The sequence below is a fragment of the Rana temporaria genome, chromosome 9 (assembly GCF_905171775.1).
Source record: "Rana temporaria chromosome 9, aRanTem1.1, whole genome shotgun sequence".
NCBI lineage: Eukaryota > Metazoa > Chordata > Amphibia > Anura > Ranidae > Rana > Rana temporaria.
The window spans coordinates 172002190-172073985 of NC_053497.1; the positions used below are offsets into that span (position 1 = coordinate 172002190).

At 47.9% G+C, this 71796-nt stretch overlaps 1 protein-coding gene and 6 non-coding genes across 7 annotated transcripts; 1 reads left to right on the top strand and 6 right to left on the bottom strand.

Annotated features, from left to right (window-relative positions):
* Window positions 1-16388: 16388 nt before the first annotated feature.
* LOC120914352 (mid1-interacting protein 1-B-like) lies at window positions 16389-36931 on the top strand. The gene is made up of 2 exons (XM_040325020.1): window positions 16389-16518; window positions 35946-36931. Exon 2 carries the CDS (start codon window positions 35978-35980, stop codon window positions 36440-36442), a length of 465 nt encoding a protein of 154 aa, XP_040180954.1. The 5' UTR covers window positions 16389-16518; window positions 35946-35977; the 3' UTR covers window positions 36443-36931.
* A 6168-nt stretch (window positions 36932-43099) lies between these two features.
* Window positions 43100-43173, bottom strand: TRNAN-GUU. Its single transcript has one exon. It is a non-coding gene; the product is annotated as a tRNA-Asn (tRNA).
* Window positions 43174-52974: 9801 nt separating this feature from the next.
* TRNAN-GUU lies at window positions 52975-53048 on the bottom strand. The gene has a single exon. It is a non-coding gene; the product is annotated as a tRNA-Asn (tRNA).
* Window positions 53049-55615: 2567 nt separating this feature from the next.
* TRNAN-GUU lies at window positions 55616-55689 on the bottom strand. Its single transcript has one exon. It is a non-coding gene; the product is annotated as a tRNA-Asn (tRNA).
* A 156-nt stretch (window positions 55690-55845) lies between these two features.
* TRNAV-UAC lies at window positions 55846-55918 on the bottom strand. The gene has a single exon. It is a non-coding gene; the product is annotated as a tRNA-Val (tRNA).
* A 13490-nt stretch (window positions 55919-69408) lies between these two features.
* Window positions 69409-69481, bottom strand: TRNAV-UAC. Its single transcript has one exon. It is a non-coding gene; the product is annotated as a tRNA-Val (tRNA).
* Window positions 69482-71506: 2025 nt separating this feature from the next.
* TRNAV-UAC lies at window positions 71507-71579 on the bottom strand. Its single transcript has one exon. It is a non-coding gene; the product is annotated as a tRNA-Val (tRNA).
* Window positions 71580-71796: the final 217 nt, after the last annotated feature.

The following is a 71796-nucleotide window of genomic DNA, read 5'->3' on the forward strand; positions in this document are numbered from 1 at the left end:
GTTTGCGGAACAGAGGCTGCATTTGGGGCACAGAGGCAGCGTTTGGTGAATAGAGGCAGCGTTTGGGGCACAGAGGCAGCGTTTGGGGCACAGAGGCTGCATTTGGGGCACAGAGGCAGCATTTGGTGAATAGAGGCAGCGTTTGGGGCACAGAGGCAGCGTTTGGGGCACAGAGGCAGCGTTTGGGGCACAGAGGCAGCGTTTTTTTATGGCGTCTATCAAATCCTGGAAGCTCCTCATTGGAAACGATTGCTGCAGATCGGGGGAGGGGGCTCATTCCACTTGAAGGGTTCCTCCATCTTTACCCACATTACAACCTCTGAAGACGAGGGCTGCTCGCCGCGCCTTTCCTCTTCTCTCCAGAATCTACTTCCACCTTTTCTATTGCACAAACTCCCCGCTGCAGAAACTTGGATGCCAGCCACCGGAGCTCCCTAGGCCTCGGCACCCAAGAATGTAAATATTTCATTACAGCAGCAGGAGAAGGGAATCCAGCGGCTGGAAGTGAAATAGTCGGGGTTCTCTGCAGGAAAAAAAACAGTAACACTGCAAAGAATAAAACACAGAGAACACTTCAAAGCAACGTACAGATCCCTTTTATTTCCTACATTAGTCTCACCCTTGTGTGCCGAGTAGGTACCAGTGGAAAAGCCTTGGTTTTGGTTCCTTTCCAACTTCCACTCTACAACTTTCCCGCTCTCTTCAACTTTCCCGCTCTCTACACCTTCCTCATTCTCTGCAGTTTCTTCACTCTCTGCAACTTCCCTTTTCGCTACAATTTCCCCATTCTAGACAACTTCCCCGCTCTCTTCAACCTTCCCGCTCTCTTCAACTTCCCCGCTCTCTTCAACTTCCCCGCTCTCTACAACTTCCCTGCTCTCTGCAACGTCCCCACTATCTTCAACTTCCCCACTATCTTCAACTTCTCCACTCTCTTCAACTTCCCCGCTCTCTACAACTTCCCCGCTCTCTACAACTTCCCCGCTCTCTTCAACTTCCCCGCTCTCTTCAACTTCCCCGCTCTCTTCAACTTCCCCGCTCTCTTCAACTTCCCCGCTCTCTTCAACTTCCCCACTCTCTTCAACTTCCCCACTTTCTTCAACTTCCCCGCTCTCTACAACTTCCCCGCTCTCTTCAACTTCCCCGCTCTCTTCAACTTCCCCGCTCTCTTCAACTTCCCCGCTCTCTTCAACTTCCCCACTAACTTCAACTTCCCCGCTTTCTACAACTTCCCCGCTCTCTACAACTTCCCCGCTCTCTTCAACTTCCCCACTAACTTCAACTTCCCCGCTTTCTACAACTTCCCCGCTCTCTACAACTTCCCCGCTCTCTACAACTTCCCCGCTCTCTACAACTTCCCCGCTCTCTTCAACTTCCCTGTTCTCTGCAACTTCCCTGCTTTTTTCAACTTCCCCGCTCTCTTCAACTTCCCCACTTTCTTCAACTTCCCCGCTCTCTTCAACTTCCCCACTTTCTTCAACTTCCCCACTTTCTTCAACTTCCCCGCTCTCTTCAACTTCCCAGCTCTCTTCAACTTCCCCGCTCTCTACAACTTCCCCGCTCTCTTCAACTTCCCCGCTCTCTACAACTTCCCCACTCTCTTCAACTTCCCCACTCTCTTCAACTTCCCCACTCTCTTCAACTTCCCCGCTCTCTTCAACTTCCCCACTAACTTCAACTTCCCCGCTTTCTACAACTTCCCCGCTCTCTACAACTTCCCCGCTCTCTACAACTTCCCCGCTCTCTTCAACTTCCCCACTAACTTCAACTTCCCCGCTTTCTACAACTTCCCCGCTCTCTACAACTTCCCCGCTCTCTACAACTTCCCCGCTCTCTACAACTTCCCCGCTCTCTTCAACTTCCCTGTTCTCTGCAACTTCCCTGCTTTTTTCAACTTCCCCGCTCTCTTCAACTTCCCCACTTTCTTCAACTTCCCCGCTCTCTTCAACTTCCCCACTTTCTTCAACTTCCCCACTTTCTTCAACTTCCCCGCTCTCTTCAACTTCCCCGCTCTCTTCAACTTCCCCACTATCTACAACTTCCCCGCTCTCTTCAACTTCCCCACTTTCTTCAACTTCCCCGCTCTCTACAACTTCCCCGCTCTCTACACCTTCCTCATTCTCTGCAGTTTCTTCACTCTCTGCAACTTCCCTTTTCGCTACAATTTCCCCATTCTAGACAACTTCCCCGCTCTCTTCAACCTTCCCGCTCTCTTCAACTTCCCCGCTCTCTTCAACTTCCCCGCTCTCTACAACTTCCCTGCTCTCTGCAACGTCCCCACTATCTTCAACTTCCCCACTATCTTCAACTTCTCCACTCTCTTCAACTTCCCCGCTCTCTACAACTTCCCCGCTCTCTACAACTTCCCCGCTCTCTTCAACTTCCCCACTTTCTTCAACTTCCCCGCTCTCTTCAACTTCCCCGCTCTCTTCAACTTCCCCGCTCTCTTCAACTTCCCCACTCTCTTCAACTTCCCCACTTTCTTCAACTTCCCCGCTCTCTACAACTTCCCCGCTCTCTTCAACTTCCCCGCTCTCTTCAACTTCCCCGCTCTCTTCAACTTCCCCGCTCTCTACAACTTCCCCGCTCTCTTCAACTTCCCCGCTCTCTTCAACTTCCCCGCTCTCTTCAACTTCCCCGCTCTCTTCAACTTCCCCACTCTCTTCAACTTCCCCACTCTCTTCAACTTCCCCGCTCTCTTCAACTTCCCCACTAACTTCAACTTCCCCGCTTTCTACAACTTCCCCGCTCTCTACAACTTCCCCGCTCTCTTCAACTTCCCCACTAACTTCAACTTCCCCGCTTTCTACAACTTCCCCGCTCTCTACAACTTCCCCGCTCTCTACAACTTCCCCGCTCTCTACAACTTCCCCGCTCTCTTCAACTTCCCTGTTCTCTGCAACTTCCCTGCTTTTTTCAACTTCCCCGCTCTCTTCAACTTCCCCACTTTCTTCAACTTCCCCGCTCTCTTCAACTTCCCCACTTTCTTCAACTTCCCCACTTTCTTCAACTTCCCCGCTCTCTTCAACTTCCCAGCTCTCTTCAACTTCCCCGCTCTCTACAACTTCCCCGCTCTCTTCAACTTCCCCGCTCTCTACAACTTCCCCACTCTCTTCAACTTCCCCACTCTCTTCAACTTCCCCACTCTCTTCAACTTCCCCGCTCTCTTCAACTTCCCCACTAACTTCAACTTCCCCGCTTTCTACAACTTCCCCGCTCTCTACAACTTCCCCGCTCTCTACAACTTCCCCGCTCTCTTCAACTTCCCCACTAACTTCAACTTCCCCGCTTTCTACAACTTCCCCGCTCTCTACAACTTCCCCGCTCTCTACAACTTCCCCGCTCTCTACAACTTCCCCGCTCTCTTCAACTTCCCTGTTCTCTGCAACTTCCCTGCTTTTTTCAACTTCCCCGCTCTCTTCAACTTCCCCACTTTCTTCAACTTCCCCGCTCTCTTCAACTTCCCCACTTTCTTCAACTTCCCCACTTTCTTCAACTTCCCCGCTCTCTTCAACTTCCCCGCTCTCTTCAACTTCCCCGCTCTCTTCAACTTCCCCGCTCTCTTCAACTTCCCCACTTTCTTCAACTTCCCCACTTTCTTCAACTTCCCCGCTCTCTTCAACTTCCCAGCTCTCTTCAACTTCCCCGCTCTCTACAACTTCCCCGCTCTCTTCAACTTCCCCGCTCTCTTCAACTTCCCCGCTCTCTACAACTTCCCCGCTCTCTTCAACTTCCCCGCTCTCTTCAACTTCCCCGCTCTCTTCAACTTCCCCGCTCTCTTCAACTTCCCCACTTTCTTCAACTTCCCCACTTTCTTCAACTTCCCCGCTCTCTTCAACTTCCCCGCTCTCTTCAACTTCCCCGCTCTCTACAACTTCCCCACTCTCTTCAACTTCCCCACTCTCTTCAACTTCCCCACTCTCTTCAACTTCCCCGCTCTCTTCAACTTCCCCACTAACTTCAACTTCCCCGCTTTCTACAACTTCCCCGCTCTCTACAACTTCCCCGCTCTCTACAACTTCCCCGCTCTCTTCAACTTCCCCACTAACTTCAACTTCCCCGCTTTCTACAACTTCCCCGCTCTCTACAACTTCCCCGCTCTCTACAACTTCCCCGCTCTCTACAACTTCCCCGCTCTCTTCAACTTCCCTGTTCTCTGCAACTTCCCTGCTTTTTTCAACTTCCCCGCTCTCTTCAACTTCCCCACTTTCTTCAACTTCCCCGCTCTCTTCAACTTCCCCACTTTCTTCAACTTCCCCACTTTCTTCAACTTCCCCGCTCTCTTCAACTTCCCCGCTCTCTTCAACTTCCCCGCTCTCTTCAACTTCCCCGCTCTCTTCAACTTCCCCACTTTCTTCAACTTCCCCACTTTCTTCAACTTCCCCGCTCTCTTTAACTTCCCAGCTCTCTTCAACTTCCCCGCTCTCTACAACTTCCCCGCTCTCTACAACTTCCCCGCTCTCTACAACTTCCCCGCTCTCTTCAACTTCCCCACTAACTTCAACTTCCCCGCTTTCTACAACTTCCCCGCTCTCTACAACTTCCCCGCTCTCTACAACTTCCCCGCTCTCTACAACTTCCCCGCTCTCTACAACTTCCCCGCTCTCTTCAACTTCCCTGTTCTCTACAATTTCCGCACTTTCTACAAATTTCCTGCTCTCTACAACTTCCCCGCTCTCTACAACTTCCCCGCTCTCTACAACTTCCCCGCTCTCTTCAACTTCCCTGTTCTCTGCAACTTCCCTGCTTTTTTCAACTTCCCCGCTCTCTTCAACTTCCCCACTTTCTTCAACTTCCCCGCTCTCTTCAACTTCCCCACTTTCTTCAACTTCCCCACTTTCTTCAACTTCCCCGCTCTCTTCAACTTCCCCGCTCTCTTCAACTTCCCCGCTCTCTTCAACTTCCCCGCTCTCTTCAACTTCCCCGCTCTCTTCAACTTCCCCACTTTCTTCAACTTCCCCACTTTCTTCAACTTCCCCGCTCTCTTCAACTTCCCAGCTCTCTTCAACTTCCCCGCTCTCTACAACTTCCCCGCTCTCTACAACTTCCCCGCTCTCTACAACTTCCCCGCTCTCTTCAACTTCCCCACTAACTTCAACTTCCCCGCTTTCTACAACTTCCCCGCTCTCTACAACTTCCCCGCTCTCTACAACTTCCCCGCTCTCTACAACTTCCCCGCTCTCTTCAACTTCCCTGTTCTCTACAATTTCCGCACTTTCTACAAATTTCCTGCTCTCTACAACTTCCCCGCTCTCTACAACTTCCCCGCTCTCTACAACTTCCCCGCTCTCTTCAACTTCCCTGTTCTCTACAATTTCCGCACTTTCTACAAATTTCCTGCTCTCTACAACTTCCCCGCTCTCTACAACTTCCCCGCTCTCTACAACTTCCCCGCTCTCTACAACTTCCCCGCTCTCTGCAGTTTCCCCGCTCCCTACAATTTCCCCCAAACTAGACAACTTCCCAACTCTCTTCAGGTAAGGACAGCGGGTGGTGGTGGGGGGGGGGGGGGGACTGGTGGTGATAGTGCCGCTCCACCTGCGGCCCGGGGGGGGGGGTTTGTTTGCTACCCCCCTCCAAAAAATAACATTAGCCACCACTGGTGCTACTACTAAGGGACTGAGGGTTCCTGCCTGTAATGGGCTGCTGCTAAGCTAACAAAGGACTGTTAGGGGGTAATCCACAAAAGGGATACGCCGTCGTATGCCTGTTTCTATCTTTGGAACTGATCCACAGAATCAGTTTACCATAGATAGACAGAAGATCCGACATGTGTAATTGAATTACACTGTCTGATCTTAAGGATGCAATTCTAGGCCGGCCGCTAGGTGGCGAGGCCATTGCAGCCGGCCTAGAATATGCAAATGAACACTTACGGCGATCCACGAACGTTCCGACGGGCCCGTCGCGCTAAATCTACGTCGTTTACGTCGAGTTACGCCGTGTAAAAATAGGGCTGAGTCCTATTTGACTAAGCCCTATTAAGTATGGCCGTCGTTCCCGCGTCGAAATTTTAAACTCTACGTCGTTTGCGTAAGACGTCCGTGAATGGCGCTGGACGCCATTTACGTTAACGTCTAAGCAAATGACGTCGGAGCGACGTCTGTTAGCGCAATGCACGTCGGGTAAGTTACCCGACGGAGCATGCGCAGTGCGTCAGGCGCGGGAGCGCGCCTAATTTAAATGGGACTCGCCCCATTAGATTCGGCACGCCTTGCGCCGGACACATTTAAGTTACACCGCCGCAAATTTCAAGGTAAGTGCTTTGTGGATCGGGCACTTAGGTAGAAATTTTGCGGCGGTGTAACTTAAATGGGAAGATTTAAGTTACGCAGGATATTTGTGGATCCGGCCCTTAGTTCCTAAAGGAGTGAATCCAGCAGAGCTGCGCAAGGATCAAGTATTGTGCCGGAGGATCAAGTGGAAGCTGTAAATAGGGAGGGAGTTGTCCCGGGTTTTGTTGTTATCCCATAATCCCCATCCAAGTCATTATCCCCTAATAAAGCAACAAAAAAACAAGCTCAAGGACTGTTTTCTGTGTCTGGATGCAATAAGGAGCTGTGCAGCAGTGGGGAACCCTTTCAGGGGTAGTGCTGCACCGATTTGTGGGAGGAGCCTGCAGTGGGCGTGTTTGGGAACTCTCCTGCATCACAAACAGCAAGCAAAAGGAGTTCCCAGATCCCCGGGCCAACAACAGACTGTGGAGGGGAATGGATGACTGCCGCAATGCCTGGCTATGGTTCAAGCCTTGTGAATCGAGTTCCGGGTTACCTCCGGGATAGGTCCAGGATACGTCCGGGTTACATCCGGGATACGTCAGGGATACGTCCGGGATACGTCCGGGATATGTCCGGGATACATCCGGGATACGTCCGGGATACGTCTGGGATACGTCCGGGATATGTCCGGGATACGTCTGGGATAGGTCCGGGATAGGTCCCTACGCTAAGGTTTTCATTTTTAGCAGCGCGCACACAACAGTCTCCCTCTAACACTTAATAGGAGTGTTTTATCTGGATTTGTGTTAGGAACCCAGCTGAGCGTGTCTGAACGGTTTTTTCTCCGCGCAGTAAAACTGCAGGGGTCTGATATTACAGATTACTGAGTCAGCAAGGAGGGGGGGGGGGGGGGGCTGTGCTGCGATGGGGGAGGGGCAGATGGGGAGCCGAGAAAATATTATTGTTTTGCGTTCTTTTGGAGTCAGGCCCTTAAAAATTGCTGACCAAGCATTCAGGAGGAACAGAAAACGATTCCCCTGTGTTCTCCAGATGACAGAGGCAGATATTCTATAGAATATTAAATCCGAAACTCCGGCCTTCCCCTCAGTCTTGCACAGTTTTACCGGCTCCTGTGCTGAATTGCGCACTGCACACTGCAAGCTTCTCACAGTGTGCATTTTAAACTGCAGCAGCAAGTAAGGTAGAGCTCCGCCTCATCTTCTGGTCGGTCGGTCACCAGCCCCGCACTTACCTTAGGTCGTGGGCGGAGCTTCCTCCCGGCAGCGTCTCCCCCACCTGGTGCTTCACCCACTTCCTCGCGGCCAATAGGATCACTTCTCCTCTCGGCCAATCCAGTGACGGGTCTCAGGACCCGCTTCCTGATTGGCCAGGAGGCAAATCGGGAAGACAATTGCGAATATTCATCTGCTGTTGTCACACAAGTGGGTGGGCTTGGGGCACAGTGCTCTGCGCCCCTGAGTCCACCCTTTTTATAGCCTATTAGAGCCTCTGGCGCAGATTCAGCGTGTCACTTCCCATTGTTACCTGCCACCAGATTCAGCGTGTCACTTGCCACCGTCAACTGTCACCAGATTCAGCGTGTCACTTGCCACCGTCAACTGTCACCAGATTCAGCGTGTCACTTGCCACCGTCAACTGTCACCAGATTCAGCGTGTCACTTGCCATTGTCACCTGTCACCAGATTCAGCGTGTCACTTGCCACCTGTCTCCTGCCACCAGATTCAGCGTGTCACGTGCCACTGTCCCCTGCCACCAGATTCAGTGTGTCACTTGCCACCTGCCACCAGATTCAGCGTGTCACTTGCCATTGTCACCTGTCACCAGATTCAGCGTGTCACTTGCCACCTGTCTCCTGCCACCAGATTCAGCGTGTCACTTGCCACCTGTCTCCTGCCACCAGATTCAGTGTGTCACTTGCCACCTGCCACCAGATTCAGCGTGTCACTTGCCATTGTCACCTGTCACCAGATTCAGCGTGTCACTTGCCATTTTCACCTGTCACCAGATTCAGCGTGTCACTTGCCACTGTCTCCTGCCACCAGATTCAGCGTGTCACGTGCCACTGTCCCCTGCCACCAGATTCAGTGTGTCACGTGCCACTGTCCCCTGCCACCAGATTCAGAATGTCACTTGCCATTGTCACCTGTCACCAAATTCAGAGTGTCACTTGCCACCCGTCCCCTGCCACCAGATTCAGTGTGTCACGTGCCACTGTCCCCTGCCACCAGATTCAATGTGTCACGTGCCACTGTCCCCTGCCACCAGATTCAGCCTGTTACTTGCCACCTATATCCTGGCTCTCTCTCCCTCCCCCTCAGCAGGGCATGCTGGGGGCTGCAGTTCCCCTCTTAGGATTGCTGGGGCCAGTCCTCGGGACTACATGTCCCATGATCCTCTGTTGTGCTCCTTTTTTTTTGGCCAATGGGAAGGAGAGGGCTCCGCTCCCAAAAACAGCATCATGAGGAGGAGAGGGGGAGAAAAGCCTGCAGCAGCTCTCTCTGGAGAGACACCGCCGCTCTCCCCACTGCTGACAGGAGGAGGGAGATAGGCAAGAAATAGAGCCCTCTTCTGACAGCAGCAGGGCAGCACAGTTTCTTCTCTTCGGACCCGCTCGTCGTTGGCACTTGAGCTTCGGCGCCCCCCTCTGCCTTAGCTCGCTCAGTCACTCAGGGCGGCTCAGGGGAGGTGGTGACAGCCCAGCTTGCAGGCGGAACCAAAGTTGCCGCCGCACGCTGGACTGCCTGTGCCCGCTTAGACCAACTCCCTTGTCCTACTACTAGTGCTATTTGTCTGGCTCTGATGGGGCCCCAGGGAAACGTGGGGCCCACGGACTGGGCTCAAGGGTGCCCCGCTCAGTAAAAAGCCCTGGTCCCAGCCGTGAATCATTGGCCGGAACCTGCTGGCAGACTCCAGCTGTGTACAATTACAGCGGGTGTCGGCGGGGGGGGGGGGGGTTCGGATGTGTGCATGCGCGTGCTCTACACCTGGAAACAGGCAGTGACGTACCAGTACGCCGATGTGCCTGTACGGGCCGCCTGTCTGCAGCACATTGCGGGCGAGCGGCCTGCAAGGGGTTAATGATACTAAGCTTAATAAGGACTTAAAATAATAATCTCATCACTAGGCCCATAAGTAAATAAGGAAATAAGTACGTGGTGAATCCTCCAAAGGATGTGAGTAAAATGTGTTCCACTCTGGGTTAATCCTGGAATACCATCCGACATCCAAAAAAATGTGGAGGGTATTTGTAGTGGTAAATAATATTACGTAACCAATAATGCGTGAACAACTGTGCCAAATCACTGCACAATGTTGCAACAATATAATCAAAAGTGAATAATGAAAACAGATCCGATATAATTAAAACACCAAAAACACTAGTCTAATAAAGTGCGGCGTGCAATAATTAAAGTGCAAAAAATATTAATTCAAGTGATCCACAATAAAAATAAATGACATGCAAAAAACAGCATGAAAATAAATAAAAATGTCCAGTTAGATAATAAGATAATAACGATGTCTCTAATAGTCCACCAATTAAAATTAGAGTAGAAGCAAAGTGATAATAATAAAGTGTTCCAGTGCATATGATGATAAAGAATATAAATTCATGAATGAATGTTCAGTGAAAAAAGTTGTGCTCTAAATCACAGATCCTTGTATCCACAGCGTTCAGTGATCAAATGCTGGATATGCATGCATGTTTAAACTTCCACCATCAGGCTTCCCAGAAGTGTCAGACAGACTAGGTGTTCCAGCCCCTTACCTCAGAACAGCTTGTAATCAAGCCTCAATGGATATCTCCCTGGCAGTCTGCTGTTAATCCAGCACCTCAGTCTCACGATTCAGTCACAAATGCTTGCAGTCTCTCAGAGAAAATACAAAGCAAGGGGAGCCTCCATAGTGTAGTAATATTAGAACATTTATTGAAGAAACAAGTAAACACTCACAGTATAAGTGATGAAAAGTCGGCGTGTACAATCTATGTGTCCACCCGCTCTGCGGCCGCGAGCGAGTGACGTCACCAGCAGCTCCTCCACGTCCTCACGCGTATCGCAACTGTTACACGTTGCTTACTCATAGGATGGAGAGCGGCTGGCAAGGAGGTGACTTATATAGCGCCAGACGGCATCCTCATAATTACAAGCTTGAAAATTTATTATACTTAAATTCTGGTGTGCAGTACAGAGACTTCTGAAATGTTTATAGAGCTAAACAGGATTAAAAATGAATAAAATGCATACTAATAAAGACGCGCTCAGAGTGCTCCCTCTGGTGGTCAATATAAAGTAATGCAACATAAAATCAACAAAGACAGAAGGTGCACACACCTCCTGGTTGAGCCGTATATTAACAATTCACATATGTAGCATCTACTAGAAACAAAAACAGGACAGAAGAAGGATAATGAGGTTAGCCAATCTGTCCAAATAACATTCTATCTAATCAAATCCAGGTAAGGTCAGAGCAATAACCACATAACCTAGTTACTGAAACTAATGCTAGTGGACCAACAAACCAGCACAGTAAAAGGATAACTCTACTGGTATAGACAAAAAAATTAGGACCAGATATTACCAACATAAAGAATGGGGGTCAGAGTTTGTATTACTAAAATGTATACCAACTACTTCTTTAAAATCATTAAAATGGTAAAAAGGTCTATAAAAGAAGGAGATAAAATTCTAATAATTGGATATAAAACAATTCAAGTCGAATTCCACATTGTGCCCATGAGGGGTTAAAGTGCATAGTTCGTGTATCCAGCGTGATTCTGCCTGGCTGATTTTCTGCACTTTATTGTCCCCTCTCCAATGTGGTTTATATTTCTCAATGCCCCATACCATTAATGTGGAGGGGTCTTTATTATGGTAACGTTCATAATGGCGGGACAAACTATGTTTGGGGTACCCATTTTTTATATTTTGAGTATGTTCGCGTAATCTTTTCCATAGATTTCTTTTTGTTCTGCCAACATACTGTATTTTACATGGACATTCAAGGAGGTACACTACCCCTTCCGTATCACAGGAAATAAAATCTTTAATTTTATATTCTTTGCCTGTGACACTGGATTTGAAGCCTTCCTTTTTCTTTTTACTCTCTTTCGTGTGTTTGCATGTAAAACATCTCTTACAAGGGTAGTATCCTTTTTCGTTAAAAAATTAGAAACTCTTTTTTTCCGGAGGATCCAATACATTCTTGGCTATCATGTCTCTTAGAGTGGGGGCCCTTCTGTATGTAAATATTGGTTTATCTGGTAAAATTGATGACAAATGACGGTCCGCTTTCACAATATGCCAATATTTTTTACAAATAGCTTCCAGCTGTTTGTGCTGGACACTATAGTCCATTATCAGTGGTACTTTTCCAGCAAAGGCATTGTTCTTTACAGAGTCCTGGATAAGTGTAACTCTGTCTAGGGCGGCGACATCTTTAATTTTTTTCTCAATATAGTCCTCTTTATAGCCTTTTTCAATAAATCTTTTGCCAATAAAGTCAGCTTGTTCCAAAAATACCTCAGTCTTTGTGCAGTTTCTCCTTAATCTTAAAAACTGCCCCTTGGGGATGTTCTCCAACCAGGGAGTGTGGTGACAGCTATCCAAGGGTAAGTAGCTATTTCTGTCTACAGTTTTGAAATGCGTTTTGGTTACTAACTTACTCCCTTCTCTGGCAATTTCCAAGTCCAGAAAGCTAATTTTCTCGTCACTAATCTCCCAGGTTAATTTAATATTCTTTTCATTGGAGTTCAAATAAAAACCGAAGTCTAAAAGGCTCTCCCTATCTCCTGACCAAATAATTAAAATATCATCAATAAAACGCCGGTATAAAAGTAGTTGTTGTGGTTTTCTGTTATATAAAACTTCTGCTTCCCACTCAGCCATATACAGGTTTGCCACACTGGGAGCATACTTGGCTCCCATCGCTATCCCGCAAATTTGCTTAAAATAATCATCACAGTACCAAAAATAATTGTGGTCAAGACTGTATTCCAAGCACTTCAGTAAAAAACTCTTTTGTGTATTTTTTAGATCACTAAGATCATTTAGCGCCCAATTAGTGGCTTGGATTGCTTCTTCATGGTTGATGATGGTATACAGAGATGAAACATCGGCTGTAGCCATAAAAGTAGAACTTCCGTCAACAGAGATGGTGTCAAGGAGTTGGATCAGGTGTTTTGTATCTCTCAGGTACGATTCCGTTTTCTTCACTAGGGGTTGCAGAAACCAGTCTATATATTCACCTATTCTCGCACCCACGGAGTTTATGCCATTAACAATCGGCCTACCCGGTGGGTCCTCTCTAGACTTGTGAATTTTAGGAAGTGTATATAGAACTGGGATTTTACATCCCACTGGTTGTAAATATTTCGCTTCCTTTTTGTTTAGAAGTCCTTTTTTCGTACCCCTTTTGACCAGGCTTGCTAGATCTTCCTTATAGCGTACAATGGGATTTCCTGGAAGTTTTAGGTAAGTGGTGGTGTCATTTAGTTGGCGCTTAAGTCCTTATTAAGTTTTGTAGTGTTTTTTTAGCGCCATTACACCAAACTATATTCATATCTGTCTTGAGTGTGTGAACACTTTTCGTCGTGGCTGCTATTTATTAATTTTAGTTTAGTTTTTTAGAATTATCCTTGATTAGGTGGATTTGCGCATTGGTTCCCCCTCTTATCACAATGATACTAAGCGCTTTATGAAAGTAAATGTCAGGCGGTTGGGATTTCCCTTCCCTTGAGATAAATAGAGACCATGAGGCCAAAGAAAGAGTGAGAAATGTTTGAAATTCTTGAAATTCCAGCCTTCAGGCAGCGTCCTCACCTGGGCATCCCCTAAACAAAAAAATGTCGCATCATTCGGAAACCCGCTGCACATGCTGGTCGCGCTCGCAGCGGCATTAATTGCTAATAGTATCCCGCGCAAGGGTAGCAGAGGCGTTTTTTCCTTTGCGCCAAAATGCGCTACAAACACGCCAAAACCCTCACTGATAAAACGTTCAGCGCTCCATGGCTGAAAAAATCTGAGGATACTTTGGGGGGGACGATTGTCACACATTTAAGTGAATGGGCAGCCCTGGGCGTGATGTTCGTTAACAATGGAAAAACCCGGAAAAAAATAATTCCGCGAATGCACATTCCCGCTATGCTCAAGGTGTGGTGTATTTTGGTTTTGTGCCGCTCTAGGACACAACTAAAATCGGGTGCCCCTCATCTAAATGTGTCCCACCCCTTCCTTCCTAAGTGGCTATTCAGGGTTTATGGTGGCTATGTGGGATCTCTGGTGGCTATGTGGGGTCTCTGGTGGCTGTGAGGGGTCTCTGGTGGCTGTGAGGGGGGCTCTGGTGGCTATGTGGGGTCTCTGGCGGTATGTGGGGTCTCTGGTGGCTCTGCAGGGCTTATGGTAGCTGTGTGGGGTCTCTGGTGGCAATGCAGGGACTCTGGTGGCTGTATGGGGTCACTGGTGGCTATGTGGGGTCTCTGGCGGTTATGTGGGGTCCCTGGTGGCTATAAGGGGACTCTGGTGGCTCTTTGTGGTCCCTGGTGGCTATGTGGGGTCTCTGGTGGCTGTGAGGGGTCTCTGGTGGCTGTGAGGGGGGCTCTGGTGGCTATGTGGGGTCTCTGGCGGTATGTGGGGTCTCTGGTGGCTCTGCGGGGCTTATGGTAGCTGTGTGGGGTCTCTGGTGGCAATGCAGGGTCTCTGGTGGCTATGCAGGGGTCTCTGGTGGCTATGCAGGGGTCTCTGGTGGCTATGTGGGGTCCCTGGTGGCTATGTGTGTTCTCTGGTGGTTATGTGGGGTCCTTGGTGGCTTTGGGGGGCTTCTATGGCTATGTGGGTCTCTGGTGGCTATGTGGGGTTTCTGGTGGCTGTAAGGGGTCTCTGTGGTTTGGCTATGTGGGGTCTATGGGGGCTATGTGGGGTCTCTGCTGGCTGTGTGGAGTCTCTGGTGGCTGTGAGGGGTCTCTGGAGAGAGAGGGGGTGAGAGAGTGGGGGGTTGAGAGAAAGAAAGGTGGGGTAAGAGAAAGAGGGGGTAAGAGAGAGAGAGGTGGGGGTAGAGATAGAAGGGGTTAGAGAGAGAGGGGGTGAGAGAGAAGGGGGTATGAGAGAGAGTGGGAGAGAGAGAGAGAGAGAAGGTAGAAAGAGAGAGGGGGCTGAGAGAGTGGGGGTGAGAGAGAGAGAAGGGGTGTCAGAGAGAGAGGTGGGGTTAGAGATAGAAGGGTTCAGAGAGAAAGGGGGTGAAAGAGAAGGGTGTGTGAGAGAGAGAGAGGTGGGGTTAGAGATAGAGGGGGCTACAGAGAGAGAGAGGGTGTGAGAGAGAAGGGGGTGTGAGAGAGGGGGGAGAGAGAGAAGGGTGCAAGAGAGAGAGAGAGATAGAGATAGAGTGGGGATGAGAAAGAGGGGGTGAAAGGGGGGTTAGAGAGAGAGAGAGGGGGAAACAGGTGTGGTGGGAGAGAGGAGGAGGTGAGAGAGAAGGGAGGGGTTGAGGGAGAGAGGGGGTTAAGCGAGAGGGGGGTGAGAGAGAGGGAGGGGAAAACAGGTGTGGTGGGAGAGAGAGGGGGTGAGAGAGAGTAGGGTGAGAGAGAGAAGGGGGTGAGAGAGAGTAGGGTGAGAGAGAGAAGGGGGTGAGAGAGAGTAGGGTGAGAGAAAGGGGGTAAGAGAAAGAGAGGGGGTGAGCGAGAGGGAAACAGATGTGGTGAGAGAGAGAGGGGGAGGTGAAAGAGAAGGGAGGGGCATAGAGAGAAGGGGATGAGTGAGAAGGGTGCTACACTACACCACTAGGGATGGGGGCGCCTTCCTTCTGTTAGAAGGCTGTCAGGAGTAGTGCTAGCTTCAGTGATTTTGCCAAGCGAGTGACTGCTGGGTGTAGCATCCCCTAAGCTTGCACATCTTAAATGGGGGGGGGGGGGGCGCAGTTTGGCATCTTTGCCCTGGGCGCTGGATGACCTGCCAGCCCCTCCCACCAGCCACGATCTGCCTATATTGCATAGAGAAGTAAAGAGACCCAGTGATGGCATCACAAGTCAGACCAAAGCAGTGAAGGAACCTTTTTAAAGTCGCTGCGACTTTCCCACTTCTACGACCTGAAAGTCGCATGACTCTGACTCAAACTTGAAGTGTACTCCTGAGGTCACAAAGTCGCACCATAGAAGTGCAGGGATTACTTTGAAGTGGCACAGAAATGAACGGTACTCATTGGGAATCATGGGGTACGACACGTCATGTGACTTTGCAGTCGCAGGACAAGTAGCACAAGTGTGATGGGGGGCTAAGTCGCACATCTATGAACGGTTATTATTGGAAAACATGGGGTACGACTTGTCATGTGACTGTGAGGTCCAAAGTCGCATGACAAGTCGCAGAAGGGGGGCTCTTTCCTGTGCGACTTGACTCATGTATTTCAATGGTCCCCGTTCTTATTGGTGCGACTCCAGAAAAAGGTTCTTGCAGGACTTTGTTCCGACTTCAGAGCGACTTGTTCTCGCATGGTTTTCACCGGTCGCATGACATTGCATCAAAAATCGCATTGCAAAGTCGCATTGTAAATCGCGCGACTTTGGGGCTGCAATAGGGGAAACCGAGCCTTAGGGCTTGAACGCAGGAAAACGCACGCGGAACGCGCTTTTTTCCTTTCTATTGAAAAAGAAGGAATCCTGTTTCCTCCCCCACCGCTTGTCAAACGCCCTCTGAAAAGCGATCCACCGCAGAGCCCAAAAGAGAGACGTCCTTTTATTCTTAGAGGAAATCGCCGATCGGCAGAGCGGAAATCCCCACCACTGGGGAGGGAAGAGTTAAAGAAAGACTTGAGTGGGCGGGGCTCCATCACCAGCCAGATCCAAAAAACACTCGCTCTTAACCCTCGCCATCCCGGAATGCCTCGCCGCAGCGAAGGTCGGCTCGCTGTCCCCGGGGGGAGGGGGGGGGCACTACAAGTCCCAGTGTGGCCACACAATATATGGAGGGACAAAATCTGTAAAAGGAAACCCAGGATTTCAAAATTCTTTACAGCAAGAATAAAAAAAAATTTCCTCTGGCAGTGAAGGGGTAAAGGGAAGCTGGAGGGGGCGGGACTGCTTGCTGCTGGCCAATAGGAGGAGAGCAGTGATCATGCTGCAGCTGGATGGGGTTCTCCATAAATAGAGCTGTCATCAGGGAGGAGGCGGCGGCGGCGGCCGGTGGGCGGGGCTGAGTACAGGTGCCAAGTTTTTAAAGAAAGAGCTTTGTAGTTTTTTGTTCTGTGAGATCTTCTGGAGACCCGCAGAGGAGGAAGGATGAGAGTCTGATGGTAAATCCATACAACTGTCATTTATAGGGGGAGGGGAAGGGATCACATCCCATGCACAGGGATCACACCCAGGGACAGGGATCACATCCCATGCACAGGGATCAGGGACAGGGATCACATCCCATGCACAGGGATCAGGGACAGGGATCACATCCCATGCACAGGGATCAGGGACAGGGATCACATCCCATGCACAGGGATCAGGGACAGGGATCACATCCCATGCACAGGGATCAGGGACAGGGATCACATCCCATGCACAGGGATCAGGGACAGGGATCACACCCCATGCACAGGGATCAGGGACAGGGATCACACCCCAGGGACAGGGATCACATCCCATGCACTCATTAGAAACATCTCATCCTAGAAGAATCTTTGTATCATCATCATGAGATCTCAGTGTAGAGGGGAAGTTGTGTTGGGTGTGTCGGTGGTGTGACTTTTACTTTGTTGCAGTTTAAATGTAATTGTGTTTAATTTACAAAGTGACAACTAGATAATGTTTGCAAACAAAGCTTTTAAAAGTGTCCTTTCTACAACATTTGGCTTTTTTTATTTATTTTTTTTCCCCTTATTGAGCAATTGATCTTCCAGGTCCACATCATGGTGTAGCAATGAATTTCTGTGTTGGCCATGGTGAAGCAAGGGCTAGTCCCAATAACAATTTTGTGTGTGTGTCTTATTTTTTCCCCCCCATCAGTGGTAAAGGGTGTAGCTTTGTTTTTTTTTTTTAATAATAATAATAATAATAATAATAATAATAATAAAGCTACACCTTTACCACTGATGGGGGGGGGGGGGGGGGGACCACACACACACACACACACACAATTGTTATGACTAGCTCTTGCTACACAATTCCCAGTGTGATAAGGAAAAAAAAAAAATATATATATATATATATATATATATATATATATATATATATATATATACAATATTATTTATTATATTATTAAAAATATTTTTTAATAATAGTGTGTGTGTGTGTGTGTGTGTATATGTATGTATATATGTGTGTGTATATATATATATATATATATATATATATATATATATATATATATGGATATATATATATATATATATATATAATTTTTTTTTTTTTTTCCTTATCACACTGGGAATTGTGTAGCAAGAGCTAGTCATAACAATTTTGTGTGTGGGTTTTTTTTTTCCTTCTTCTAAGCATTCTCTTCCAGGTTCACATTGGTGGTAATGGTGTAGCTTTGTTAACTTTTGTGTGTGTGTGTGTGTGGCAAGGGCCGGCCACATTGACGAGGTTGTCGATTTTCTAGAAACAATTTGGATTTGTTTTAATGTGGGGTGTGTCTTTTGTTTTTTTTTTTTTTTTTTTTTTTTTTTGCAGTAAGCCCAATCTTCCGGGTCAACATCAGTGGCAAAGCTATAACACGGGCCTGACTGTGATGGCAATGATGTAACAAGAGCCAGTCACATTTACAATGTTGTCTATTTCTAGAAACCCTTGGCTTTTTTTTTTTTTCTTTTTGTTTACGTGTGTGTGTGTGTGTGTTAATATAATATATATTTTTGTTTTATACAGTATTAAAATACTTGGCTGTGTGTGTGATAATATAATATATATATATATATATATATATATATATTTTTTTTTTAGTAAAATACAAAATACTTGGCTTTGATATATTTATATTTATATTTATATTTATATTTATATTTATTTTATTTTTTTGTGCAGTAGGACCGAACATCCAGGTCCACCTCAGTGGCAATTGTCTGTCGCACTACTAGCAGTTGTGTAGTAATGAATGGCCCCCCCTCTCTCCTGCACCACTCTACCATCATAGATGGAGTCATGCATTGCATGAATCTGTCTATGGTCGTTGCTAAGGCCCCCTTTTTCGAGGGTGTTTTTTGGAAGCACCTGATTGGAGCCCAAAAAAATGTAAACAGCGGGCGCCATGCTGGGCGTTTTCGCTGTGTGTTAGCAAAGCAAAGGGATTTGCTTCGCTAACCCTGAACCGCCTCTCAGCCAATCAGGTTGCTGGGTCCGATAATGGTCATCTGGCTGAAGGATCGGGTGCTGTGATTGGACTCCTAAGAGGACGGAAGACATGAAATACGTGCAGGAGGCTGCCGCTGACCTGCTACGAGACAGATAAGTGCCTGGCTGCATTTGATGGGCACAGTGGCTGCATTTGATGGGCACAGTGGCTGCATTTGATGGGCACAGTGGCTGCATTTGATGGGCACAGTGGCTGCATTTGATGGGCACAGTGGCTGCATTTGATGGGCACAGTGGCTGCATTTGATGGGCACAGTGGCTGCATTTGATGGGCACAGTGGCTGCATTTGATGGGCACAGTGGCTGCATTTGATGGTTTTTGTTTTTTCAGTGTGTTTGCGCCCCCCAAAAATTTTGCGCACCAGCCGCCACTGTATTTGGAACCGCCGCAACACGTGCATTTTTTAACCCCTTCGGCTGCTGGCAGGGGTATAAAAACGCCCCGCTAGCAGCTGAAAAGCACCACTTAAAGTGTCACTAAAATGAGTGGCTCTTTAGCGCTAACGCTCAGACGGCCCCAAGTGTAAAAGGGGTTTATGTGATGGTGGCTTTTCCGTGCGCTGCCACGGATGCAGTTCCCACCATCGAGGTCGGATATCGCTTCCTATTTGATTTCATCCGGATGTGGTCCGCACCACCTTGGTGACATCACCGCCTAAGCTTGATCTTCCAGATCGGTGGTAATGGTGTAGCAAGGGGCCGGCTGCACAGGCAATGGTGACGCTTTCTAGAACTACTTGGCTTTGTTTATTTTTTTTATTTGAACAGTAAGTCTGATCTTCCAGGCCCCTACCACACTAACAATTGTGTCGCAAGACTCGGCGACACCAGTAACTGTGTAGCAAGGGTTGGGAACGATTACAGAATTGTTCTTCAAAGTGTTTTTGTTGCCAAGAAAAAAAATTGAATGATTTGTGTTGCAACATTTCCCAGCGGGTTGTAATTTTCTGAGCCATTGACTTTTTGCAGCATTTGTTGCTAGTAAGGCCTCATTCACGTGAGGAGGGGGGGGGGGGTGTAAAACAGGTAGTTGAGCAATGGTTTTATAGCCAACAAGAGCGTGCAGCCATCTCAGGGTTATACCCAAGCTGTGGCAGAAATGCCACCCCATTTGTGGTCCATTAGCATTACCACTGCCAAATGTGACCCATTGTAGTGAATGGGGCAGTGCTGCAACCATGAGCCGGATGCTTGGTGCACAATGGCAGTGCAGTGTTGCATACACAATTCCTATTTGGCTGTCAAAAAAAAATAAGGCATTGGATCTGTGATGTCCTCTTTGCCTGTTTGTTTTCCAGAGGGCAGTGGATCTGTGGCAATCCTCCACAAACTGCTTTTTAGAGAGAGGCAAGTGCTGTCACCTGTGAATGAGCCTTAACGGAATCGCTGACTTTATTAGCTGCACGTTGGGCAACAGTGGCAGCTCCCCGCCCCCCTAATCCAGTGGCGGCTGGTGCTCAAAATTTTTGGGGGGGGCCCAAACGGGGAAAAAAAAAATTGCAGCCACTGTGCCATGCCATCAGACGCAGCCACTGTGCCATGCCATCAGACGCAGCCACTGTGCCATGCCATCAGACGCAGCCACTGTGCCATGCCATCAGACGCAGCCACTGTGCCATGCCATCAGACGCAGCCACTGTGCCCCGCAAAATGCCCGCACCTGCCACTTTTCTGGGGTCAGCCGTGCTTCTACCGTCCCTCGATGTCTTCTCCCGCCCTCGATGACGCTTCAGCCAATCAGGTTACCGGTAACCAGAACCGGTGAACCTGATTGGCTGAGACACCTGTCAGTCTTATCCGAGGAACGCACCGCCGGTACATCCAGAGGATAAGCATTCAGGAAGCCGACTACAGCCTGAGGGCTGTACCTGGAAAGCCTATCAGAGCCGCTGGCCACACATCCAACCAGCTGCCGTTATTCAGGTGGCCGGCGCTCAGCGGGTCGATCAGCTCTTCAGGGATAATTGATGCAGCTAAAAGCCGCTCAACTGTTAACCCGGAGGAGCGAGTGGGGATGTCCCCACCTTCCACCACTCTTCCCGGAGGACCCGAGCCATGATCCGGCACTTCCGCCTGCTAGAGAGAGACTGGAAGGAAGCCAGAAACGTCTTTGATCCAGTCTCCTTGGTGTAAACGCATAAGCAACGTCCCTTCCGGTTTACTCGGCTGCCAATGGCGCTGTTTGTGGTGATCTGAATACTTTGAAGTGCAAAAGAAGGGATTTGGGGTCACCACCTTTTACTGCCACAAGGGATGTTTACAGTCCTTGTGACAAAAAAATAATCACTTTTATTGATAAGCAGTGGCGGCTGGTGCTCAATTTTTGGGGGGGGGGCGCAAACGGAAAAAAAAATTGCAGCCTCACTGTGCCCATCAAATGCAGCCACTGTGCCATCAATTGTCACCACTGTGCCATGCCATCAAACGCAGCCACTGTGCCATCAATTTGTACCACTGTTCCATGCCATCAATTTGCACCACTGTTCCATGCCATCAAACGCAGCCACTGTGCCATCAAACGCAGCCACTGTGCCAATTGTCCCCACTGTGCCCATTGTCCCCATTGTCGTCACTGTGCCCTTTAATTGTCGCTGCTGTGCCAATTGTCCCCATTGATGTCACTGTGCCCTTCGTCGCCGCTGTACCCCTTTCTTCCCCCGTCCGGCACTTGCCTTTACTGGAGTCAGCCATCCACGTCCTCGACCCTCGCCTCGATGTCTTCTCCCGCCCTCGATGACACTTCAGCCATTCAGGCTACCGGTAGCCAGAAGCGGCCAACCTGATTGGCTGAGACGCCTGTCAGTCTTATCCAGGGAACGCAAAAACCGTGCGTTCCGAGGATAAGCTTCCGGAAACCCGAGGGCTGTACTCGGGAAGCCTATCAGAGCCATTGGCTCTGATAGGCACTTCTGTACAGCCAACCAGCTGCCGTTATTCAGCTGGCTGGCGCTCAACATCCGGCCAGCTGAATAGTGGGCGGCAGCGGGATAATAACATAGATTCGTGCAATGCATGAATCTGTTATTAGACTCTGTGGCGGTGAGAGCCAGAGGGGGCAGCGCTCCAGCGCCCTCTATGGACGAACCGCCACTGTTGCTAAGTGAAAATGTAAAAAAAAGTAACACGCTAAAAAGATATGTTTGGCGGTAATGCATAATTTTTCTAGCAAAAAATGCGCATTTTAACTTGTAAGCAACACATGTCAGAAATAGGCTAAGTCATGAAAGGGTTAAAGTCTAACGCGTGCTGGGAAAGGGGACGGATACTGTGGTTTTTATTGGCTAAGCGGACATGTGGAGCAACTGTAGCCTCAGGTTTTTTAGACTCTGCATGGTTGGCAGCCTTGGTGATGAGGGTGTGGCCAGGACAAGGGGTGGGCAGAAGGGACGGCTTCCCTGAGCACTGAGTTGGGGGTGCTATAAGGAGACTGGGGGCGTGACAGGGGGTTAGTATTCTCGGATTGGGAAATTTGGAGGGGTAGTAATTTAGGGCGATTTGGAAAATTGTACTAGGAGGGGAAATGTTAGAGGTAGAGCTGGGGGGGATTTTGGAGGTTAGGGGGGCATAGATTTGTGCTGAGGGGGATTTCAGCAGGGTGGGAGGATTTGTACTAGGAGGGATAATTTATGCTGGGGGGGGGGGGAGAAGCATGCAGATTAGTGCTTAGTGTTTTTTGTGGGGGCATTTTTGCTGACACATAACACCCATACAACTTGGGGGGGGGGGGGGGGGGGTGAGCAATTTGGCATGTTTGCCCTGGGCCCTAGTTGACCTGGTCCCAGTGTTGTCGAAGTGCCCCCCCATCGAATAGTGCCCGTGATGGTTGGCGCATGCGCCGTACGTCATAGCTGAAGTAACCATGGCACGCACATCATAGGAGGTATCTCTCGATGGGAGATGCCATTTTACTGGCACAATTGAAGCCTATACAAACAGTGGGGGGAGGCCGTAGTTTTCAGATTGTGCCTCGATGTTGCAGGGCGGCTTTACAGTATGCTGATGTTCCGGTTTTGTCTGTGTTGCAGAGCAGGTTTGCTGTGTTGAACGCCCGGTTTTGCCTGTATGAAAGGGCACGTTGCAACACAGACAAAACCAGCCCTTCAACGCAGCCACATGCCGCCCTCCAGCAGCAGCGATGCACAATCTAAGAACTACGGTTTGTACAGGTTTGAATCGTGCCTGTGAAATGGTATCTCCCATCAAGAGATGCCTCCTATGATGTGCACATGCGCCATGGTTACGTTTGCCCTCATGGGCAAATCGGCTGTTATCCCGGGCTCTTGGACTCTCCTGTAGTTCAAGGGAGGGGGTGAGCACGACACTCCACACCAGGGAGAAAGCCTTGCATTACTGTGTGGAGTTACAGACAGATGAACAGGAAGTGAGGATTTCTCAGAAGAAATAAAGACATTTAAAAGCAAAATGGAAGGATGAGGTAAGTAAAGGAGGACTGCACTAAGGTAAAGGAAGCCATTTAGGGGAAAAAATTGTAAGTTTACAACCCCTTTAAGGTGAAAAAACACCTTGCACTGTCCAGCCCCCCCCCCCCCCCCCGTTTTACTTACCTGAGCCCCGCATTTCTGTGGGTTCGATCCTGCGTTGCTCTCTCCACAGGTTCTTGGCTCTTCATTGGATAGATTGATGGCAGCGCAGCCATTGGCTCCCGCTGCTGTCAATTAAGTCCAATGACTTGGGTGCTGGGGGGGGGGGGGGGGGGTGGGCAAGTTATACTTGGTATCTATGTACGTTGAGCCTATCACACAAGAGTGCGCCTGCATGGTAACCCCCCTCGGGAGAGAGCTTCCCAGAGGTGGGTTATCTAATGCAGGGAAGAGCCGCCGTGGGACCCCAGAAGATGAGGATCGGGACCACTCTGTGCAAAACAAACTGCACAGTGGAGGTAAGTACCGTATTTATCGGCGTATACACGTGTATAGTCGGGCAGGCTCGGCTTCTCCTGGACGTACAGGACGTGACCGCGAGAGGAGCCGAGCCTGCCCGACTATACACGAGTGTACTATGCTCGGTATATGCCGGCGCAGTAGTTCAAACTCAGAGCGGGGAGGAAACCGCAGAACGACGCCGGACCCGACGAGGAGGACACCACCGAAGACGGACCCGACGAAGCCGCGCAAGACACCAAAACTGTAAGTACTGAAATTTTTTTTTTTACAGGAATTGCGGCACCACTTTAGGGGTGCGCGCTATACCCCAATAAATACGGTAGGTTTTTAAAAACAAAAAAGGAACCTTTGCAATCGCTTTCAATTTTGTTTTCGGGGGTGTTCGTTTTCAAATGCTTCTGAATAGCACTCCCACGTGTGTAAAAACGCAGGAAAATCACGTGGTCAGAACGACAATGCGCCTTTTCTGTGGGCCACATTTTTATAAGTGGGTGCATGCAACTTTTTCAGCAGGAAATGCAGGCTGGACAGCCCAGTCATTCGGCTGCCGTGACCGAGGGAAGCGACTCGGATCCCACACAGAAGTGAACGAGGGTTAGAAGTCTGAGAAGCTCATCATTGGAGGACGGTGTGGGGGAGGGATGTGGGGCTCTCCACTTCCTGACAGGATTGTGAATGTAAAATGTACTCTGTGAGGTGCGGCCTGCAGGCCTCTGAGTCATGATGGTGGGAAAGTCACCGACTCGTATCGTCTCCCTGGAAATGACGGAAACACGAGAGCAAGAGATGAGTAATTTCCCACCGCAACTTACTACTAGATGGATTGAAATTCATCCGGTTTTATCTGTGGGATGGTCCTTTCTCAACAGAAGTCGGCCTAATGAGTTTTTTTTTTATCTTGTGTTTTATTTTTTTGTTAAATGTTATATTCAGCACTACAGCCCACTATTCAAATTTAACATTTCTGATCAGCATATCCTGACCGCCAGGGCCGCCATCAGGGGGGGGGGGGGTACAGGCAGTACACCTGTAAGGGGCCCGGATGGCAACCCCCTTTAAAAAAAAAAAAAAAAAAAAATGATTATGAGAAAAAACATTTTTTTTTAGGGGTCCGGAGGTCCCCAGGGGCCCGGATTTCAACCCCCTTTTGCCCAGAAGCTTCCTGATGACGCAACAACTCTTGCGAAACGCGTAGAGGCTTCTGGGTAAAACTGTTTAGGCGGAACTACGTCACTGGCTACCTCCTGACGCTAAACTGCTTAGGAACTGAGGCGTGGAGCGCAGGCCAGCGGATACCGCAGAACGTTGGTGGAGCTCAGTTAATGCTGGATAGACTCGTGCCGGTCGGATATGAACCAAACAATGTGAGTGCTTTTTAACGTTTTTTTTACAATAAAGTAACAGTATCTGAGCATACGACGCTATATAGAGTCCTTCTGTTTTAACCACTTAACGACCGCCGCATGTACATATACGTCCACAGAATGGCACGGACAGGCAGATGGGCGTACCCGTACGTCCCTGCCTAGACGTGGGTCGGCAATCGTCTGGGAGCGATCCAGGATGAGGGGGCGGCTATTCGTTTCTAGCCGCCCCCTCGCGATCCATCCCCAGAGCTAAAGAACGGAGAGAGCCGTGTGTAAACACAGCTTCCCCGTGCTTCACTGTGGCGGCTGCATCGAATGTGTCATCCCTTTTTATAGGGAGACACAATCGATGACCTCGGACCTACAGCCACACCCCCTACAGTTGTAAATACACACTAGGTGAAACATAACTCCTTCAGCGCCCCCTGTGGTTAACTCCCCCGCATGGCTTCACTGCCTGTTTCCCTTACTGAGGATGGCGGTGCCGGGAGCTGCTAGGATCGAGGGATTGGCCTGCGGGGGGGGGGGGGGAGGGGGCAGGCAGACATTGCGTGCGAGTAGGACGGGTAAGTGTCCTTATTAAAAGTCAGCAGCCACAGTGTTTGTAGCTGCTGACTTTAAAAAAATAAAAAATAAATCGTGGGTGGAGCCCCCCCTTTAGGTGGTTAAGGTGCATTACCACTGAGTTCTTTATACTGTGTTTTGATAAAGTACATCAAAGATGCAGCAAGCAGGATTTGTTTCATGCATGGGGCTTTATGGTTCATTTTTGGCACACAATAGCGGCTTGCTAGGTTATTGACTGTTTTGGTTCACTTTTTTATTTTTTTTTTTCATTGTGATGTACACCATGCTGGGACATGTTCTCAAATGTGTGCGTTGGCTGACATTTCATGCAGCAACCCCCATAAAAATATATTTTCTATATAGTTGCAGGAAGGGTGTGTTTCCTATGGTAGCCATTTCAGGCTGGAGCTGGCTGACCATTGGTTGCTGAATAGGATTTTTGGGCAGGATGTCGGTGTTGAGGGATTACCAGACAGGAAGCCGGGGTTGTGATGGAAAATGTCATCAGTGATGGGTTTCTTGGTTTGTAGTTATGAGCTCCTCGCGCTTTATCTGTATACATTGCTCCCAACTGTCCCTGATTTCGAGGGACTGTCCCTGATTTCGAGGGACTGTCCCTGATTTCGAGGGACTGTCCCTGATTTCGAGGGACTGTCCCTGATTTCGAGGGACTGTCCCTGATTTCGAGGGACTGTCCCTGATTTCTGAATTTATAAATTACAAAAGTCAATATAAAAGAGTAGTGGTTGTAAAAAAGCACTTGTGGGTTTAACCAATCGTGTGTGTGTGTGTGTGTGTGTGTGTGTGTGTGCTTTTTTTTTTGTTTTGTACAGTTCTCCTGTAAGGGGGCATGGCAGGGGGTGTGTCCTATGCCTGCCTACTTTTGCTGATGGGTGTCCCTCCTTCCCATCTCAAACTTGGGAGGTATGTATGTGTCATACCCAGAGTTGGTCCTGGATGTGCTGCGTTCTCATATCATATAGTGGGTGCCACACTGGATGAAGATGACCCAGAACTAATGGCGTCTGCCCCATAAATACCCCTCCCAGCATGCACAGCGAGGCCAAACCCTCCTGATTGGCTGCTGGGAAAGAGCACCCAAACCTTGACTCCACTGCTGCCACCTGCAGCACCGGGGCTGGAAGAACACTCCAGTACAACAGAATAAGCCTACAGCACAGCCAAGCTGAGACGCACTGTTTTGCACTTAACAATCTGGATCAGAGTCTAACTACACTCTGATCTACCCTTAAAGCGGATGTGCCATTAAAAAAAAGTATTAAAAGCCAGCAGCTACAAATACTGCAGCTGCTGACTTTTAATATTAGGACACTTGCCTGTCCTGGAGTCCAGCGCCGTCCGCAGCAGAGGACGAGTGATCGCTCGTCTCTCTGCTGCTCCCCCCGCTATCCTCAGTGAGGGAACCAGGAAGTGAAGCGCTCCAGCTTCACTACCCTGTTCCCTAAGGCGCATGCGCGAGTCGCGCTGCGCCCGCCGATTGGCTCACACGCGTGTGCTGGGAGCCGAGTGTTCCCAGCACACAATGGGGGACAGACCGGAAGTCGGGAAAAACCCGTCTTTTGCCTGAGACGTGTGGCCGGAAGTGGGTGCAAATACCTTTAGACAGGTATCTGCACCCCCCTCCCCCCTGAAAGGAGTCAAATGTGACACCGGAGGGGGGGCGGGTTCCGATCAGCGCGAGTTCCACTTTAGGGTGGAGCTCCGCTTTAAATTTAACTAGCACCGGTACCATAAAGTACACAGGCGCTACACACTGATTCTGAAAAAAATCAAACGCAGCCACTGTGCCCACACCCGTCCCCGTCTGTCCAGCACTTGCCCTGTCTCGTGGGGCAGCGGATGATGGCAGCGAGCGGTGTCCTTGAGGTCTTCTCCCGTCCTCTCCTACGATATGGTTTGCAGTAATATGTGACCTGTATAAAAAAAAAAAAATGGAACTACTACTGTTTTGTTCCCTAAAAGTGTTTTGTGGGTTTTATGTAATCTTCAGGCCTAAAATTATTTCTTTTTAAACGTGTGTAAAAAAATGCCTCTGGTAGCGTGAGGATTAAAGGCATAGGTGTGCACAGCCTATTGCACTAGGATGTCTACTTAAAAGCTCAAACGTACGTGTGTGTGTGTGTGTGTGTGTGTGTGTGTGTGTGTGTGTGTATACTGATGGTGTCAGTAGCAGAGGCGTATCTAGTGAAAATGGCGCCTATGGCAAGCACTGAAACTGAGCCCCTGTCCAAAAATTTGAAACCTTTCAGATAACCAGGGACAGGGAGGGATGCAGTGCGACGGGGACATAGAGGGACACTGGGGACCACTGGCGGCTGGTGCTGAATTTTTTTTTGGGGGGGGCGCAAACAAACTGAAAAAAATAAATCCATTGCAGCCACTGTGCCCATCAAAAGCAGCCACTGTGCCATCAATGGCCAGTCATAGGCCGTCATGGGGGGACCTGTCACACCCCTTCCCGGGCCAAGTAGCAATATTAGCAATTGCTGTGCCGGCGCTGCGCTTCAGCAGGCCGGCCGCGATGCCGGGAGCTACATCAGTGCGGGAGGCGGCCGCAGGAGGACGGGTGGGGTTTTTCCGTGCAGGGGGTAGCTTTTTACCGCCCCCCTCCCCATGGCGCCCATGGCACTTGCCATGGCTGCCATACCCTAGATACGCCACTGGTCAGTAGAGCAATAGACAGTGTCACAGTAGGGCATTGGATTCTGCCTTTTTTTTTTTTCCTTTTTTTTTTTTTTTTCTGGTCCTGCTAGGGGGCTTTGGTGAAATATCAGGGGGTTTAAACAGTACTACTTGGGGGTGTGCCCAGGCTCTGTATGCACGCCTATGATTAAAGGAAAAATTCACATTTGGGAACATGTTCCACCTGTAAGTGTTTTTTTTTTTTTTTTTTTTTTTTTTTTTTTGGCTGGCTCTTGCAGGTAAAGAAAACTTATCAAGTCCTGATGTAATCAGTGACCTGACAAAGGGAGACGGTAAGGTCAGCCTGCCCTCACTAGCCAGCGGCACCACACTGAGAAGGTTACATAGTTAGGTTGAAAAGTCCATACAGTTCAGCCACAAAAACAAAAGACCATCCCATATACACAATTCTTCATCTTCACACAGTTGATCCAGAGGAAAGTGAAAAAACCCAGCAGAGCATGCTCCAATTTTCTACAGCAGGGGAAACATTTCTTTCCTGATCCGTCCCCCCGAGAGGCAATCTGATTTTCCCTGGATCAAATTTACCTATAAATATTAGTACCCAGTTATATTACCGTATATACTCGAGGATAAGCAGAGGCACCTAAATTTTACCGTAAGAAAAAAAATGAAAAAAACTTATTGACCTGAGTATAAGCCTAGGATGTCTGTGTGCCCATGCCTCGCTGTGTCCATGCCTCGCTTGACGTTTACCATGGGAGTCTATGGAGGAGGTGCCCGGCTTTGAAAAATCGGTGCTCCCTGGTCGTAGGTCCCCCAGACAACTAACTTTGCACACTTGTAGAGTAGGGTGACCAGACATCCCCAGTTTCAAGGGACAGTCCCCTGATTGCGGACACTGTCCCCGGACCAAGTCTGTCCCTGGTTTTGTCCCCAGATTGGATTTAATAGGGGACAGGGGCAATTTCAAAGACAATCAGTGCAGAATAAAAAAAAAAAAATAGAATTACACCCCCCCGCTCCGCCGTGCCTACTAGCATAAGGGGGTTGTATGTTTTCCATTATCTGTGCCCCTTTCTGATGATCATGTGCTGGTCGGAGCGGAGGAAATATTTCTTCAGTTTTGGGCGCATGCCCATTTAGCTTCGCTCGCATGTTCTTCTGCCTTGGCTCAAATCCTGGCCAGCCACCTGCCTATCTCCTTGCCTTCCCTGGTGGAGTGATATTCCTCCGCTCCCCATCCAGTAGTAGCCGGGGCCCGAAGAGTAAGACTTGTGAGGCGGGCAGCGATGGGCAGAGAGTCCCTGATTGTTGCCATTACTAGTAAAGAAAAAATATGTCCCCGGATTTCATTTAAAAAATCTGGTCACCTTATTGTAGAGCCAGTTTGGGGTCCAGGGGACTTGCGGCCAGCCGGTACCGGGTCCCCAAAGTCCAGGAGATCGGGCACATAAAGGTGACTCTAGTATAAGCCGAGGGGGGCATTTTCAGCACAAAAACAAATTTGCTAAAAAACTCGGCTTATACTTGAGTATATACGCTATGTACATTTAGGAAAGTATCCAGGCCTTTAAAAAATAAAAATCTATTGATCTGGCCAAAACCCCTTCTGGAGGAAATCTATTTCACATTTTCACAGCTCTTGCCGTGAAGAAACCTTTCTGTAGCATGTATCTGTACATGTTGATCATATCCCCCCCTTAATCTCCTCTTAAGAGAATAAATTCAGTTCCTCTAATCTTTCCTCATAGCTGATCTCCTCCATGCCTCTTACTAATTTGGTTGCCCTTCTCTGCACTTTCTCCAGTTCCCCGATATCCTTTTTGAAAACTGGGGCCCAAAACTGAACTGCGTATTCCAGACGAGATCTTACCGATGTAGCACCCTGAAGTTTAGGAAGGGCTGCTATCAAATTTAGTTGCCAGGTGATGGTTGTCTTTGCCAATTTGTTAGCTCAATTGTCCCCCCCCCCCCCCCCTAATTCTGTAGTTGATGCACTTCTCTCTTCAGTCACTAGATGGCATTGTAGCTGGTGATCTTGGATAAGACCAGGGCATAGCAAATACAGATTAGGAATGAATGGGGCAGGGGTCTCCAACCTTTTCAATGGGGCAGTTTATTGTCCTTCAGACTTTAGGAGGGCCGGATTGTGGCCAGCTGGGCAGAAAATGTCTCGGTCAGACATCAGTGAGAATAAATATGGCCTCAGGATTGGTGGTCAATAGTAGTGCCCCCTATTTAGTAGGACAAATTGTATCCCATTGGTATCGGTGGAAGAAATGGTGCCTCATATCAGTGGGTGGCATAGTGCACCAAGGACCAGATAAAGGCTAGAAAAGGGCCACATCTGGCCCTTGGGCTGCAGTTTGGAGACCCCTGGAATAGGGTGTCTCAGCCAATGGGCAGGAGTTTTATTGGGTCACTTTGCCTGCTTGGACTGCTGTCTTGGTGGATGTGTGTTGTATTCCCCTGGGCTGCTAGGCCAGAAACCCAAGGCCTATCCCTGGGGCATCTGGTTGCTAGACTGTCTGAGGGCCTATCCAGAAGCAGGAGCAGAGGCATAGGGTTGGGACTATGGGCTTGTAGTCAACTAGAAGTAATTGTTTTGCCAGCTGGGGAACCGGTTGGGGGTAGAGGGGCAGCTGTCACCACAAAGGGACCATCCACCTTATTACCAGGGACCACAGTAAGTAAGCTGAGGCCAGTATCGGAGCAGACTTCTCACCAGCTGGGGATGGTGAAGTGGGAAATCTTCAGCTACCAAGTCAAGTACCCAGCGGGACAGCAGAGGTGGAGCATCAGTGAGTGCCAAGCCAGAGACCTAGTGTGTCCGTAGGAGTGAAGCTTGAGTATCTGAGTGCCAAGCTAGGGACCCAGCATTGAAGAGGAGGGGGGGGACACTTGAGGAAGATACTGGGTGCTACAGTGAAAAAGATCGGGGGATCCAGTGGATCTGAAGTCTAGTGAGAGACTGGGACCTCACCTGTAGAAATAAAAAAAATAAAAAAATAAAAATTTGCCTATGGAGATTTTTAAGGGTAAAAGTTTTGACGCTATTCCATGAGCGTGCGCAATTATGAAGTGTGACATGTTGGGAATCAATTTACTTGCGCAACATTATCTTTCACAATATAAAAAAAAAAAAATTGGCAAACTTTTACTGTTTTATTAATTGAAAAGTTTTTTTTTTTTTTTTTTTCAAAAGTGTGCTTGTAAGGGCTCTTTCACACTGGCGGACCATATGTCCGCTTTTTCATCCATCCGTGTACGGACGAAAAAGGGACATGCATTGGTCCCTATGAGATCGCAGGTGTCAGCGGATGAACGTCCGCTGACACCCGCTCTCGCCCGGTGCCGCAATCCTCCGATTCTGCAGACCACCCTGTTATCCGCCGGTTACTTGTCGGTATGGTTCCTGTAAGGACTGCGCAGGCGCAATCCTTGCCGATGGAAATCTTCGAACCTCGGCCGGCATCCAGGCTCATTCCTTAACATCCCCGTGGATTGGAGGATGTTAAAAAAAAAAAAAAAGAGCCAGGAGGCCGAGCAAGCGTAGCAAGCCTGTGTGTGTGTTTCCACTTAGTGGAAACACACACACAGGCTAGCGCATAGCCTATTAGTGATAGCACAGCTTGGGTTACTCGTATAGTGTACCACCTTGGGTTGAGTTCAGTCTTTACATGCCAGTTTCTGGTCACTGATATTACACTTATTACCCAGCATTTGTTGGTTTCCACGGTTTACTAACATTTACTTATTCACTTATTCACGCACCTCTTAGGGTCACTGTCTACTATATTTCAATATTTACACAGTTTATAAGTAGGGCAGCGCCACCACCCCATTCCATTTTCCATTTTTCTTCTAGCCTTTCCCCTCGGGGAATTGTTCTTGGGGGGCTGCAGCCTAAACCTTTTACTTTTCATATTTGTTATTTATCTACTTCGTTGGCACTGATTGGCCTCACACTATAGTATTCTACATTTGTATTAGCCCTGGTGGGTCCTAAGCGCGGTTCATTTCCCTTTTTATAAGCGTAGCAAGCCGTCCGAGCGAAGGGAGGCCGACTGGCCACTTGCCTCAAATTCCACGTCGCCCTGGAGGTTCGGTGATTTCCGTCGGCAAAGAATTGCAAAAAAATTGCAGCCCTTACAGGAACCATCTTGTCGGATCACCGGCTCAGCTGGGATCAACGGAGCGATTCCCCGATGAGCAAGCGGAGTTACACAGGGCGGATCATCACTGATCATCCCCATGTAAAAGAGCCCTAAGACTGCTGCGCAAATACAGTGTGACAAAGTATTGCAATGCCTGCCAATTTTTTTCTCTATGGTGTTAGAACCCCCAAACGTGATATAGATATTTTTTTTTTCTAAGTAATTTTCTAGCAAAAAAAATGTTGTTTACTTGTAAACACATCTGAAAAAGGGGCTCGGTCCTTAAGTGGTTAAGCAAAACGCATCTGTCAAACTTTGGCTTGTGTGCAGCCCATGAACAATAGATATTATTGTTCATGAACAAGGAAAATGCTCTGAGGCTTGATGGTTGGTGTAGGACAGGAAAAACATGAATAGAGACTTCAGCCAAAAAAAAAAAAACTTTGACATAATCATTCTGAGCTAAACTACTGCTCAGATAACTAACATTTACAAATGGCGCCTCCCCAACAGGAGCAGAGCGCTACACATTCCATGGCTCGCATCTGGCCTATAACGGCTTTGCATATCGATAACCTAGTTAGACTGATGTGTAGCTTTCTTGTATTGTAAGTGAACCTGTGCACACTGGTACCTAGTATTGTGACACTGGACTTGTAGAGGCCCTTCAATAACCATATGAAATTAAAGTAAAATTTGTAAAAAAAAAACAGGAAAGTGAGGTTTATATACCGTATTTATCAGGGTATTGTGCGCTCCGGCGTATAGCGCGCACCCCAAATGTGGACCTGCAATTCCTGTAAAAAAAAAATTTTTTTAGTACTTACCGTTTTGGTGTCTTGTCGGGTCCGGCGTCCGTCTGCGGCTTCGGTGGTGTCCTCCTGCGCTATCTCCCCGTCGAATCGCCACTCCCGCGCTCAGTTTGAATGCTTGCGCCGACATATACCGAGTGTAGTACACTCGGCTATATTCGGCCAGGCATCGCGCGAAGCCGAGCCTGGCCGAATGTACCCGAGTGTACTGCACTCGGAATATGTCGGCGCAGGCATTCAAACTAGGCGCGGGTATTGGTGTATATCGCGGACCCACGATTTTCCCCTTATTTTAAGGGGGGTAAAGTGTGTGGTATACGCCGATAAATACGGTAGTATAATACAGGACTTAAAAGTCCATCTGACTGGTTGGATATTGAAATTTTTAAATCAGCGGTGTTCTATCACATTAAACAAACCTGTGAGATGCGCAGGCTGGCCGCTGCTTTTAAAATGCAACATCATAACAGTCAGACGGAGTTCCAAGTACTAGATTTCAGTATATAAACTCACTTTACCGTTAAGTATAACTGTAAAATGCAAAACTCCGGTGGGTGTGACAAGATGTCCACTTTCCCCTTCTTGGAATATCCTTACTAAGTAGGATGTGGTGTAGCAAGATGGCGGCGATGGAACGTCACTTCCGTTGCACATTCTGACGGGTCGTCATATCTGACGAAACAAGGGCATTCTAATGCTAACATTTCACCTCTCCTAAAGTGTTCATGATGTCCAGTCTCCGCTGGTTGGGAATGTCAACTCTTTAGACTGATTCTCAAAAATGACCAAACGATGATAAACCCCCATGAAAGATTTGCATAGGCATTCACCAAATGTTTGAACAAGCTTCTACATTCCCTAATGGCGTTATTTTTAAACTGTCCAGATGCTCTTTTAAGATAAAATTGATCACCAGTTTTTCTTTCTGTAAAGACCCGAGACACTTGGAGTAAACAATGTCTTCAGTATGATCATTATCTTAACTGCCTGGTAGGATTGCCAAAAAGAGGTTACACCCAAACAAGCCATCTTTCATGATAAACGGGTCAAGCCAGACACTTTAGACCAAAGACCTTAGTAGTTATTAACTCAAGCAAGAAATTTGGGTATGTTCCAGACTTCTAAAGTTCAGATGCACTTGTCCGTCTTGCGCCAATTCAGTGTAGCGCCTGTGTACTTCCAAGTACCGGTGCTATTAAAAGTTAAGGGATAATCAGAGTAGTTGACTCTGATTCTGATTACAATTTTACAAAAGGGTCTCTGTTTCAGCTGGGCTGTGCTGTGGGTCCATTCTGTTGTTGCTGGGGTGCTATACCACCCCGCGGAGACAGGTGGCGCCAGTGGAGTCCAGGCTGGGGTGCCTCTTGCCAGCAGCCAATCGGGAGGGAGTTTCTCTCGCGGGGCATGCTGGGGGAGGGTACTTCTGGAGCAGACGCCATTGGGCGGGGTTCTTTTCTTGAGGTGGCACCCACCTTTAGGGTGACCACACATCACAGCCCCCCGGCGATATGGCCTACCAGGCTGGGGTGCACATGCCATGCGGTGTAACTGGTTCCGGGACCATGTTGGCCCGGAGCATTTAAAGCTGTGGCGGGGCCCCAGTATTCGACTGGGTCCCCAATTCGGAGAAGATCCCAAGCGAGATAGCTATTCGGGGGGGAGTCCGCCTGAGGAGAGGCTGGCGATCCAACAGGGCCTAGACAATCCATCGGGGATCAAGGTAACCGGACATTGAAAGGTTGGATGTCGGCAACCTGTCAGTTGGTAACCTGATAGAAAATACTACCTGAAAGCCATTCGAACTTACATTCTACCAAGGAGGATTTTCTCCATGATCAAAGTTCCGAGTGATACTCTGGCTGCCAGGTCGGTGTGAGAGGCCTGTCCAGGTACACTATACCCACTCCGGCTGGAGTGGCGACGAAAGTAAAGTATCGTTGGAAGCAGAACTGTTTCCGTATCATTATCGTTAACAGTCTGTTAAGCTTCAGTAACCAAAACTGCAGTGTTTTTAGTTTTCTTTTTCCCCTCATGACACATCACAGGAAGCACCCTCGTGGCTAACAGGACAGAATTGGACCTAAAAAACTGAAGTCACCAGGACCAGATGGCTTGCACCCGAGGGTCCTTGGGGGGGGGGGGGGGGGTGTGTAACTCGGCGCAAATTGCCAGACCACTGTTCCTAATTTTTACTGACTGGAATGGTACCAGCTGATTGGAGACAGGCCAATGAAACGCCAAAATACATCCCTGGGAATTCTAGACCAGTTAGCCTAACATCAATAGTATGCAAGCTCTTGGAGGGGATAAGGACTATATACAAGATTTTCGTAAAATAAAAATGTATCTTTAGCAGTAATTGGCATGAATTCATGAAGAATTGTTCTTTCTAAACTTGTCTATTAACCTTTTATGAGGAGGTGAGCTGCCATCTAGATAAAAGGCCCATAGACTTGGTGTATCTAGATTTTGCAAAAGCATTTGACATCATTCCTAATAAAAGTTTACTGTACAAAGGTCTGTTGGCATGGATCATAGGTGAGTACGTGGATTGAAAGCTGACTACAAGGGTGGTGATAAATGGTGAGTACTCGGAATGGTTAGGGATGGGAAGGGGGAGGTGCCTAAATGACCATCAGCCCTTTACCAAATTTGTTGAGAAAAATCTAATCTCACAGGGAGTAGCAAAGTGTTTTTGCGTTCTTTCACTACATAAATAAGGATGCTTTTGGGAGGCATCATGCAATATGCTGTGTGGTTCTTCTTACCCTTATAGAATACTTTGAATATTGATGGGGCACTTTTTGCTTTGAGTGTCGCAACAAAGTTTAAGATGTGCCGATGCCAAAAATTGCCAAAGCACATTTTGATCTGTAACCAACTTTAACTTTTTCTTTTTCCAGAGTTCTAATCTGTGCGAGGAAAAGGCTACACAATGGAGGTTTCAGAGTACAGTCCCCAGCGCCACTCCCTGCTGGACGCCATCCAGAAATTCAACACTGCCACGACCATCATGGATGAAACCATTATGGTTCCCAGCATGCTCCAGGACATAACCCCTGCCAAGGAGGAAAATGGAGACAACATGAATTCCAAAGATGTCGTAGAAAACAGGAACCTGTACGACTCCTACCTTCTCCTGAAATCTCTAAGGCATGACATGAAGTGGGGTGTTCACTCCGAAAACCAAATTGTGGAAAAACGCTGCGCTGAGACAGAGGACGCTCCAGAGCAAGAGACGGGAGACCTGGTGGACCAATTTCAGCACCATTTAAGGGGACTCCTGTCTGTCCTGACGAAGCTGACCAAAAAGGCCAACCTTTTGACCAACTGCTACAAGAAGGAAGTTGAAATTGGAAACGCGACCAATGGACCTTACTCAAAGAGTATCTACTATTGAACAAAATGGCCATATATGTATTTCAGGGAGATGGGTTTTTCTTTTTATAGTGACTGTGTGTAAGTTAGTTGACATGGAATCCACTTTAATCTGTATGCACAGCTGCTACTTCAGCACAACCGGTCCAAAATATTTCCCAGCACAAATGTCTTCAGGGCAAGTCCTATCGCATATGGCTTCACTGGACGGCATCCATTGGGATTCAGCAGACTATGGTAGCTTGTAGATGTACAAGTCAGACTTGAATAGGTTTCCGGTAAACCTGTTTTCTTGCTTTTTTTTATTGCCCGCGAGAAGGGCTCTGGCAGTATGTAGTTCAGCTACTTTGTACAATGTCTTGCCACGTTGGGGTGTGTCCTAGCTGTGTATTCTCTCCTGCCCTTCCTTCGTACAGATTGGAACGTGGAAACCCTGCCAATTGGTAAACATGAGATGTGGCTTGTGTGTATTTTGCTACAAGACTGAAGGCGATAAAAACCTAAAGTTTAACCTGTGTCGTGTGGGTTTAATTTTACGCTCCCCAAACTTCACACAACTTCAAACATAAACTTCTGGGTATAAATGTTCTTATATATGTAAAACCAAATACCCCAACACTCTATATATGCTTATTACGGCTTCAAAAAGTTGAAGCCAAGGTCAAGAGATGTCAAAACGACCCTTGCAGTGGGGCTGTCTTTAAGGCAGGGCAAAAGGGGAAGCTGCCCTGGGCCCTGTCATTATTGTGAGGCCTAAAGCACCTGCCTCGTACTTGCCAACTATCCCAGTTTAAATTCCCTTGTCGATGTTTTTTTAGTCCTTTGCGGTGTCCTGATATCTGTGTGAAGTGCTGCTCCTAATTCTGCCCAATTGTGTACAGATGACTCGCCTGCAGACCCTGTTTACATGTTAATAACGGGAGCATTCATATGTATATCTTGCCCCTCTGCAGTGAAGAGATGTGTTGCAACCTCTAGCAACCAGACCCATAATGCTCATACATCTTGGGAGGGGCATAGTTTGGCATGTTTTCCCTGCACCCTAGATCACCTTGTTACAAAATCTTCTGGTCTGTAAATGGTTGAACGGGTCCTTCTTTCATTCAAGTCTACATTTGATTCCTAACCTGTCATAATAGGCAACATTCTTGGTACCAGGCAGCACAATGTCTTGGGCCGGCACTGGGGGTCTGCATTGTTTACATAGGCAGATCCTTATTCTGCCTCTCAGTGCGGCGATCGCATTTGATATCCAGTCCGCCAGGCGCGCACGCTTCCCCAGCGTGCATCGGGCCCACAGTATCTATGCCGTAAGACGACGTACAGGTAGGTTTCGTGCAATGGAGCCACCCTGCCACAGTAATGTGTGGTTGAAGGAGAAGTTTACAGCCGTGGTCAGAATACAGCCGTGGTCAGAAACAATCTGACAAAAGACCTAAAACGCTGAAGCGGCAGACTTCGTAAAAATTATTTTGTGTCGTTCTCAAAACTTTTGTGTGGCAGGCGCAGCACTAGGAAATGCATTTTATGCGCTCTGGCGTTAAAAGAATTTTGGTTTCTCTGACCTTTTAGTCCAAACAAGACTATTTGTTGCTCTATAATTCCTCTAGCGCCGTTCTATGGAAACAGTAGGTTTAACCACTTGCTTACTGGGCACATAAACCCCCTTCGTTCCCAGGCGAAATTTCAGCTTCCGGCACTGCGTCGCTTTAGCTGACATTTGCGCGGTCGTGCGACGTGGCTCCCAAACAAAATTGACGTCCTTTTTTCCCCACAAATAGAGCTTTATTTTGGTGGTATTTGATCACCTCTGCGGTTTAAATTTTTTGCGCTATAAACAAAAATAAAGCGACAATTTAAAAAATATATATATTTTTTTTACTTGTTGCTATAATCTCCCATTTTTTTTTTGTTTAAAAAAACAAATTTTTTTCTCAGTTAAGGCCGATACCTATTTTTGTAAAAAAAAAATAAAATCGCAATAAGCGACTGGTTTGCGCAAAAGTTATAGCGCCTACAAAATGGGGAACAGAATTATGATTTTTTTTTTTTCATTTTTTTTTTTCATTTTTTTTTTTTTACTAGTAATGGCGGCGATCTGCGATTTTTTTTAATTTTTTTTTTTTTTTTATTGGGACTGCAATATTGCGGCGGACGTATCGGACACTTTCGACACAAATTTGGGACCATTCACATTTATACAGCGATCAGTGCTATAAAAATGCACTAATTACTGTATAAATGTGACTGGCAGGGAAGGGGTTAACACTAGGGGGTGAGGAAGGGGTTAAATGTGTAGCCTGGGTGTGTTCTAACTGTGTGGGGGGGAGGGGGGTGACTGGGGGAGGTGACCGATGCTGTGTCCCTATGTACAAGGGACACAGATCGGTCTCCTCTCCTCTGACAGCACCGACGATCGCGGCCGCCAGGTGCACGCATCGGGTCCCCAGCGATGCGGCGGCACAGTGGTTACCCGCTGCGCGCCCCCCAGTGGCGCGTGTGGGTAATGCATTTCAAATGATGTCCAAAGACGTCCACTTGGCACCTGAGAACCACGCTGTTGACGTCTTTTGTCAATAGCGCGGGTCTCAAGTGGTTAAAGAGCACACCAAACTTCTTAATTAACTTCAGATTTTCTATATATGTTGCGGAATTCTGTGTGTGTGTGTGTTTTCGCAGCAGGCAGTCCATGTACAAACACGTGTTGAATAAAGTATAACAAATTGCGGTTCAGTTTTGTCATTTTACATAAAATGCTAGCTATATTTCTTCAGTATCTGTTCTCTCACTTTGAGTTATTTAACACTTTTTCTCTCTGAGGCTTAAAGTGGAGGTTCCATCAAAAACAAAATTTTGCTTAAAAATGTAGATTACACCTAAAAAAAAAAAGGCGGATAAGGCGCGTCACGAGTTTCCGAAAATAGCCGAACTGCGAGACGGCTCTATACGGCGCCTGCGCAGTCAGCTCTACACGGTTCCTAGTCGGTGCGCAGGCGCCGTATAGAGCCGACTCCCAGTTCCGTCCCACTGTGACCGTACACAAGTTACCTAGATCACCAAGAAGATCATTAAGATCAGCGCACATTTTATTTCAGCTGTTTAAACTTGCTGTATTAGTATAAAAACAATCTTTGTTTTAGAGAAGCAATGATATTTCCATAAAAAAAAAAAAAATTGGAGAATGCGGGCATCGATCCCGCTACCTCTCACATGCTAAGCGAGCGCTCTACCATTTGAGCTAATCCCCCTGATGTATGCTAATCAACACATAACAAGAAACCAGCAGAGGGCAGTGTGCTGACTTATCAGGAAACCAGTAGCCGATACATACAGTGCATTCGGTGGTGTACAGTATATAATACGCTTCAGGTGGTGTATTAACCACTTAACCCCCGGACCATATTGCTGCCCAAAGACCAGAGCACTTTTTGCGATTCGGCACTGCGTCGCTTTAACTGAGAATTGCGCGGATGTGGCGCCTAAACAAAATCGACGTCCTTTTTTCCCCCACAAATAGAGCTTTCTTTTGGTGGTATTTCATCACCTCTGTGGTTTTTAGTTGTTTGCGCTATAAACAAAAATAGAGCGACAATTTTGAAAAAAAATTTATATTTTTTACTTTTTGCTATAATAAATATCCCCCCAAAAAATATAAAAAAACATTTTTTTTTCTCCTCAGTTTAGGCCGATACGTATTCTTCTACATATTTTTCGTAAAAAAAATCGCAATAAACGTTTATTGATTGGTTTGCGCAAAAGTTATAGCGTTTACAAAATGGGGGGTAGTTTTATGGCATTTTTATTAATATATTTTTTTTACTAGTAATGGCGGCGATCAGCGTTTTTTTTTCGGTACTGCGACATTATGGCGGACATTTCGGACACATTTTTGGGACCATTGGCATTTTTATAAAGATCAGTGCTATATAAACATTGGATTACTAGAAAAATGCCACTGGCAGGGAAGGGGTTAACACTAGGGGGCGAGGAAGGGGTTAAGTATGTTACCTGGATGTGTTCTAACTGTAGGGGGGGTTGGCTCACTAGGGGAAATGACTGATCGCTGTTCATACATTGTATGAACAGACGGTCAGGCATTTCTCCCCCTGACAGGACCGGGAGCTGTGTGTTTACACACACAGCTCCCAGTCCTCGCTCTGTAACGAGCGATTGCGGGTGCCCGGTGGCGATCGTTATTGTACGGGCTCTCGCCCAGGAGAGCCGACCTGCCGCCGTAGAATGACGGCGGCTGGTCGGCAAGTAGAATATATATATATATATATATCTCTATAACGCTTGAAGCACCTAATCTAATATAGAGAGATATATATATATATATCTTTAAATTTCGTACCTGGGGGGTGTGTATAGTATGCCTGTAAAGTAGCTCATGCTTCCCAGTGTTTAGAACAGTCTCTGCACAAAATGACGTTTCTAAAGGAAATTTATTTTTCCGGAAATGTAATTATTAGTTAGTAGGGGGTGGCTGTGTCCTCTATTTCAATCCGGGACATTGTATTGTCCCGGGAATGAAGGTGCCCAGGACAGGCATGTCAAATGCGGGACAGTCCTGGGCAAACCTGGAACACGTGGGCACCCTAGCCCCACCACTGTAATCCCCTGTACATCTGCCCCACCACTTTATCACCTTGCTCTTTTTTCCCACCACTGTAACCCCCTGCACATCTGCTCCACTGCCCTGCTCTTCTTTCTCACTGCTCAACCATCTTCTCATCTGTCCTGACACTGAACTTATCTGCTCTTCTGCCCCACCACTGTAACCCCCTGCTCTTCTGCCCCACCACTGTAACCCCCCTGCTCTTCTGCCCCACCACTGTAACCCCCCTGCTCTTCTGCCCCACCACTGTAATCTCCTGCTCTTCTGCCCCACCACTGTAATCTCCTGCTCTTCTGCCCCACCACTGTAATCTCCTGCTCTTCTGCCCCACCACTGTAAACCCCCCCCCCTGCTCTTCTGCCCCACCACTGTAAACCCCCCCCCTGCTCTTCTGCCCCACCACTGTAAACCCCCCCTGCTCTTCTGCCCCACCACTGTAAACCCCCCCTGCTCTTCTGCCCCACCACTGTAAACCCCCCCTGCTCTTCTGCCCCACCACTGTAAACCCCCCCTGCTCTTCTGCCCCACCACTGTAACCCCCCCCCTGCTCTTCTGCCCCACCACTGTAACCCCCCTGCTCTTCTGCCCCACCACTGTAACCCCCCCCCCCCTGCTCATCTGTCCCACCAATGCACTTCCTTTCTGATCTGCCCCACCGCTGTACCCACCTCCTCTTCTGTCCCACCACTGTAACTCCCCTGCTCATCACCTTCTTATCTGCCCCACCACTGTAACCCGCTTTCTCATCCGCCCCACCAATGTACCTCCTGCACATTTGTCTCACATAGCTCCTAACTGTCCCTGATTTCGAGGGACTGTCCCTGATTTGGAGCAATGTCCCTGCATCCCTCTTTCCTCCTCATTTGTCCCTCATTTTGGTCTGATCTATATGGTTGTTCCCAGCGCTAAACCTTTCATACAAATTCTAAATTGCTGCATTTGTAAATTTTTAAAAGCCAATATAAAGGAATAGTAGTGTTAAAAAAAAAAAAATCCCTTGTGGATTTAATTACTGTATTTATCGGAGTATTGCGCGCTCCGGCGTATAGCACACACCCCTAATTTTGACCCCTTTTTCCTGTAAAAAAAAAAAAATGTTATTACATTTTACTACTTACAGTTTTGGTGTCATGCCCGGCATCCATCGGCGGCCTCGTCCGGTCCGGCGTCCGTCTGCGGCTTCGGTGGTGTCCTCCCGCGCTGTCTTCATGGCGAATCCCTGCTTCCCGTTCTCAGTTTGAAGCCGCCGACGACGTATACCGAGCGCAGTACACTCGCGTATATTCGGCCAGGCTCGGCTTCTCGCGCATAAACGTCACAGAGCGTGACTACGAGTAAAGCCGAGCCTGGCCGAATGTACCCGAGTGTACTGCGCTCGGTATATTGCGGCGCAGGCATTCAAACTCGGCGCGGGTATCGGCGTATATCGCGCACCCACGATTTTGCCCTGAGTTTCAGGGCAAAAAAGTGCGCGATATACGCCGATAAATACGGTAACCAATTTTTTTTGGTTAATGCTCCTTTAAGGGGGTGTGTCCTATGCACACCCTAATCACCCTGTGTGGTGCACATTGTACCGAAAAATACTACATTAAACTGGCACCAACGCACAGAAAAATACAGCATTAAAAGGCACATAACACACCAAAATATACTACTTTAAACGTGCAGTAATGCACAGAAATATGCTGCATTAAACGTGCAGTAACACACTGGAATATAGTGCGTTAAACATGCAGTAATGCACAGAAATATACCCCCAATATTTTACCAAAGCTCCCGAATGGGGCTCTTAACATAATTAAAAAATAAATAAAAAACTACTGACACTGTCCTCTGCCCTACTGACACCGTCCACCGCTCTGCTGACACCATCAATATACTGTATATACACATGCAAATATATTTGAGCTTTGGGGTGCACACCCTAATGCCATAGGCTGCGCACACCTATGGTAAATATATTGATATATATGAAAAAATGCTTTAATATTAGAGAAATTTCCCCCTGAAATACAGGTATACACTTTTACAAGGTTGGCTATCTAAGTAAAAGCTTCCCGTCCCTGGGTGGGCTTGAACCACCAACCTTTCGGTTAACAGCCGAACGCGCTAACCGATTGCGCCACAGAGACTTGTGTTTGGGCTTTTGATCTAACAAGGTAAAGCTCACTCTCCTAAGGGAATTGAAATTAAAATTGGATCTGGAATATTTAATTTCAGCTATTGAAACGTACTGTCTGGTGTATTAGTATAAAAACAATCTGATTTAGAGAAGCAATGATATTTCCATGAAAAAAAAAAAACTTGGAGAATGCGGGCATCGATCCCGCTACCTCTCACATGCTAAGCGAGCGCTCTACCATTTGAGCTAATCCCCCGTCATGGATATTGAATAACACGTAACAAGTAACCAGCAGAGGACAGTGTGCTGACATATCAGGAAACCAGTAGCCGATATATACAGTGCATTCGGTGGTGTACAGTATATAATATGCTTCAGGCGGTGTATTTATATATATATACCCTATTTATCGGCGTATACCGCGCACTATTTTGCCCTGAAAATCAGGGCAAAATCGTGGGTGTGCGATATATGCCGATACCCGCTTTCCCGCGCCGAGTTTGAATACTGCGCCGACATATACCGAGCGCAGTACACTCGTGTATAGTCGGCAGTCTCGGCTACACTCGAGCATTGCCGACTATACGCGAGTGTCCTGCGCTCGGTATATGCCGGCGCAGTATTCAAATTCGAAGCGGGAAACGAGCGAGGACGCCGCAGAAGGACGACGGACCCGACGAAGAGGACACCCGAAGCCGGACCCGACACCAAACTGTAAGTACAAAAATCTTTTTTTCACAGGAATTTCTGGGCAAATTTAGGGGTGCGCGCTATACGCGGGAGCACGCTATACCCCAATAAATACGGTATATATATACTCTGCATTCAGTGTATTAATATGGATTTGGCGGTGTACAGTATATAATACACTTCAGGTGGTGTATCTATATATATGTAGCACTACGCCCGAAGAAGCTGCTGGTTTGTTTTGGGTGGCACGTTACCTCTGTATCTCTGCCGTCTAGGGTACTGGATGAGAGCTGCAGTAAAGTCAATGGCCCGTATTCAGATACGAGTTACGACGGCGTATATCTCCAGATACGCCGTCGTAACTCTGAGTGTGCGGGGTCGTATCTATGCGTCTGATTCCTAGAATCAGTTATGCATAGATTTCCCTAAGATCCGACCGGCGTAAATGTCTTACACCATTGTATCTTAGTTGCATATTTACGCTGGCCGCTAGGTAGCGCTTCCGTATATTTACGAGTAGAATATGTAAATTAGGTAGATACGCCGATTCAGAAACGTACGTCCGCCCGGCGCATTTTTTTACATAAGGCTTTTTCCGGTGTAAAGTTACCCCTCATAAAGCAGGGGTAAGTCATGTTCCGTATGGACTTCGGAAACGTACGAACAGTGTTGTAAGGCGTCCATGAATGGGGCTATAAGTAAGTTACGTTCACGACGAAAGCATTGACTATTTGCAACGTGATTTCGAGCATGCGCACTGGGATACGTCCACGGACGGCGCATGCGCCGTTTGAAAACAGCGTCAATTACGTGGGGTCATGATAGTTTAACATAAAACATGCCGACTACCAGCCAAATTTGAATTAGGCGGGCTTACGCCGACACATTTACACTACGCCGCCGTAACTTAGGGCGCAAGTTCTTTCTGAATACGGAAATTGCGCCCTAAGTTACGGCGGCGTAGTGTATCTGAGATACGCTACGCCCGCCGATAGATACGATAATGTATCTGAATCCGGGCCCATGTCCACACAACAGGTGTCTTTTCTGTGCTTTTATTACCCAGCCTGGTAAAAACGATAAGCAGTAGAAGGGTGAAGGGATAGCAAAATAGGAAACAGCAGATTCAAGTGTAACTGGATATGGAAAACAGTCCTGCTTTCCACAACAACTTTACTTCGCCACTCCAGCCGGAGTGGGTGTAGTGCACCTGGACAGGCCTCTCTCACCAGCCTGGCAACCAGAATGTCAATCGAATGGATAGGATTAAAGCCCTGTACACACGATCAGTCCATTCGATGAGAACGGTCCAATTGGTTAACCGATGAAGCTGACTGATGGTCTGATGTGCCTACACACCATCCGTTAAAAAAAACAATGGGGTCCAATGCGGTGACGTAAAACACAATGACAAGCTGAGAAAAATTAAGTTCGATGCTTCCAAGCATTGATTCTGAGCATGCGCGGGTTTTTAACCGATGCTTTTGCGTACTAACCATCGGTTTTGACCTATCGCTTAGGCGTCCATCGGTTGAATTTTAAAGCCAGTTCTACATTTTTGGACCGAAGGATAACTGACCGATGGGGCCCACACACGGTCGGTTTGGACCGATGAAACGGACCTTCAGTCTTCGTGTCTACGCGGCCTTAGTCTTTGCCGCAGACCCTCCTTAAGATTGGAGACAATTGCGGTTCAAAATTCTTCTTGACTGGATTTAGCACCCGGTTCTCCTTCACATAGCTTTTGGTTTAGTTAGCAACTGACAGGCGAACCACGTCCAGCATCTCAGAACCAAAGTGTCCTCCGATGAATAGACAGGCCTCTCCTGAAACACCGGCCTTGTGCTCGGTATCTCCCGGACAGGTTTCTCATCAGTCAGCTTCCTCCAATTGGACGGACAGCCCAGGAACACTTGGCGAAATAGGGACTCAGTCGACTTACTGGATCCACAATCTAGAACACTGCGACACACACACACACACGCACACCCCAGTCAGGAGGGCCACACATGGGGGTGATGGGACGACTGCCCAGCTCAAGGGCGGGAACAAAGCGACCTAGAACCAATGGCGTCTGCCCTTTAAATACCCCTTTCCAGCATGCACCCTCCTGATTGGTTGCCGGGAAGAGATATTCAACTGCACTTGACCCTGCTGCTGCCACCTGTCGGCCTGGGGTGGGAACACAACCCCAGACAACGACAGTATGCAAAAACAGTACAGCCAAAACTGGAACAGAGGCCCAAAATGTAACCAAATAACAGGTTCAGAGCCAACTACCTCGCTGAACTCCCTCTAAATTTACAATAGCACCGGCTCTGAAAGTAGCCAGGCGCTACATTATATATATATATATATATATATATATATGCAGGGCTTTTTTTCTCAGAGAATAGGTGAAGGAACTCCCTCCTTCTGTCACCTCTTGTGTCCACCCCCTACCCACCCCCAAGCACCATTCCTTGGTTCCACTCCCTACCCATCTCTGAGTACAGTTCCTTGGTTCTACCCACCTCCCAGCACTATTCCTTGGCTCCACCCCCTACCCACCCCTGAGCACCATTCATTGGTTTCACCCCTACCCACCTCTGAGCACCATTCATTGGTTTCACCCCCTACCCACCTCTGAGCACCATTTCTTGGTTCCACCCCCTACCCACCTCTGAGCACCATTCTTTGGTTCCAGCCCTCCCCACCTCCGAGCACCATTCCTTTTCTCCGCCCCTACCCATCTCCGAGCACTGTTCCTTGGTTCCACCCCCCACCCACCTCCGAGCACTATTCCTTGGTTCCACCCCCCACCCACCTCCGAGCACTATTCCTTGGTTCCACCCCCTACCCACCTTCAAGCACCATTCATTGGTTCCACCCTCTACCCACCTCCGAGCACCATTACATACATTCAGATCTGGAGGTGCTGGAACTGCGTTCCCCCGTGTTCCTGCTGGAAAAAGCCCTATATATATATATATATATATATATATATATATATATATATATATATATACACACACAGGTGAAACTTGAAAAATTTTAATATCGTGCAAAAGTTAATTTATTTCACTAATGCAACTTAAAAGATGAAACTAATATATGAGATAGACTCATTACATGCAAAGCAAGATAGTTCAAGCCGTGATTTGTCATAATTGTGATGATTATGGCTTACAGCTCATGAAAACCCCAAACCCACAATCTCAGAAAATTAGAATATTGTGAAAAGGTGCAATATTCTAGGCTCAATATGTCCCATTCTAATCAGCTAATTAAGCCATTACACCTGCAAAGGGTTCCTGAGCCTTTAAATAGTCTGGTTCAGTAGGAATCACAATCATGGGAAAGACTGCTGACCTGACAGTGGGGTGAAAGTCTCAAAAGGTAATGGCAAAAGAAGTTGCAAAGTGCTGTATCAAAGCACATTGATAGAAAGTTATGCGGAAGGGAAAAGTGTGGAAGAAAAAGGTGCACAAGCAGCAGGGATGAGCGCAGCCTGGAGAGGATTGTCAGGAAAAGGCCATTCAAAAGTGTTGTGGACTGAGGCTGGAGTCAGTGCATCAAGAGCCACTTCACACAGACGGATCCTGGACATGGGCTTCAAATGTCGTATTCCTCTTGTCAAGCCTCCTGAAAAACAAACAACGTCAGAAGCGTCTTACCTGGGCTAAAGGGGTCCAAAGTCCTCTTTTCTGATGAGAGCAAATTTTGCATCCCATTTGGAAACCAAGGAGCCGGAGTGTAACTGTCCGCCTGTCACAGGCTGCATTCACACCTGAGCGTTTTGTCGCCTGAAGCGCGACGCTCAAAAACGCTAGAGGGGAAAAAATACATTACTGCCTATGGAGATGGTTCACATCTCTACTCCAATACGCCTGAAGCCGAACGCCTGAAGCCCAAAACAAGTTCCGGACCCTTTTTTGTTGCGCGTATCGGGCGGTTTGGTCGTTTTTTAAGAGCGTTTCTATTTTTCATAGAAAGTAATGGAAACGCTCGATTCAAGTGACTAGCGCGACAACGAGTGTTTGCTACGGGCGTTTTTTTGCTTTAATCAATAGAACATTTCACCCAGGCAGAAGATAAAAAAAAACTACCAACATAGCAAGAAGTGATGAAAAGATGATCTTTTTTCCTATTGTCCAAAGTAAAAAATGTCAAAGTACAAAAACGTCGGACGACGCTGTATGCAAACGCGCAAATAAGCGTGAATACGTGCGACAAAACGCCGGAAAAAACGACCGACGCTCAGGCGTGAATGCAGCCTAAATCTTTGTTCTGCACTGACTACAGGTGGAACCTTTTCCGCCTTACTTTTGTTCCCCTGGGGACTCCTTTAATCACCGGACACTTCCTGCTTCTTCTAGTTTGAGAGAAAAGAAGGCCCTCATGTTCCAGTATTTAAAGGCTAGCCAGCAGATTGTTCATGGAAGTTTTTCTAAAATTAAAGTTTGCACCCCTTGGCAAGCGTAGCGAGGTAATGCATTAAAGGTGCCTTGTCATTGTTAGTATATATGTTTTTAGTCATAAATTGTGTCCATGCTGTTAGTTGAAAGATATGCTGTAGACAATCCACATGTTTGTATAGTCATATTTCTTTAGATGTTTAATGTTAATTTATATATATATATATATATATATATATATATATATTACATATGTATATGTATATATATTACAGTTTTCCCGGTGCAGTCTGTACTTCTGGTGCTTAGACCGTTTAAGGAGTTAAAGTGGAGGTTCACCCAAAAAAAAAAAATTGTTAACATTACATTCAGCCGAGTTGTCATAATGACAATCGGCTGTTTTTTTATTTTATTTTATCCCCGTACATACCGTATTTTCACCGCCGCTTCCAGGTATGTCTTCTGCGGGACTGGGCGTTCCTAATTGATTGACAGGCTTCCGACCGTCGCATACAGCGTGTCACGAGTTGCCGAAAGTAGCCGAACGTCGGTGCGCAGGCGCCGTATAGAGCCGCACCGACGTTCGGCTTCTTTCGGCAACTCGTGACGCGCTGTATGCGACGGTCGGAAGCCTGTCAATCAATTAGGAACGCCCAGTCCCGCAGAAGACATACCCGGAGGCGGCGGTGAAAATACGGTATGTACGGGGATAAAATAAAAAAAAAACAGCCGATTGTCATTATGACAACTCAGGTGAATGTAATGTTAACAATTTTTTTTTGGGGTGAACCCCCGCTTTAAAAGATTAAAGCAGGGGTTCACCCCAAAAACTATTTTCTAACATTACATTGAGCTCAGTCTCGACATTGACAGTATGCCGATTTTATTTATTTTTTGCTGTATATACCTCGTATAGCTATTTTCTTAGCCGGTGACTTGTCCTCAATGTTCCCCTATGGGGGAAGTTCCTTCACTGACTGCGCAGGTGCAAACTTCCCGACGGAAATCTCCGAACCTCGCCCGGCATCCAGGCTCATTCTTTAACATCTCCGTGGATTGGAGGATGTTAAAAAAAAAAGCCATGAGGCGGAGCGCAGCGAGGCCGACTGGCCACTTACCTCAAAATCCACGTCGCCCTGGATGCCGGCCGCCGTTCGGGGATTTCCGTCAGCAAGTTTGCACCTGCGCAGTGCTTGAAGGAACTTTCCCGATAGCTGGAACCAGCTCAGCGCATCAGTTTGCGCATGCGCTGGAACTTTCAGGATACCTGGAACCAGCACGGCAGATCACCGGCTTCCGGGTAGTGAATCCAGTTTGAGTGGGCATTCCTATGCAGCAGTTAGTGATTGACTTGATGACAAAAACTACCCCCCCGTCGCATAAGGAGCGCCACGAGTTGCCGAAAGAAGCCGAACGTCGGTGCGCAGGCGCCGTATAGCGCCGACTCGACGTTCGGCTTCATTCGGCAACTTGTGACGCTCCTTATGCGACGGGGGGGTAGTTTTTGTCATCAAGTCAATCACTAAGGCCCCTTTCACATTGGACCTGTAGCCGCGGTGGTGGTATATCGCCGCTAAAAATAGCGTCTCTATACCGCCGGGATTGCCGCGGGAATCGGCCGCTAGCGGTGCGGTATTAACCCCCGCTAGCGGCCGATAAAGGGTTAATACCGCCCGCAATGCGCCTCTATAGAGGCGCATTGTGGGCGGTATTGCCGCGGTTTCCCATTGTTTTCAATGGGAAGGAGCGGTATACATGCCGCTCCTCTCACCGCTCCAAAGATGCTGCTGACAGTGTGAAAGCCCTCGGGCTTTCACATTGAGTCTGCAGTGAAGGAGTTTTTCAGGCGGGATAGCAGCGCTATTTTTAGCGCTGTACCGCCTGAAAAACTCCTCAATGTGAAAGGGGCCTAACTGCATAGGAACGCCCACCGCGGGATTCATTACCCGGAAGCCGGCTAAGAAAATAGCTATACGAGGTATGTACAGCAAAAACAAAATCGACATACTGTCAATGTCGAGACTGAGCTCAATGTAATGTTAGAAAATTGTTTTTAGGGTGAACCCCCGCTTTAACCTCTGTGGTGTTCAACCTTAATGCACACCTTTGAGGCAAAAGAAATAAAAGTACTGCACCCGTCAGAAGCTCTCCTTTCGTTATTTACTCAAAGCCAATGGGGCCGCTACACGGAGTATGGAGGAAGAATGGAGAGGCACACACTGCAAGATGCTTGAAGTCCAGTGTGAAGTTTCCACAGTCTGTGTTGATTTGGGGAGCCGTGTCATTAGGGTGACCACATTTCCAAACTACAATTCAGGGACACCCCCCTTCAAAAAAATCAGCTTGCGCTTTAACGAATCACAGCACAGTGATTGAACACAAGAGGCGGGATTTATGGTTTCTCCACTCACAAGCAGGGGGCGTGGGGTTGTGCTCCTCCCAGCATTCCCGGCCAGGGCAAGTACCGTCAGTGAGTAAAGCGGTGATGTGGTGGCCTTTTTTGGGGCATCAGATTGGCCCGGGGGTAGCTGTGTCAGTTTCATTCTGGGACACTGTATTGTACTGGAATGAAGGTGCCCGGGACAGACCATCAAAATGCGGGACTGTCCCGGGCAATCCGGGACACGTGGTCACCCTACGTCATGTGCTGATGTTGGTCCACTGTGCTTCATTAAATCCGGGGTCACCGCAGACGTCTACCAGGAGATTTTGGAGCATTTCATGCTTCCTTCGGCAGACGAGCTCTATGAGGATGCTGACTTCATTTTCCAGCAGGACTTGGCACCTCCCCCACACTGCCAAAAGCACCAAAACCTGGTTCAATGACCGTGGGATTACTGTGCTTGATTGGCCAGCAAATTCACCTGACCTGAACCCCATACAGAATCTATGGGTCATTGCCAAGTGAAAGATGAGACATGAGTTCCAACAATGCAGAAGAGCTGAAGGCCGCTATTGAAGCATCTTAGTCTTCCATAACACCTCAGCAGTGCCACAGGCTGATGGCTTTCATGCCACGCCGCATAAGGATGAGCTCTGGTGTGTTCGCATGCTACACGTGCAGAGCCCGCCAGGAAGTGTGCACGGCGCTGCGCTAATCACAGCCAGGGAGACATTTCCCGATCTCTGCAGCCGAACATCGGGACAATGTCTCCCTGGCTGTGATTAGCGCAGCGCCGTGCACACTTCCTGGCGGGCTCTGCACGTGTAGCATGCGAACACGCCAGAGCTCATCCTTAACGCCGCATTGAGGCAGTAATTGCTGCAAAAGGGGCCCAAACCAAGTACTGAGTAGATATGCAAGCTTCTACTTTTCAGAGGTCCGATATTGTATGTACAATCCTTGTTTTATTGATTGCATGTAATCTAATTTTCGGAGATTGTTGATTTGGGGTTTTCATGAGCTGTAAGCCATAATCATCACAATTATGACAAATCACAGCTTGAACTATCTTGCTTTGCATGTAATGAGTCTATCTCATATACAGTGGAACCTTGGATTGCGAGTAACGCAGTAAACAAGCATTTCGCAATACGAGAGCTGTATTTCTCGGTTTGTGAGTGTTGTCTCGCAAAAACTATCAGGATTCAGGCCAAGGCAGTGTGCAGTACCGCTTTCGTCCTAAGGTTGGGTGGGGCGCCGGAGCCGAAAGGCGCTGATTGCAGCCGATCGTCGCAGTTCGGAAAGGCCTGAGGACAGTTCGGCTGACCTCAGAAAGGCTTGTGAACGGAGTCTTTCCGAGGTTTGCCGAGGTCAGCTGAACTGTCCTCGGGCCTTTCCAGCAGTTTCTGAGGCTCTCCAGGTGCAACCCCACCTCTGACCGCATGCGGTATTGCATGCCATTGAAGTCAATGCGGAACTAATTATTTTAGTTTCCATTGACTTCTGTGGGGAAACTAGCTTTGATATGCGACTGCTTTGGATTACGAGCGTTCCCCTGAAAAGGATTATGCTCGTAATCCAAGGTTCCACTGTATTAGTTTCACCTTTTTAAGTTGCATTAGTGAAATAAATGAACTTTTGTACGATATTCAAATTTTTCGAGTTTCACCTGTATGTATCTATTCATGTGTGTATGTATGTGTGTTTTTTTTTTTATATATATATTTTGTACATTTGTACATAAAGTGGATCCTCGGATTGCGAGTAACGCGTCTAACAAGCGTTTCGCAATACGAGCACTGTATTTTAAAGAAATTGTGACTCGTTTGCGAGTGTTGTCTCGCAAAAACGAGCAGGATTCGGACTAAAGCGGTGTGCGCTACTGTCTTTGGCCTGTGGTGGGGGGTCGCCCGAGCAGAGCCGAACGTCGCCGTTCGGAAAGGCCAGAGGACAGCACGACTGACCTCGGCAAATCTCGGGTAGGAAGCCTTTCCGAGGTCAGCCGTTGTGTCCTCGGGCCTTTTCGCCCGTTTTCCAAGGCTTTCCGGCACCCACCGCCTTTTGGCCGCATTCGGTATTGCATCCCATTGAGGTCCATGCAGAACAAATTATTTTCGTTTTCCATTGACTTCTATGGGGAAACTCGCTTTGATATGCTAGTGCTTTGGATTACGAGCATTCTCCTGGAATGGATTATGCTCGTAATCCGAGGTGCCATTGTATGTGTGTGTATATATATATATCTATATCTATATAAGACTAAAAAAACGCTTTAATATTAGAGAAATTTCCCCTGAAATACAGGTATACACTTTTGCAAGGTTGGCTTGTAAAAACATCCCGTCCCTGGGTGGGCTTGAACCACCAACCTTTCGGTTAACAGCCGAACGCGCTAACCGATTGCGCCACAGAGACTTGTGTTTGGGCTTTTGATCTAACAAGGTAAAGCTCACTCTCCTAAGGGAATTGAAATTAAAATTGGATCTGGAATATTCAATTTCAGCTATTGAAACTTACTGTCTGCTGTATTAGTATAAAGTCAATATTTGTTTTAGAGAAGCAATGATATTGCCATTAAAAAAACATTGGAGAATGCGGGCATCGATCCCGCTACCTCTCACATGCTAAGCGAGCGCTCTACCATTTGAGCTAATCCCCCTGATGTATGGTGACCAGCACATAGCAAGAAACCAGCAGAGGGCAGTGTGCTGACTTATCAGGAAACCAGTAGCCGATATATACAGTGCGTTCGGTGGTGTACAATATATAATACGCTTCAGGTGGTGTATTACTATATATATAGATATACACTAGACGACTGAAGCGTCTAATATATATATATATATTCCTTTAAATTTCATACCTGGGGATGTGTATAGTATGCCTGTAAAGTAGCTCACGTTTACCATGTTTAGAACAGTCTCTGCACACCCCAACTTGTTCGGCAAACAGGCAATGTTCGAGTCGAACAGATAGCCCATCCCTAATAAATAAATAAATATATATATATATATATATATATATATATATATATTTTGATACACCACCTGAAGTCTGTGTGTGTGTGTATATATATATATATATATATATATATATATATATATATATATATATATATAGTGACAGTAGGCAGGTTAAATCCCCTGGTTGCATCCAAGATGCCCTATATATATCTCCTAGGTTCAGGCCAGTTTGTACCTCTAGAGGGAGTGCTGGGAGGACTTGATGAGCCCAGCTGTATCAGGTGGGCTCGTTAGGTCCTCTACAATAACTCCCAGCATGCTCAGAGAGATGCTCCAACCTGGAACCAGACCTGTATGAATAGTCTGGGGAGTGATCTTTGTGCGGTGAGACAAAGCCTGTGTGGCTACTATTACCAAAACTCTAACCAGCTGGGAGTTAGGGACTGGGGCAGCACTAGGCTGTACCCAGGCGTTAGGGACACCGATGTGTTTAGTAAGTGGTCAAGAGACCAGGTTTTTTTTTTGTATTTCTTTTGTTTCTGTCACATTTGTTTTGTATATAGTTCAAATAAAATCCGCACTTTTTTTTTTTCCTCCTACCACCGTCTGCTATGCCTAATTGTTTTTGTGTGCTGAACCCGTCCAGGGGGGTCACACACACCCGCTGACGGGCTAACCCCAGGCCCGTCGGAACCCGACAGGCAAAGCAAGCAATTGCCTGGGGCCCCAGCAGGGAGGGCCCTTGCCGCACCGCCGCGTCCTCCTGCAGTCCCGTCGGCCGTGTACCGTAACCGCGCGGTACAGGAGATTCAGGTTCCTGTTCCCGGCGGGACTGACAGGAAGTGCACACACTGAGTGGAGTGTTCACTTCCTTTCAGTCCGGCCCCGGGAACAGCAAACTGAATCCCCTGTACCGCGCGGTTATGGTACGGACTGCAGGAGGACGCAGCGATGCGGCAAGGGCCCTCCCTGCTGGGCCCCTGTGCGGACACCAACATATGCCGATGTGTGCGTGCGTGTGAGGCGGAGGATAGAGGTAAGCCACCACCCCCAAGCCCCCCCCCCCCCCCCCCCCGTTTTTTGTTTTTTTTGTGCTTGGGGCCCCCAAATGTCTTCAAACGGCCCTGGCTAACCCCCTCACTATATATATATAACTAGTATATACAGTAAAACCTTGGTTTGAGTGTAACTTGGTTAGAGAGCGTTTTGCAAGACGAGCTAAATTTTTAAATAAATTGTGGTTTGATATACAAGCGATGTCTTGAGTAGCGTCATGTCACAACTGAGTATAAAAGAGAGGGGAGGAGCCTCTAAGTGTAGCAATATGGTTACATTTAATGAAGGTACAACATTTAGCAACTTATTGCTACACTTAGAGGCGCCTCTCTTCTTTTTTATACTCTGGAGCTCCTGCTGGAATTTGCTTCTAATCCCCTTGTGGAGGCTTCCATTTGTGGATGGACATTTTATGGTCACACAACCATACAACCAACATTGCTATAATCTTTTTATATGGACTATAGACTGAAGGACCTAGGAATAAATGGTTGTGGAACGAATTATCTGAGTTTACATGATTTCTTATAGGGAAATTTTATTTTATATACACGTGGCTTTGGATTACAAGCATGCTTCTGGAATGAATTATGCTCGTAATCCGAGGTTTTACTGTAGATATGACTGAAAAAACGCTTTAATATTAGAGCCCATTCACACCTCCGCGACAAAACGCCGGACGCTCGTGCTGCTGGAGGGGAGAATTCCCATTGCTGTCTATGGAGATGGTTCACATCTCATAGACGCCGTACGCCTGTCGCCTGAAAAAAAGTCCTGGACCCTTTTTTTTCAGGCTGCATTGGCGTTCGGCCATACAAAGCAATGGGAAGGCTTTGTTAAAAAAAAAAAGTTACACACTCGCGGCAAAATACGACACGGAGGTGTGAATGCAGCTTTAGAGAAATTTCCTCTGAAATACGGTTGTACACTTTTGTAAGGTTTGCTTTACAAGTAAAAGCTTCCCGTCCCTGGGTGGGCTTGAACCACCAACCTTTCGGTTAACAGCCGAACGCGCTAACCGATTGCGCCACAGAGACTTGATGGTCAAGTGATCTAACAAGGTGGTAAAGCTCACTCTGCTAAAGGAATTGAAATTAAAATTGGATCTGGAAGAGTTGTAAAAGTCTTTTGATTGGACTTTTCAAACAAAAGGAGCAGTCAATAAAAATACAATGTGGTTTCAAAATAGATACTGGTTCCACTGGGGCTCGAACCCAGGACCTTCTGCGTGTAAAGCAGACGTGATAACCACTACACTATGGAACCTTCCTGATGGCCTGCTCAACATTTGTTGAGGCCAACCAGATTCTCAGATGGTACTTTGAGTGGACCCCATGCCGTTTTTTATTTTTATTTTGGCGTGGGGTTCCCCCCTTTCCTCACCTGCCAGGGTGCATGTTCAGATAAGGGTCTGGTATAGATTTTGGGGGAGACCCCACGCCGTTTTTTTTTACATTTTGGCCCCGGGTTCACCTTAAAATTCATACCAGACCCCAAAGGCCTGCTATGCAAATGGGGTAGGTAGCTCTCAGTCAGACTTTTATAGAGCTAAACAGGTCCTGTAGGTGGATATAGGGGTAGAGATATATCATAAAGTGCCATGTTGGCGTCAGGAAAGTTGTTTAATTGGACTTTGTAAATAACAACACCAGTCAATAAAAATTATGATTTTTGTACTGTAAAATCATTTTCTCTGAAGTTCATGGACGGACACAGCTCCAAATATTCTTGACAGTAGGGTTATGTTCCGTCTATCAGGAGAGGACTAGGCAGACATGTTAAATAGTTAAAAAACATGTAATACAGCAAAGCCAAACAGCACCGCCCAGAGGGCAGGCCCTCTGGTCATAACCACTCACCCTACAGTAAGTGACTCGGTTCGTCTAAAAGCAGTACAAACTTAAAAAGGAGTGGGTGCTGTGTCCGTCTATGAACTTCAGAGAAAAAGATTTTACGGTGAGTACAAAAATCCTATTTTCTCTTTCGTTCATGGATGGACACCGCTCCAAATATTCTTGACAGTAGGGATGTCTCCAAGCAGTGTAAAAAAAACAAGGGCTGGGCACAGCAAGCAAACCAACTTCCACCCAAAAACAAACAGTGCTCCTCAGCGGAGGAGTTGCAACATTAAACAGCCGCCTGCAAAACTTTGCGGCCAAAGCAAGCATCTGTAGATACATGTACATCAACCTTGTAAGATTTAGTGAATGTGTGAACGGGTGACCAGGTCGCCGCCTTGCACACCTGTGAGACAGACGCTTGATGTCAGAATGCCCAGGAAGCACCATTCGCCCTGGTTAATGGCGCCGTCACAGGAAAGGGAAACCCCTGTAGGGTATAGGCCTGAATCACGATCTGTCTAATCCACCGAGAGATGGTGGCCGACGAGCCCGCCAGACCCTTCTGTGGACCAGTCACCGATACAAACAGTGAGTCTGACCTCCGGAACGGAGCCGTAGCAGAGAGATATACTCGCAGGGCTCGGACAACATCTAAGGAATGTACAGCAACCTCTTTTGAATGCAACGGTCGAGGACACAGGGATGGAAGCACTATGTCCTCATTAAGATGAAAGGCCAAAACAACTTTTGGAAGAAAAGAAGGCTGCGGGCGTAACACCGCCTTATCCTTGTGGGGGATCAAGTAGGGGGACTTGCAAGACAAGGCCGCCAATTCAGAAACCCTCCTTACTGATGTAATGGCCACCAGAAAGGCCACCTTCTGAGAGAGTGTCAAAAGGGGAATCTCTCTGATATTCTCAAAAGAAGGTTTCTGAAGTGCCGAGAGCACCAGATTCAAATCTCACAGGAGTAGAGGTGGACAAACTGGAGGGGCCACATGTTGAACCCCTTGCACAAACGTTCTCACCAGTGGATGAGCAGCAAAGGGACGTTGAAACAAAACAGCCAAGGCTGAAATCTGCCCCTTTATGGTGCTTAGGGCAAGACTTTGATCCACCCCACGCTGTAAAAACAGCAGGATTCTGGAAACCAAATAAGCCTGTGGGCGCCACTCCATCTCCTCACGCATGTAGGCCTTCCACGTATGATGATAGATATTCCTAGAAGAAGACCCTCAGCATGGTGGAAATTACCAAGTCAGACAGACCCCGGTCCCTCAGTACCTGACTTTCAACAGCCATGCCGTTAAAGCCAGCGACTGTAAATCAGGATGAAGAATAGGACCTTGCAACAGAAGGTCCTCCCGCATTGGCAGTCACCAAGGGACATCCGCCACCAGGCGTTCAAGGTCAGCGTACCAAGGGCGCCCAGGCCAATCTGGAGCAAATAGAATCACCAGGATCCCCTCGGTCTCCACCCTGCGAAGCAGACGAGGAAGGAGCTTCAGCGGGGGAAAGGCATATATCAGCCAATACTGACCCCACAAAGCAACCAACGCATCTGTCGCGTCCGCCCAGGGATCTTTTGACCTGGCCACAAACCTCAATAACTTCCGATTGCATACCTCCCAACATTTCAAAAATCCACTGCGGGACATTCTTGTTGAGCGGGGGGGGATCGAAGTCGGATCAAAGTTGTTGAGTGGGAGGGGGGGTGATTGCCGCGGATCTAAGTTGTTGAGGGGGGGGGGTTGCCGCAGATTGATGAAGTTGTTGTCTCTCACCTGTGCACAGCCTGTCGGTTCTCCTCTTCACTTCAGCTGCCGCAGTCCAGACACCGCTCCGGTCAGCATGTCTCTCCTTAGGCTTTTTTCTTCTCCTTCCTGTGCGGGAAAATTAACCCCGGGAAGATGCAGTATGTGCGGGAAGTTCCCGCAGAATCCGGAGGTTGGGAGGTATGCGATTGAGTTGAGAAGCCAGGAGATCCGTGTCTGGCGTGCCTCATCTCCGGCAAAGTAGCTGAAACACATCCGGGTGTAGTGACCATTCTCCTTGGTCCAACATGTCTGCCTAGTCCTCTCCTGATAGACGGAACATAACCCTACTGTCAAGAATATTTGGAGCTGTGTCCATCCATGAACGAAAGAGAAATGGGGTTTCAAAAAGATACTGGTTCCACTGAGGCTCAAACCCAGGACCTTCTGCAAGTAAAACCTTCTCAGATTTAGCACACTGCCCTCTGCTGGTTTCCTGTTATGTGTTGATCTGTTTTCATCAGGGGGATTAGCTCAAATGGTAGAGCGCTCGCTTAGCATGTGAGAGGTAGCGGGATCGATGCCCGCATTCTCCAAGTTTTTTTTTATCAATTAAAAATATCAATTAGCTCTCAAATACAGGATCTAGGAAGATGAAAAAATATTTGGTCTGTTTTTATTTCACCTACAGAGATGCCAGACTAGCGATTTTAGGGTGTGTGAGGATCTCTTACACCTTCTTTATGACCCTTGGACAGAATTTAAATTTAATGTAACTAGATTCAAGAACAACAATGTAATACAGTAAAACCTTGGATTGCGAGCATAATTTGTTTTTCGGAAACATGCTTGTAATCCAAAGCGCTCGTATATCAAAACAAGGAAAAAACTGCACAGAACAGTCCAATAAAATTAATAGAGGTCCAGAGTAGATCAACCTTCACCAAAAGGAAGCGCAAGGGGAAGAGGGGATGTGCGGGGGTCCCAATTGAAAAGAAGAATCTCACTCTGAGTGCATACCCTTACCGGATCAGGTGGACCCCCTAATGAGCAAGGTCATATGCGCAGGCAGAAACGGCCCTCTGCAGGGACAAAAGGATTTCTATTAGGGTTGTCCCGATACCACTTTTTTAGGACCGAGTACAAGTACCAATACTTTTTTTCCAAGTACTCGCCAATACCAAATACCGATACTTTTTTTTAAATGTGTCCCCAAATGCAGCGATGTCCCCCACGAATGCAGCCATGTCCCCCACAGATGCAGCCATGTCCCCCCACAGATGCAGCCATGTCCCCCCACATATGCAGCCATGTCCCCCCACATATGCAGCCATGTCTCCCCATACCTAGATGCCGCCTAGTTAGTCAGCGTGCGGGGAACATTACAGCTTTCATTTGAATAGCTGTCTGTTCCCCGCCGCGCCGCGTATAGACACTCCCCCTTGCTCGGGATTGGACGGGTGATCTGCACTTTGATAGACAGATCACCCGTCCAATCCCGAGCAAGGGGGAGTGTCTATACGCAGCGCGGCGGGGAACAGACAGCTATTCAAATGAAAACTGTAATGTTCCTCACACGCTGATTAAATAGGCGGCGGGGGCGTTAAGGTATGCGGCGGGGGGGGGGGTTAGTATCGGATCAGGCATCGGGGGCATTTGCGGGAGTACAAGTACTCCCGCAAATGCTCAGTATCGGTCCCGATACCGATACTGGTATCGGTATCGGGACAACCCTAATTTCTATGTCCTGGATCTCTGTGCTGCAACTCGATCTCCAAAGTCCTCAATAAGAAAATAGAACCATGGGTCCTTCGATCTGAGGGAGTCACTACTAGGCCAAATGCCATCAGTGGAAAAAAAGGGAACGAGAACCCCCGATAGTGTAGTATATTATAAAGCCTTTATTGCTACATTAAAAAGCGGAATCAACCAAAGATTGCATAAAAGCCGGCAAGCATTTAAAAACAAAAACAAATGAGACCCGTGTACCAAGGTCACGAGGGGCGTAAAACGTAAAAGCGCCAGCACGTCGCAGCACCGCCCTACATGTTTCGTAATATGTTACGTCTTCCTGGGGCACGGGCGACGTGCTGAGCGGTCACCTTTATATCACGGGACCAAGTCTCATTTTCAGCCTGGCTCCGTCGTATAGATTCCAATACAAGCTGCATTAAAGGAACACCAAGCCTTGATCTGATGCCATTCAAGCAGATGGGAAAAAAATTATTATGGAGATGTGTGTGTGTGTGTATATATATATATATATATATATATATATATATATATATATATATACACAGGGGTCAAAATTTCAAGTCCTGAGCTACTAGCCAGGCCTCAAAGTGTACTCGCCACCATTTGCCCGCCCAACCCCTACCATGTCCTGCCCCTAGACACGCTCTCATAAATTATCTCATGAAATTACACTTAAATGTTTTAGGCAGAATTAAGTTATAAAAATAAATATTAACAACAACTTTATCCATGCCCAAAAATGCAGCCTGCCCATGTCTACCAATGCAGCACGTGTCCCCAGTGCAGCCACATGTCCACGTGTCCCCATTGCAGCAAGATGTCCCCATTGCAGCCAGATGTCCCCCACATTGCAGCCAGATGTCCCCCACATTGCAGCCAGATGTCCCCCATATCGCAGCCAGATGTCCCCCATATCGCAGCCAGATGTCCCCCATATCGCAGCCAGATGTCCCCATATCGCAGCCAGATGTCCCCATATCGCAGCCAAATGTCCCCATATTGCAGCCAAATGTCCCCATATCGCAGCCTACCTGTGCTGGGTAAGAGAGAGGAGCCAGAGCCGCCGCCTGGTTGTTCAAAGCGCGGGGAACATAACAGCTTTCAATTCAATAGCTGTGTTCCCCGCCGCGCGCGGTCATATACAGCCCCTCCCCCTTGTCCGGGAAACTGTGATAGACAGATAACCCATCCCAGGATTGGACGGGTGATCTGTCTATCAAAGTGCACGGACAAGGGGGAGGGGCTGTATATGACCGCGCGCAGCGGGGAACACAGCTATTGAATTGAAAGCTGTTATGTTCCCCGCGCTTTGAACAACTAGGCAGTGGCGGCGGAGACTCTCCTCTCCTTGTTTGCCTCCCCTGCTCCCAGGCAGCCCACTCTCGCCAGCCCTCAAAATGTACTCGCAAAATGCGAGCAGGCGAGTGTAAATTTTGAGGAACTGGACTGGTTGAGGGGCTCCAGGGAGCTTGCAGTTTACAGAGGAAACTGCCATTCCAGTTTCCTCAATTGTTAAAGTCCACTTTGGGACCTGGAGCCCGGGGATTTCGTAGAGATCTGGGTGTGATGAAATCCCCAGTCCTGGGTCCAGATTTTCAGGTTTACCAGCACACTGATTGTGCAGGTGTGTGTGTGGGCCTGACAGGAGACTCAGGACCAGCATTCTGGGCATTGCATGTTGCAGGTTATGTACCTGTGAAAGGAGAATCTTGGCAGAACTGGAGATCCCTGGAAAAGTAAGTCCATCTGTTATATGAACTGTGTTTGTGTGCTTGAGACGGCGCAATGAGGGCCGGATTCACAAAGAGTTACGCCGGCGTATCAGTAGATACACCGACGTAACTCCGAATCTAAGCCCGTCGTATGTTTAAGTGTATGCTCAAACTGAGATACACTTAAACATGCCTAAGATATGACGGCCTGCGCCGTCGTAGCTTAGGGTGCAATATTTCCGCTGGCCGCTAGGTGGCGCTTCTGTTGAGTTCGGCGTAGAATATGCAAATGAGTAGATACGCCGATTCACGAACGTACGCTTGCCCGTCGCAGTAAAGATACGCCGTTTCCGTAAGAGGTATGCCGGCGTAAAGATAAAGCTGCCCCCTAGGTGGCGTATCCAATGTTAAGTATGGCCGTGTCGCAATTTGAAAATTTTACGTCGTTTGCGTAACTCGTCCGTGAATGGGGCTGGACGTCAATTACGTTCACGTCGAAACCAATGATGTCCTTGCGACGTCATTTAGAGCAATGCACGCCGGGAAATTTTAGGGACGGCGCAGTTCATTCAGGGGGGGGGAATTTAAATTCCGCTGGGACCTTTACGCTACGCCCCTGCAACTTTACAGGCAAGTGCTTTGTGAATAAAGCACTTGCCTGAAAAACTTGCGGCGGCGTAACGTAAATCAAATACGTTACACCCGCCCAAAAATACGCCCATCTACGTGAATCTGGCCCTCTGTGTGTGCAGCTGAGGAAAGCTTGTATGAAGTGAAAAGCAACTTGCTTTAAAGTGACAGTGCTTCTTTTTTTTTTTTTTTTTTTGCTGGACGGCGTAAAAGTTTGGTGGAGTGACTGTGAAGATGATGCAAGGGTTTGAGCCTGCCGGAGAGTATTGCAGACTGTTTTTTGCTAAACTAACTCCAGTTAAAGGGGAAGTGCATGCGGTTGCCCCTGGTAACGCTAGTACAAGCAGGCCAGCTGTTAATGTGCAAAGTCCTAAGTTTGAAAGAGGATGCAGTTGGGGACTCCCTGCTAAGGCTCTGAAGCAAGAGCGCTGTTTGCGGTGCAGAGAGTGGGGGCGGCATGTTGTCTCCAAGTGCCCTTTGTCTGTCGCCAAGACAAGGTGACATGGCCCGACAAAGGTCTGCGACCATGTTTGGAAAACCTGATTTGAGTGCCAGGAGTGTCCAAAAGTCGCATCCGAAGTTCGAGAGGTATGTGGTTGCCCGTAGCAACGGTGGTGATTATCAAGTCTGCAAACCACGTGAGAAACGTATTGCCGACAGAGGAGCGTAGCAAGTTGAAAGCAACAATGCATCAAGGATCGCAAAGTTGCTGCGTTTAGGAGAGTCAGCAAAGTACAGCGGGAAGAGCGCCGTCTCCCTTAGCAACGAGAGATCAAATAGTAAGCGGAAGGAGGAGCTACAGTGGAGATGTGGAGAGGCGTCCCACTAAAGATGTGTGCAAAAATGTACCGTGCCTGGAATGTGGTCGGCTGGGGCATGGCATGTTTTCTTGTCCCAGGTTATGGAACATGGCTGGAGACATGGCTACTGGGCAGAAGTCTTCGGGCTAGATTCAGGTAGGGGCGCGCATTGTTACGGCGGCGCAGCGTATCATATTTACTCTACGCCGCCGTAAGTTAGAGAGGCAAGTGCTGTATTCTCAAAGCACTTGCCTTCTAAGTTACGGCGGCGTAGCGTAAATGCGGCCGGCGTAAGCGCGCGTAATTCAAATGTGGATGAGGGGGGCGTGTTTTATGTTAATTCTTGGTGACTCGACATGATTGACGTTTTTCCCGAACGGCGCATGCGCCGTCCGTGGAATTTCCTAGTGTGCATTGCTCCAATGTACGCCGCAAGGACGTATTGGTTTCGACGTGAACGTAAATTACGTCCAGCCCCATTCACGGACGACTTACGCAAACAACGTAAAAATTTCAAATTTCGATGCGGGAACGACGGCCATACTTAACATTGACTAGGCCAGCTATTTGTTGGAATAACTTTTACGCCGGAAAATACCTTACGTAAACGGCGTATCTTTACTGCGACGGACGCACGTATGTTCGTGAATCGGCGTATCTAGGCATTTACATATTCTATGCCGAACTCAACGGAAGGGACACCTAGCGGCCAGCGGGAAAATTGCACCCTAAGATACGACGGCGTAGGAGACTTGCGCCGCTCGTATCCTAGCCTAATTTAAGCGTATCTGGTTTCCAGAAGACGCTTAAATTTACGACGGCGCAGATTCAGAGTTACGTCGGCGTATCTACGGATACGCCAGCGTAACTCTCTCTGAATCTGGCCATATGTCTGCAAGCCCAGATCTTTGTGCAAGTGTGTTTGCAATCACCTCTGGCAACAGTGAGGAAGTACCTGTTGTGCCTGCAGGGGGTGCCAAGGAGTCACCAGTGGCTGCTGCAGTTTCATCCCATGGCCACCAGGGAGAGTTGGCCAGCGAAAGTGCGATAAAGGCTAGACAAGGTAGCAGTCCCTGTTACAGTGATCGGTAAGACTGTTGCTGGTAAATGCATGGAAATGATTGACTATGTGAATGTGCACACTGGAGTTGCAGTGACCCCCAAATGGGAGATCCCCTGTCTGTGTGGAAAAGGACTTACCTCGCTGCAGTGCCCTGTCCAGTGGGGAGGCAAGTGGTAAAGTTGAATATGACAATGTGATGGGTAAAACTGATAATATTGTGTTGTCTAAAGTTGATGGTCCAGTTGCTAATGGGCTAGTGCAGCTCACTAGAGATAAAAATGTTGCTATGAATGCAGTTAAAGATGTGCTATCTCCCCTAGCAACTGAGACAAAGGTTATAGAGGTGTCCCTAGAAACCCCCCAGTGAGCTCTGCGTTTTGGAGCCGGAGGTTGCCTGGGACAGCTATGGTGCCGCTCTGGTGAATAGGAGGGTACCTGAACATGGTGATGACAAAATGTTAAATGCTAAAATGGAAATGTTTGCAAACACTCATGGTGGAAAGGGGTTAATGCAGTCTGGCAATGACAGGTGTGAAGGTGTTCATGCATTTAATGAAGCGCCACCAGAGCAAGGTGGTGAGAGTGTGGTATTGCAGCCTGCAATGGTTAAAAATGTATTACCACAGTCTGGTTTAAATAAAAGTGACGTTTGCAATGTGTCTGTTGCTGTGCCACTCTGTCCCTCTGGTAGCGCAGAGAAAACGGACTGGGACAGATGGGCAAAAAGCCTTTTGGCTTTGTTGGAAAAGGCCTCTGTTGGTAAGAGTGGAGCAGACATGCTTTCTGCAGTGCCAGATGAAGGACCTGCAGAGCAACTTGTATGCGATGGTGCATTTGCTGCTGCAGATGATGTTGCTCACAAGATGGAAGCGCAAAGTAACGGCGACCACACAGAGGAGGTCATGTCTGCGCTCCACAAAGGTTCAAATGATTTGGTAATGGATGGTGCCGCGCCAAATGAGCCGATGTTGGTGGAAGTGCCAGATGGCACAGCCATAAATGAAGTGATTGTAGTCAAAGGTCCAAATGTGTTATGCGATGATGTTCAGCGGTTGGGACAGTTTCTGGCAGAGGATCTCATGCCAATGGAGTTGGTGTATACTAAAGCTGCCGGAGACAACCACTCCGCTGGGTGCAGTTCCTCTCCAAGCACTGCCCTGCCAAACATGGGTGAAATGAAATATGACAAATACATTGATATTTCTGACTAGAGGTCGGCCGATATATCGGCCGATATTTGGCTGTTTTTGTGAAATCGGCATCGGCCGATTATTGTGAAAAAATCGGCCGATTCGTGGCTACAGTATCCGGCCCGCATGGCCGCCTGCCCTGCAGTACTGTACTGACCAGTAAACGAGTGGCCCCGCTCCCGCATTAATCATGTATCCTTCCTCCGCATGGCCCCTGCACCTCACCGCAGGTCCTGGAAGTCCAAGCGTACGGCGGAGAGTAGGGGCGTGACGTCACGTTCCTTCCCCCAGCCCCCTTGAGCTCACGGTCCACTCCTTGCTCACAATGTGAGTAGGGGCCACGCCTGTCTCTCCACGTCACTTGGGTGGCCCGCCCCCTGCTGCTCCTGGTTCCCGAGTTTTCTGGCTCTCCTTGCGAGTAGAGGCGTGACGTCCAGTGTGCGCCCCGCCCACCGCTACTCGTTCCCGGCTCCTTATCTTGCAGCATCCGCCCCTGCATTCTAGGTATGGGCACATTTTATGTTATTAAGGGACACTCTGGGCAAATTTTATGTTAAGGGGCACGCTGATGGGTTTATTTTTAATGTGTAGATGGGCATATTGTATGTTAAGGGGCACTCTGCAAATTTTATGTTAAAGTGGAGGTTCACCCAAAAAATACATTTTTAACATTACATTCAGCCCAGTTGTCCTAATGACCATCGGCTGTTTTTTTTTTTTTTTTTTTTTCCCGTACATACCGTATTTTTACAGCCGCTTCCGGGTATGTCTTCTGCGGGACTGGGCGTTCCTATCTGATTGACAGGCTTCCGACCGTCGCATACTACGCGTCACGAGTTGCCGAAAGAAGCCGAACGTCGGTGCGCAGGCGCCGTATAGAGCCGCACCGACGTTCGGCTTCTTTCAGCATCTCGTGATACGCTGTATGCGACGGTCAGAAGCCTGTCAATCAGATAGGCATGCCCAGTCCCGCAGAAGACATACCCGGAAGCGGTGGTGAAAATACGGTATGTACGGGGGAAAAAAAAAAAAAACATCCGATTGTCATTAGGACAACTCGGCTGAATGTAATGTTACATTTTTTTTTTTTTTAACATAAAATGTGCCCATCAGGGTGCCCCTTAACTTATGGACCGTGAACCCCTGGTAGAGGGACACGATAAAAATTTCAAAAATGTGTACTTTTCGTGTCCATTGTCACAGGTGTAAGGGGTTAGCTCGGTAGCGGGGTGTGTGACCCCTTGGATGGGTTCACTACACACTAAATTTATACAGAAAGGCAGTCGAAGACGGTTCAAAACAAAGATTTGGGTTTATTCTTCCATCTTGCTGGAAACAAGTGCAAGCATCCAAACAGCATAAACAAAATCAAACATAAAATAAACCCTGGCCACTTGGGGCGTCTATATTCACCACACAGGAACCTATCTATGGAGTCTGGCACAGCCTAGTGCTGGGCAGACACTGCTGGTCTTACGGCAGAAAAACAATAGTCTTTTGATTTTTATCACACAGAAAAATCAATCACCTCCTCAGAAGACTTCCAGCTACTGCTCTCCTTCACTCAGAAAGCCTCAGGATGCAGCCCATTAGTGGTAATCCTCTGGACTACTTATAGAGGCCTTACTTGCCTCATTCTGAACAGCTGAAGTCTTCCAACGCTCTAAACCTTTCTCTGGCTATTTCTGCAGCCGACGCCTAATAACAATTGGTGTATTGTCTAAACCAGGCAGAAATGTATGTCCCGTCTGTGACAACACCCACAGATTTACCTGACTTCCTGTCACACAGGGTATTCCCTTCAGCATTTCCAGATAAAAAAATTGTTACGTAAACATTGGCACATTGTCAAAAATGACTGGATCCTAGGATCCACTCTTCCTGATAAACCTCAGGTGGTCTTCAAGGGGGTAAATTCTATTAAATCGCTTATTTCTCTCAGTTTATGCGATCCTCCCACCAATAAGCCCATGTTCTTTCAAAATATGGCTGGCTATTATAGGTGTAAAAAGTGTGCTATTTGTTCCATCAACAATATTAGGGATGGGAAGATCACTCAGTTCACCTCTCAGCGTACCTCTTGTCATTTACCTCCTGACCTGTCCTTGTGGGCTTCAGTACGTAGGTCGTACTGTTCGCCCACTACAGGTCAGACTGAGCGAACATGTTGGAAATATCAGGAGAGGGTTCAAGGGACACCCCATCTCTAGACACTATCTGAAAGTACACAATCGAGATCCTAAAGGTACCTCTTTTGTAGCTATTGACAGACTTCAGTTGCCTTGGAGGGGGGGACAAGGTGTCCCCATCAACATGGGGACAAGGTGCTTTGGGGTGGGGGGGCCCTGCCCCAAAGCACCCACCCCCCTATGCGGCCTGGTACGGTTCAGGAGCGGGTGCTCGCTCGCCCCCACCCCCTTTCCGGGCTGGCCGGGCTTCGTAATCGGATAAGGATATGGTATGGATTTTGGGGGGACCCCATGCCGTTTTTTTGGCGTAGGGGTTTCCCTTTGAAATCCATACCAGACCCGCACTGCCCCCCGGCCCCGGCTGGGGTGACGGTGGTAACTTGTGATTAGTTCCTTTAATAGTATGTTTTCTACTATGTGCTTTATGTATACCTTTGTTTTTGCATCCCCTGCGTGGGAATTTGTCGATTTGTCTAAAATACTTTAATAAAAAATATTGTACCAGAAATCCATACCAGACCCAAGAGCCTGGTATGCTCTTGGAGGGGGAACCCATGCCGTTTTTTTTTTATTTAACCACTTCCATACAGGGCACTTATACACCTTCCCGCCCAGACCAATTTTTAGCTTTCAGCGCTGTTGCACTTTGAATTACAATTGCGCTGTAATTTTGTACCCATAAATAGAGCTTTATTTTGGTGGTATTTGATCACCTCTGGGATTTTAATTTTCTGCCCAAAAAATAAAAAAAATGACTGAAAATTTAAAAAAAAAATGTATTTTTTTTGTTTCAGTTATAAAACATTGTAAATAAGTACGTTTTCTCCTTCACGGATAGGCACTGATGGTACTGCACTGACGGGCACTGATAAGGCAGCACTGATGGGCACCGATGTGGTGGCATTGATGGGCACTAATATGCGGCACTGATAGGCGGCATGGATGGGCACGGATAGGCAGCATGGATGGGCACGGATAGGCGGCATGGATTGGCTCGGATAGGCGGCACGGATGGGCTCGGATAGGCGGCACGGATGGGCTCGGATAGGCGGCACGGATGGGCTCGGATAGACGGCACAGATGGGCTCGGATAGACGGCACGGATGGGCTTGGATAGGCGGCACGGATAGGCAGCATGGATGGACACTGATAGGCAGCATGGATGGGCATAGATGGGCACTGATAGGTGGAACTAATGTATGTGACACGAGACATGAGGCTTTTCCTGTTTACATCGTGATCAGCCATGATTGGACACGGCTGATCACGTGGTAAAGAGTCTCCGTCGGAGACTCTTTACCTATATCGGTGTTGCGGGGTGTCAGACTGACACCCTGCAACAATGATCAGTGCGGGGGCGCGCAGCGGCTCAATATCCTGAGGACATCATATGACGTCCACTCAGAATATTGAAACCACTTTGCCGACGTCTTTTTGCATAAGGGGGGCGGCAAGTGGTTAAAATTTGGCGTGGAGTTCCCCTGTGGGAGGGAGGGGTTTGCCTTTGCCTGTAAAGTTGCCTCACTATGAACGGGGATCCGACTTGGAGGCGACTTCCATTGAAATCAATGGGTACAAGTCGCCTAGAAGTCGGATTGAAGTATAAGTACAGGAACCTTTTTTCAAGTCGGAGTGACTGCAGTAGTGTGCAATAAGACGGCTCCATACACTTATATTGATTTCTTCATGCAGCGCGACTTGAAGTCGGATCCAAAGTCGGACCTGTGTGAATGGGCTCTAAATGTTGTACCTTCATTAAATGTAACTGTATTGCTACACTTAAAGGTAGCAATAAAAATAAAATGTGGTTTCAAAAAAGCTACTGGTTCCACTGGGGCTCGAACCCAGGACCTTCTGCGTGTAAAGCAGACGTGATAACCGCTACACTATGGAACCTTCTTGTACTCTTTTTAACCAGACTTTTTAAAAAGTGATGGGTCAACCATCATGAGCATAATTATGTATTTTTTTCAAAAAAAATCTTAGCTTAACACAATATATTCTATGGCATTTTCACCCAGACCCTTGTGTTCTCAGGACTAAAACCTTCTCAGATTTAGCACACTGCCCCCTGTTGGTTTGTTGGTTCCCTACAAACTTTTCTGTTCTGACAGTCAGGGGGATTAGCTCAAATGGTAGAGCGCTCGCTTAGCATGTGAGAGGTAGCGGGATCGATGCCCGCATTCTCCAAGTGTTTTTTTTTGTAAATCATTTTTTATTGGATTTCAAAAGGTATAGTTATAAAAAACAACCCATCAAACAAAGCCACTGTGCTATTAAATACAGCCACTGTGCCCATCAAACGCAGCCATCAAACGCAGCCACTGTGCCCATCAAACGCAGCCACTGTGCCATCAAACGCAGCCACTGTTCCCATCAAACGCAGCCACTGTGCCCATCAAACGCAGCCATCAAACGCAGCCACTGTGCCCATCAAACGCAGCCACTGTGCCCATCAAACGCAGCCATCAAACGCAGCCACTGTGCCCATCAAACGCTGCCACTGTGCCCATCATTTGCTGCCACTGTGCCCCACCAATTGCTGCCACTGTGCCCCACCAATTGCTGCCAGTGTGCCCATCAATTGTCGCTACTGTGCCCATCAAATGCTGCCAGTGTGCCCATCAAATGCTGCCAGTGTGCCCATCAAATGCTGCCACTGTGCCCCATCAATTACTGCCAGTGTGCCCATCAATTGCTGCCAGTGTGCCCATCAATTGCCGCTACTGTGCCCCATCAAATGCTGCCAGTGTGCATCACCCGGGACTTACCTGTCTCGTATCGGGTCACGGTCGCACCCTCCACGTCCACGCTCCTCAATGTCCTCTCCCGTCCTCTCTATCAGGCATCCAATCACAGCGCCTGTTGTTTCAGCCAATCAGGTGACAGGTAACAGACCCGAGCAACTGACTGAGAGGCGGGTCAGTGTTAGGAAAGCAATTTATGCGCTTTCCTAACACAACGCTGAGTGAACAGCAAACGCCCAGCATAGCACCTGCTCTTAACCATTTTGGACGCCTATTAAAGCCTACGGCTTTAATCAGGCGCTTCCAAAAAACAAACAAACGCCGCTGTAATTCAGATGCCCGGCACCCGAAAAGGGGCCGGACACCTGATTAGGGGGTGGCAGAAATGCATGAATCTATCAATGGTGAGAGAGAGGTGAGAGAAGGCAGCGCCCGTGCGCCAGTCCGCACCGCCACTGCCTGAAAACCCATCTCTTCAGAGAAGACTATCCTGCCCTCACCTCACCGCCTCCCATCGAGAGAAGAAGGTAACTAAAAGATGGCGCCTCCGCCCAGGACTGCACCCTATCTGATGATGAGATGAGATCTTGGAGGAAGTTCACCTTACATGGGCATAACCAATCAGAAACTACTAATACCTAGATAACATTATGCTAATGATACATATACATAGCTTGCCTATAAAACCCCATGCAAACCCATGCATCCCCATCAATTTGTGATGGCTGCCCTGAATATTACTCATTTACCCCTCTGCCCCAAAGCATCCAACCCCCCCCACACATGTTGAGGGCATATGACCTGGTATGGTTCATGAGGGGGGCACTCTCTCACCCCCCCCTCTTGCCAGGGTGCATGCTCGGATAAGGGTCTGGTATAGATTTTGGGGGGGACCCCACACTTTTTTTTTTTTTTTTTGGCGTGGGGTTCCCCTTAAAATTCATACCAGGCCCCAATGGTCTGCTATGCATTGGAGGGGGGGGGGTGGGGGAGGTAGCTCTCAGTCAGACTTGTAGATCTAATTATAGAGCTAAACCGGTCCTGTAGGTGGATATAGGGGCGGAGCTATATCCTATATATGCTGCCATGTTGGTGTCAGGAATGTTGTTTTCTTGGACTTTGTAAATAAATAGAGTAGTCAATAAAAATAAAAATGGGGTTTCCAAAAAGATACTGGTTCCACTGGGGCTTGAACCCAGGACCTTCTGCGTGTAAAGCAGACGTGATAACCGCTACACTATGGAACCTTCCTGATGGCCTGCTCAACATTTGTGGAGGTCAACCAGATTCTCAGATGGTACTTTGAGTGAACCCTATGCCATCTTTTTTTATTTTGGCGTGGGGTTCCCCCCTTTCCTGACCTGCCAGGGTGCATGCTCGGATAAGGGTCTGGTATAGATTTTGGGGGGAGACCCTACGCCGTTTTTTTTTTTTTGGCCTGGGGTTCACCTTAAAATTCATACC

Bases quoted from the DNA above. Each gene is read 5' to 3' on its own strand.
- LOC120914352 (XM_040325020.1), top strand. From the start codon at position 35,978: ATGGAGGTTTCAGAGTACAGTCCCCAGCGCCACTCCCTGCTGGACGCC.